At 35.5% G+C, this 72,089-nt stretch overlaps 1 protein-coding gene, 1 long non-coding RNA gene and 1 other non-coding gene across 3 annotated transcripts; 2 read left to right on the forward strand and 1 right to left on the reverse strand.

The window, feature by feature from the left end:
* Positions 1-6,417: 6,417 nt before the first annotated feature.
* On the forward strand, positions 6,418-48,202 carry LOC129237719 (homeobox protein unc-4). Its single transcript, XM_054872623.1, has 4 exons — positions 6,418-7,743; positions 42,290-42,468; positions 46,079-46,218; positions 47,065-48,202. Exons 1-4 carry the CDS (start codon positions 7,158-7,160, stop codon positions 47,636-47,638), a joined length of 1,479 nt encoding a protein of 492 aa, XP_054728598.1. The 5' UTR covers positions 6,418-7,157; the 3' UTR covers positions 47,639-48,202.
* Positions 48,203-62,616: 14,414 nt separating this feature from the next.
* LOC129239545 (uncharacterized) lies at positions 62,617-63,662 on the reverse strand. The gene is made up of 3 exons (XR_008581860.1): positions 63,334-63,662; positions 62,972-63,262; positions 62,617-62,875 (listed from the first exon to the last, which is right to left on the reverse strand). It is a non-coding gene; the product is annotated as an uncharacterized LOC129239545 (long non-coding RNA).
* A 1,194-nt stretch (positions 63,663-64,856) lies between these two features.
* Positions 64,857-65,057, forward strand: LOC129239864 (U2 spliceosomal RNA). The gene has a single exon (XR_008581968.1). It is a non-coding gene; the product is annotated as a U2 spliceosomal RNA (small nuclear RNA).
* Positions 65,058-72,089: the final 7,032 nt, after the last annotated feature.

Genomic DNA, 72,089 nt, shown 5'->3' on the forward strand with positions numbered 1-72,089 from the left:
CCTCACAGAACGACCTCCATGAAGATCTTTTTGCTTTCCTCAACTCTTTTTTATAGACTTTGAGTTGCTCATAATAGAAGTTCCAATCGTCTTCCGAATTAGAGTATTTCGCCTTATTAAATAGTGTTCTACATACACTCTTATGAAGGCTAAGTTCTGAGGACCACCATGGGGGTTTTGTCTTCCCCTTGTGCCTGACAAGAGGGCAAGACTTATTTAGCGCTTTGCAACATGTTCCGGTAAACAAATTGACTAGCTTATCTAATTCTTCCTCGTTTTCTGGATAGTAAGGGGGAATTTCGGGAAGATTTCTCTCCAACTCGTAATTATACATCTGCCAGTTGGTCTTCCTGTAGTTCCTAAAACTAGTAGGTTGAGGGATTTCTTTTTCTAATATTAATTCAATATAGCGATGGTCTGAGAAGGAGTGCTTCTCTAATACTCTCCATTGAACCACCTTATCTATTAAACAATCTGAGACTAGGGTGATGTCAAGAACTTCCTGACGATTCCTGATTATAAAAGTAGGATCGTTCCCACGATTACATAACAGCAATTTAGTACATAAAATGTAATTGAAAAGTAACTCACCACGTTCGTTGATATCCGAGCTTCCCCATACAGAGTGGTGTGCATTCACGTCACCACCCAGTATTAGTCTGCTTTTGGAGGTTTCGCTGAGTCTATTAAAATGCATTAATTTTAGAGTATTCTTTTTTTTTTTGTACGGCTAAAAAGATATACCAGGTTTTAGAATAAGTATTTTATTTCATTTTCATTCATTTTAAATATTTAAATTTGTTCCACTATGATTTGCATTTATTTTTTATTTTATTTTTTTAAATGTATTTTGTTTTTTTATTAATTGTGTTTTAGAACATTGATAGAATTTTATACAAATTTCCCCACGAACAAAAACCGGTACATAGTGTGTATGAATTCCTAACTAAATTACGTGTAAATTACTATTAATTTAAATGGTTGTAACGAAGCTTTAATGACCTTTCATTTTATTTATGGTTTATTCAAACTTTGTTCGTATTAAAGGAACTGCATATGTTCCAAAGCAAAACTCTAAAATTTTATTTAATAAAATAACAGCGCTCTTGGTATAAAGCTGAGTTACGCGGTTACAAAACCACTTACTAACAACAAGAACAAAGCTAAATGCTGACGCTGACAGTAGCTAGCAGCTTGTTCAGGAAAACTTTCATGTCATTAATAAAATTATCACTACGGCACACACCAATTAAGCAACCTGCCAACGTATCCAACATTTAACACCCTCTGCCAACGTCAGTCAAATCCCTTGCAAGCACCACAAACATCCCTCCCTCTCACACCCAGGGACGAAAGTAACATTAGCAAAATAAATAAATGGATATGAAGCTAGTATATAAATGTACTACATACATATGTATATGTCCGTAAATATGTATGTGTGTAAAGGTTTATATATATTCGAATATAAATACATATGTATAGGCCACTACTATGGCTACACCAATAAGTCTGCAACTGTGTACGTAATCGTAGGCTTGAAACTGGGTGGTAAAGGTTTTTTAGGGCCAGTCGAAATATTCGACTCCTAGTAGCAAAAGAGAATCAAGCAGTCCTTGGATAGTAAAGTATGAAACATCTACCGACTCGTACCTATGTTTATTTTTTATTCCTGTTTACATCGTTGACAAAATCATATGTATACGTGGATAGAATTCTCATGTACAAAAAGGAAAAGCCAAATACAATAAAAATATAGCAAATCAAGAACTTACGAGTACATAAATGGAAAACATACCGCAAAGGAGCATCTACCGCAAAAACGAAAAGGCACAAATGTTCACAGTGGACTTCCAACTGTCAGAAAAAAAAATACATAGGGAGCTTGACGAGTGGAGAAGTAGAGTAGGAAAGGAATAATCATAAAATGATTCATGTGCCTTTTCCTTAAGCGAGGCGTTTATGTTAACAAATTAAAAGCAAATTGGTCGCCACAAAGTCTCCCATGGCGCCCACTTGCCAATGCATATAATCTGGCACCAACACAGGCGTGCTTACACACGCACCCACGTTTACATTAGCACATAAAAGCATGTATAGATGTATGAACATTTGTGTATATGTGTATTATAGCTACCCACTAGGAAAAATAGTCAAAGTAAACGCATGTAAAGCAAGCTTATTACCAAATGGACGAATTACCAAAGAGAAATATACGATGACAGGCAATAATAGGAAAAAGAATAACTTTAAATATTTATACTCGTATACACTCAAACTTCTATAAATCGAATCATCATTATTGAATTGGAATTTTTGACTTATGGAAACTTCGAGTTATAAAATATGATTTTTTTTAAGAAACTATAGTTAAGTAATATACATTTTGAATAATGAGCACATTTATTAATTGTGTAAACTAAATTCATTCTACCTTCACTTGTAAAAGTTACAATGGATTAAAATAATCAGAAATTGGTGACTGAAAACCTACTTTCCTGTTGGAGTTTTCTGTGAAAAGAGATTCTAATTTGTTCAAGGTCTTATAGCGATCGTCAGTGGCACTGTCATTCGTTTGCAAATATAAACTTGGCTGGTGAATAATTTTCTGAAAATTGAAAACTGAACTGAAAACAGAAACTGAAACTTAATTGACACCAAACCCTCTTCATCCTCAAAATAAGAGTTTTACTAAAACAAAAAAAAAAAAAAAAAAAAAAAAAAAACATAGTTTGTAATCTGGCTACATAATTCAACTTAAGAAGAATGTGGCGAAATTCGTATTCAAACTATGGAGAAATTTGAGTAACGAGAGAAAGATTAATTGTATTTTGCTCTCTAAACGCTATTGTCACTCTATTTAGTTCGAGTTACACAATATTAGAGAAGAGAGAATATTATAGAAGTTTGACTGTACGAATATACCTGTAATAGACGCCTACCTCCTTTAGTGGGTGTTTGGTCGAGCTGCTCCTCCAATTTTGTGGTGAGTCTCTTGATTTTGTTCAACAAATGTTCCCACAGATGATTTTTTTGAGAAGTTTTTTCATGGCAGAAATACAATCGGAGATTTGTCATTGGCTAACGAGGAGTGACCGCTTTTAGAAAACACATTTCTATAATTTCGGTGTTTCGTGCTCATATGCTCATATAATTCAGTTTCATAATAAATTGTTACTTAATTCTATAGATTCAGCGCTGCTGGAGTGTTTATTTAGCTCAGACTACATGACTCCGCGCTTTAATTCGGAGAGGAAATTTCATACTACAATTGAAGAGGAGCGATGGCACAAAGGCATGAGGCCTGGCAGTAGGGCTTTTCATATTTACACAGAAGGCTCAAAGACTTTGGACGAAGTGGGAGCGGGTATTTACTGCTCAGAAGTACGAATTAGGCAGCGCAGTATTTTCCAAGCTGAAGTTTTTGCTGTTGGTAAAGCCGCGAAACTAGCCTACACAAAAACTGAAAATAATTAATACGAGTAAAAGTCAATAAAAGCAATAATCTCATATTATATTAAGTCCAAAAAGAAGGCTGCACATCTATTGGGTACCGGGTCACAAAGATCACATAGGATACGAAATAGTATTGTAGATGGGATATCTAAAAGTGCTGTTAACCTACTATTTGAACAAGAAAACGATACACAAAAGCCGTTAAATATAATATACAACGAAACTAATCTGACCACATGCAAAAGTCATGTAGGTAGAACTAATGACAAAGAACTGACTCAATTCGTACTTACGCTCTCGCGAAAAGGCTGCACAACTATTATAGGTGCAGAGAGGATATAGAGGAAACTTTGGAGCATATTCTGTGTATTTGCCCGGCATTCTCAAAAATTTTATTTTATTATACCTATACAACCAGCTGGATTGTTAAGAACCTTTTCCTACCGAGCAAGCAGATCGGCTGGTTCAAGTTCTGCGTCCTTCTACAAGTATGTGCGTACATACCTATACGCGCATACATAGATTACCACCAACAATAGTGTAAGCCTACATAAATATAAGAATATAAGTTTACAGTTATATATAGAGAAAAACCGAGCGAGTAGTAAGGTAAGCAATACAAAACAAGGAGCTTAGGTATTTACCAAAATGTATATAAATAATGAAAAATACTCGTGCATATTGCAACGTACATCGTAAAAATATTTAATATAGTACCGCGAGATGTAGTTGCGTTTCATTAGTATTCAAATAATATAAAAATATATATATTTAAAAAAATATAAACCTTCGGTTTGCAGGTAACATTTCTCTGATCTGGGTTCCACGACATAGGAGCATAGAGCGAAATGAAATTACTGATGTGCTTGCCAAGAAGGGAACTGAATTTGTCTCAGAGACCTCCCATCCGGTCATCGGCAACCTTCTGACTGTTCTTAAATTGGAATTGCACAAATTTTTTCTCAGGAAAGCGCAGAAAAGATGGAGCTCCGTTTCTTCATGTGCTATTTCGAAAACCCTTTGGCCGCAGTGAAATAGACCGAGGACTCAGAAAGTCCTGGGCACTCCATGGCGTTCAATTTCCAAACTCGTGGCTGTATTTACGGGTCATTGGATGATCGACACATACGCGGGAAGGTTAGGTTTACGATTTAACCCTCATTACAGAAGCTGTGTGGACCTTTCAGAGAAGGAGACTATTGGACACTTTCTCGGTTAATGTGCGCCAACCTAATTCGCATCAACTTTCACATGCGGACATTTTTTGGATATTTTTTCGATATATAAGCCCAAGTCTCCACTCTTTATTTAAAAAAAAATATCATTATTTTTAAATTAAACACTGTTCTCCAAAATTTTTAAGTAGACCAACCGTCTAGTGGGAAGCCTTGTGCCTCCTTAATTTTCGAAGAAAAGTTATAAATGTCATCCGTAGACGTGGAAATAGCAGAAGCAGTTGGAAAAGAAGTATACAAGAATGCTACTTCGGACAGAGCTTTTCGACAATTAAATCAATTGAATCGCTTTCTAAGGTAGGCATTGGATTTTGTAATTCGAATATATTATAATATATATAAATCGAATATATATAATTCGAAAATATGCTTAAATGATTTTTGCCCTGTTAAGCATTGGTATATATACATACATATGTATGCAAATTGAAAAGTCCGAAAAGTTAATCGTTCTAATTTAACATTTACATTTTAAGCAAAATTAAAATATTTGTTCCGACTTTTGAGCGAATATCCTTTCAGCTAATCAAACGATTCGTTATTTTTTCAATTGACTTAAATCAAATATATAGATATACTTATACAACAGATATACATACATAGAATCTAAGATGCGAATTGAAAAAAATTTCAGTAGACACTTCCGAAATGGTTGGTTTTATCTATGGTATAACCATCGTTTGAATTCATTTCAACGACAACACACATAATCACAAATTTATTCGATTGCACATATGTATGTATGTATGTACGTAAATAAGCGCAATAGCATAAACCACAGCAACAACTGTCGCCGAGAAACTCCGACGATAAGCGAGCAAACAATCATACCTCCTCTTCCAGTTGAACCACTTTAGCCTGGCTTCTATACCAATGCCGGAAAGCAACAGAGGCACTTACAGCAACAAATGCACAAATAATAATTTTATGAGCGCAAATTGAAAAATATCGAAAAACTCCGCCCTGCACAACCCCACACACATTCGCAAGCAACACTCACGCAAACATACTGGCACAAATGCTCACTCTCCTACGAGTTCATACGCTCAGTTATCGCTGCGCTAAATTGATAAAATCGAAAGAAAAGTGAAAAAGAATATGTCGAAAATTCCCACTATTTGACCAGTATTTACAAGTTACCATTATGTCATCTCTCTCTAACACGCTAGCAGCGAATATGTTTCTGCAAAGATTTGACTGGTGGTGTTAGTGCTCGGAAATGCGGCCATTGTCGTCCATATTGGAAACGACATGAATCATAAGCGCATACAAACAAATGTATGTATAACACGTATATACATACGTTTTGTTGGCTGCACAGCGAGTTGTTAATGGACAATTAAGGTTGGTTGGGGAGCAGTGAAGTTTTGGAAAGGGATTTTTTAAGGAAAACATTATTTGGCAAAGTTGCTTGCTGTATATAGTCTTGAAGTTGGTTGAACCGGCGACAGAGGTCGTAGTGGCAACTTTACCATTGGCATAGACAACAACATTGCCTAAGGAATAGAATTAAGCGGTTATTTGATGAATTTCCCACTCACTCGCACCAATAAAGAAACAGCTACGCGCCATAGTGCTACCGTTCTCGCATACACTACGCAACAACTAGGAAGCGTTCGTCGCACGTTAATCGACTGATGGCTTTTAGGTGTGGTGTGGTGTAGATAGTGGTTGTTGTGGTGGTGGTAGTTTGGTGGTAGTAATGGCAACAATCTCGTGCCCATTGTCTCATCGCCTGTTCGCTCATTGATTCGTTAACTTCTTGTTGCTCATTGCTAACGGCCGTTGCTACATCGTTAATCCGTCTGGTTTGGTTTGTTGGCGTCGAGGTTCGCTCGCTGCACTCAGTTCAAATTGAATTTTCATGGTGAGCGCTCGTTGGTTATTTCCTACGTTCGGTTTGTTGCACATTTCGGCCTGTGCTACCGTCGGTGGTTCACTTGTTTTAGTTCAGTTGATTTGAGATTTTCCAAAGCTGTGCCGAAAGAGAGGAGTAGGATGTGCGCGGTTCGGGCTCCATTGGCAAGCGGTGGTAATTGAGTTGGCCGAGGTCTAAACCGGAATTCACTTCATCGGTTGCGCTGTCTGCCGAACGCGTTGCGTGCGATTGCAATTATTTTTATTAACACCGCCACAAAATTGAATCTTAATTGATTGGCATAATAAGCTAACAATAACAAAAACACTAACAATATGAAATATTTATAATGAAATTGTCTACATATACGCAAGGAGCGGCAACGACAATACGACTGTGAATACACACATGCATACATATACATATAAATCGATGTTTGTGAGTTTTGTGCATTTAATGTTTAAATTGGAGTGGCTAAAAATAGTTTGTGAGAATTTTGTGCGAATTCTATGTGGACTTTTCCAACATATTTCGCGCCAGCAGCTGCAGCAATTTTTGTACCGTGCTGCAATATATACAAACGCTCATCATCAGTGCGCTAGTTCAGAATGGTTTTAGAGCAACAATTGCAGCAACAACACCAACAACAAAACTTGCAGGTACAGCGTTTATCAACGCAAGCACGTTTAAGTCCGACGGCTGATACCGTCAGCGGCTCCGATAGCGTTGGGGTCAGTAGTGGTATTGTTTCCTCGTGTCCCGGAACAATTGTCCGTTCGACAGGTGCCTCAGCTACAATGCCGCCGGAAGGTTTGCATCCAACAGCTGCATTGCAGTTGTACGCTGCTGCAGCCCAACTAGCACCGGGTGGAGTGCGCGTTCCGCCTTGGGGACCGTTTCTACAATTCGGTGTGCCGGGCGTTTTTGCCGGCGGTCCATTTTTGGGTCGTCCACGTTTCGAGGCTAATTCGCAAAATGCTGCTGCTGCCGCCGCAGCCTCGCAAATGGCAGTCAATGCAAGTAATGCCTTCGCTAATTTAACTGGCCTAAGTGTGGCGATGCGAAATGTGTCAGCCGTGCAAACGACTGCGGCCGCGGCTGTGGCTACAGTGGCCATTCAACATCGATTAATGATTGGAAATCGACAAAATTTAGCGGCGGGCCCACCAAGTGAAGGATCGAATGAGGATGGAGGTGAGTTAGACTCGGCCTTGAACATTTGTTTTGTTTATAGGCTTTTAATATATCGATTATGCACTACGTGTGAAAAGTATATCAGAGCCAGTTATTTAAACTGTGTTTCCCAGAAGCCATTTGTGTTGCCTCAACTATTGCTGCTTTTGAAAATTTTTTTCTGTTTCTAATTTTTCCACATTTACAACAGTTATCATTTCGTCGTCGTTCATATTATATTTTCGCACAAGTAAATAGCGAAAATAAGAGATATGAAAAAACCTGTAGTCGAAAAAATTCGGAAAATACTAGTTTCAGTACATAAAATAAAGATTTTTAATATAACATTTTTTATAAAGTGTTCTGAAAAAACAAAATGCAGATATTTTTAAAATAAGTTATGAATATGTTTCATCTAAAAATATTAAGAAAAATTATAGAAATATCTTTGTTTTGCTGCCAGCCATGCAACTTTTCCGAAAAACTATTCTTGGAGAGGATTTTTTAAAGGTTTTGGATTTTATATTAGAAAGCAAATATGCGCCTGCATATATTTTGCCTTTGTTTAAGGTTAACTTAAATGCTTCCTTATAAACATAAAAACACATAAAATTTGGAAAATACTATTTTTAGCACCTAAAATAAAAAATGTTTGCGTTTTAATATTTTTTATAAAGTGTTGTGAAAAACAAGATTTTTATACCTATTTGATGCAGGTTTTTTTTTTAACTTTTCCGAAAAACTATACTTGAAGAGGATTTTTTAAAGTGTTTTTAACTTTAAAAAGCAAATGTGCGTCTGCATATTTTTTGCCTTTGGTTCTTAGGTTAGCATAAAAACTTATATATCAAGAGCATCCATAAAACTTTTGCTAAGATAAGATTTATTGAAGAGCTCAAACAGCATTCAAGCGGACTGTTGTAAGTGTATTTTAAATACTATTCATATGAGACGAGAAACAAAACAAATATGTATATAAAAAAATATGAAAAGCAAATCAATACATTTTTTCTATAACAGAAAAATTAATAATATTTATAATTACATGTCAAGTAGGAAAAAATTACGTTCACCAACAAACAACTTCAAAAACTTATATGCAAAATCATGCTGCACATGGTCTACAATGGCAAAGTTTTGTGACCCACCGCAGGGCCATACGGCTGCGAATATGCTAAACATTTAAATACAGGATGTGTTATGTAAATAATAATGTTTATTTAAAACACAAAAACCTATTAATGTTTTAAGTGGTTGGCAGACCCGAGATTTCGAGGTACATTTTTAATCTTTTATCGAATAAATTTAGTAAAAAAATCATGAATTATTAAAATAGGTGTATGTATATGAGTTATGCTCGTTTTCGTTTCTATCCACACCTCAAAGAATCTTTTACTGTCGGTGCCATCTTTCATGTGAGGGATCAGATAATTGAAGGAGCACAAAACTAAGCTTTGGAAATTTGGGGAATTTTACAGCGGGACAATCAAATGGATCAGAATACACAGTGTTTACATAGTTTTCCAAAGTAATACTCCCAACTATTTTTTTACATGGTAGATAAGTTCCTTAGAAAAGTGAGCAAAAAAATCGCAAAAAAAAAACAAATTTTAAACAGTAAATTTGGGGATATGTTCCATAGTCTCAAAAATCGTATTAGATGAAAAAACTCTACATTTTTTTCAAAAAAAAGCTGTGCAAAAGAAGTATTGCATAAGTTTTTATAAAACAAAAACAATTCATTTTTTTATTTTATTAAAAAAAAAATGTAATCCATAAGTGCAAAACATACAAAAATTCAAATTGAATTAGGAAGAAAATTAACTGGAAACTATTCATCACTACTTGATAGCAAACGTGCACGTTTATTACGGACTAGACCAAAAATGCTATCATCAGTATATAACACATGGGCTGAAAAGTCCCGGGCCTAACACATAGATGGCACTACTTTCATTGCATTCACCTCTTTTTCAGTTAGTACTAACCATAAAAATACAGCTGCTGAAATTTCAAATTATTATAATATTCGCGAGTTATTGTGGTAAGAGTGACGCTATTTTTATTATTTTCAAAACAATGGATCAAAAAGAATTTTTCGTTTTAATTTTATACTGCTTCTTGATGGGGAAAAATACCGTTCAAGTGAAGCAATGGCTTCAAAAGTATTATGAGGACTCCGTTTCATCAGAAACAACAATACTACGATGGTTTGCTTACTTAAAATGTGGTCGTAGAGACACCTACGATGGACAACGCAGTCGACGTCCAAATGAGCCGTTGACGCCAGAAAACGTAAAAAAAAAAATCCACAAAATCGGTTTGAATGATCGAAAAGTGAAGTTGCATGAGTTAGCTGACATCGTAAAGATATCAAACGAACGTTTTCGCTTTATATTGCATGAGCATTTGACTATGAGAAAGCTCTATTCAAAGCGGAGCCCGCGTTTGTTCATCATTTTGTTTCATCAAGACGTACCGTGTCACAAGTCAATCAAAACAATGACAAAACTACATATATGAGTTGAACTTTGAATTGCTCCCACATCTACCGTATTTACCACATTTTGGCTCCCAGCGACTACTGGCTGTTCGCAGGCCCAAAAAAAGGTTGCCGTTAAGAATTTTGCTCGAAGGAAGAGGTTATCGCTGAAACTGAGGCCTATTTTGAGACAAAAGATAAAATTACGTTGATGAGAAAAGCAAATTATAAACAAAAAAACATGTTTTCTTTGTTCGGCCAGGGACTTTTCAGCCCAGGTGATGTATCAGATTATATCTATGTCAGATATGGCCAGCCCATCTGTCGGGCTTTATTCAAATTATTAACGGCTTCTGTTCGGTTTTTCGTTGTAACAAAGTCTGTTATTAGTAACTGTTTTTTTGCTTTCTCGATTTGTTTATATGATACAAGGTGGCACCAAATTAATCACCCTATCGGAAAACTTATAATTTTGTGTCGTACCTCAATCATTTGAAACTTGTGCACTAGACAGCTGCAGTATACAAAAAACAAGCAATGGAGCGCGTAAAGGTCAAATAAATGTTTCGATCACTCAAACTTATTTTTTTTATTCAGTAAAAAAATTATTCAAAAGCAAAATTGGATGATTGATTTTGCCCCACAGTTTAATGCGCAATCGGACTTGGTTAGTTCTAAAATAAATTTATTGCAACGTTTTTGAAGTATATATGCATGGATATATATTTACTTAATTTTAACTTAATCGAAAAATGTTTACTTATAAGCCTTTCTTTTAGAAATTTTGTTTTGTTTAAGGAAGCACTTTTTTGTTTTGAGATTCGTGCAAGAACGAAAATTTCATAAAAACAAATTTAATAGTGAATTGTTATGTTATTTCAAAATCGTGTAAAAAAGGCCGCGTAAAAAGGGAATTGGGTGTATAACACAAAATGCTGGCTGTAGGGGACAACTGCACCTAAAATGCTTAATTTATGGTGAAAACAAAATTTTGTTTTCGATTATACATTTAAATTTTTTAGGATTTCTCACATACATCGAATTTTGTAGAACAGCACGTTATTTTTTTTTAAGAAAAATCGAAATTTTCATCCGATAATTGTTTATAATTTAATTACAAATGCACAGTTAAAATTTCAAGTTAATCGATTAAGATTTATTCGAATTATAATTCCTGCCGACTTTAAAAATGTAGCATTGAAAAACGCGTTTTTATTATTAAATATATTTTTTCCTTACCTTTATTTTATTATTAGAATTATTATATTTTTATTATTTTTATTACTTTTTCGTTTTGGTTTATTATTATCAGTTGTTGTTTACACGTAAAATAGTTTTCGCTTTGGAACTAGGCCCTGAAACCAAAAAATTGTATTTATTTACGTCTTTTTAAAACCAAATACAGGACTTTGATCTGGTATCGCTATGGGCCAAAATGGTCTCTGCGTGGCTTCGGCCAGCCAGTATAATATATAACCTGACCTAATCTATGCCGTTTTAATAATCTACAGTATAAACTAGACACAATTGTAATTAGAAAAAGCCAATTTTGGCAACTAAAATGTTAGAAATCAATATAAATTCAATATTAACTAACTAAATTTAAATTTTTTACAAAATTAGATCCAGATAAAGCGAAATGAAGCAGGCTGGAATTGGATAATGAATTATAATATTCTTTTCGCCAAGCAACACTTGAATAGAGCTGCCTAAAATTACATTTGTTTGCAAAATAGTGAGTTATACCAGTTTTATGAGGTATAACCATACGCGTGAGCGGCGAATCTCTCAAATATTTCGTCAAGTGAGCCTAGCAGAGAAATGGCGAATAAAAGGTGCCTATAGTTTCTAAGTGCGCAAGCAATGGGTGCATTACTCGCAAATTTAGTCTTAAAGTTTACCCCATAAAAAGGGTAAAAATCGCGAGTACTTCTTTGTGAAACAAGACTGCTTTGTAAAGCTTATCTTCTTAAATATGTAGAACTGAAAAGTCGACGATGCCACTAACAACTCTGAAAATAAACGAAGTGAAAGAACTGCCCTTCTCTTTTCTAGAGATTCTAATTTAATTAGCTTCAGCCGCGAATTATAGGATGGAACATGAGCCTCAAATCGTAGGAAACGTAATGCCTACTTAAGAAAAATTTTATGAACTCAGTCTATTCTATTTATCGAATGTTGGTTGTAAAGGCTTCAAATTTACATATATTTTTACATTTTATAGTTTTTTATAGTGACCATGAAAAAATTCCTAAATTAAAACAAAATTTAAAAAATTAACAAAAAAAATTGATTTAAAAATGTAAAAATTAAAGATAAAAAATTTTAAATTAAAAAAAAAAAACATTTGAAAGTCAAAAAAAACATATTAATCTCGTGTTTTTTATTTTTGTTATCGGCTTCTGGACATTTGTAAAAAAATTTTAAAAGGAAATGAATTAGTATCAATCTGAACATCGATATATTTATTTTACTTTATAATTGGCGCGTACACTCTTTTTGGGTGTTTGGCGGAGGAGGAGGAGCCTTCTATTTGTGGTGTGCGTCTTGATATTGTTCCACAAATGGAGGGACCTACAGTTTCAAGCCGACTCCGAACGGCAGATATTTTTTACGAGGAGCTTTTTTATGACAGAAATACACTCGGAGGTTTGCCATTGCCTGCCGAGGGGCGACCGCTATTAGAAAACTGTTTTTCTTAATTTTGGTGTTTCATCGAGATTCGAACCCACGTTCTCTCTGTGAATTCCGAATGGTAGTCACGCACCAACCCATTCGGCTACATCGATATATATATAAATATATAATTGGCGCTTACATTCTTTTTGGGTGTTTGGCCGAGTTCCTCTTCCTATTTGTGATGTGCGTCTTGATGTTGTTCCACAAATGGAGGTACCTACAATTTTAAAACGACTCCGAGCGGCAGAAATTTGCTATGCCGACCTTTATCACGGAAGAAATACACTCCGCGGTTTTGTATTGCCTGCGGAAGGAGGACCGCATTTTAAAATACTTTTTCTATCATTTGATATTGAGATTTGGTTTAAATCAAATTTAAGGAAAAATGCATTTTTTCTATGGAAATTCAATGGTAATTTTCAAAGCGTTGCTGACTGGGTAAAAATTAAAAAAAGGAGACTAAGTTCTTTAACCATAGATCAAATTTAGAGCGTAGCAGCAAGAAAAAAATAATAAATAATAATACGTAATACGTATGTATGTGTGTATGTATGTATGTATGTTTGTATGTATGTAGGTATGTATGTATTTATTCCTTTAAAAACATCCAAACTCCAAATTGTATTGATGAAAACCCTGAACTTTTCAAGGCACAATCAAATGTATTAACAGTTAGAGCTGCAGATTTAGATTAGCTAAATAAGGAAAAGGCAGCGGGCCATCGTAGCATATTTATTATCCAGCCCAAGGCAGAGAGTGGCGCGTAGTGTTGTATGATTATAAAATATTCAATAACAATATGTTTTATTAAATTTATAATAAAATAACCCGTTGAATTCACAATTTTTAAATGAATTTTTTTATTTGGATCAACCAATGGCAACGCAAGCGAAAATTTAACAATTATACAACTGCTCCATATCTACGATAGTTGGCGAACGCGTTTTCCATGTAATCTGCTTCATATTTATTTAAAAATACATAAATACGTACATACATACCATATGTACATATGTATGTATTTACATTGCGTAGGTTGCTCTGTTTATTGTACAACACTTGTGAGTAAATTCTTTTTGTCAAGAAAACCATCTTTATGAATGAAAAAATTTAAATATTTACTTCTTACTTTATGAGGAATACAAAGGAAGATCTTAAATTATGCCTCCGAAAGGAAATAGTTTTTTGAATAATTTATTTAGTATTCCAAATATTTTTCTTTACAAATGCCTTTTTAGTGAATGCTTCATTTGTATCGACATATTTGTGCTATCGATTTATTTTTTATTATCGATATGCGCATGCGAAATATTCTCCTACAACAGCAGCCTCTTTAAATCCTCCAAAACAATTTTTTTATTTATTAAATATGTAGATAAATTTCTATATTTAGCAGTTCGAAATTTCCCTAAATATTTGTGAATGGGCGAGAAGTGGCAGGCAAAGATGCACATTTAATACATCCGCAGCGTTAAGTTATCGTTTTAAGAGCCATAGAAAGCGATATTTGCACAAACAATTCGAATTCAAGGCGCACAAATTGTATTTCTTTTTTTTCATTTCAAACATTTTATCAGTTTGGCTGAAATTCGGAATGATATTTAAATTGCCTCAAGACAGTCCTGGCTGTCTAGTAGTTGAGAAACCAAAAAAAAACTTCTTTTACTGTGGGAGATTTTTAGTACAATTAAGTTATTTTTATTCAATGGAATGCTTCTTATATACACACATAAATACATATTTCATTCTTAAACAAAAATGTGTGCATCTCTTCTTAAGCAATTGCAAGAGATTTTTCACCGATTTAACCTTTTTTAATCGCTTACTCATTATTTTGTGGTCAATATAGCATTTGGGTATCTTTGCTTAACATTTTTTGAAAGGTCACAAAGCACTAAGTTGATAGGATATAAGATTTCTCGATATTTTAGATGGAATATAGAAAATCCCCAATATGTAAATACTAATACAAAATTTGCTCACGTCTCCCAAAATGAGTTCGAAAACAATAAGTTGAAAATCTACTCGATAGTTGAATAAAATTCCTAAAATTTTTTCCAGTATTGAGGAAACATTTGTTTTATGATTTTCAAAAGATCTTTTTTTAAAGCAAATTTGAAACATTTGTTACCTAAACCAAAAGTATGGCGCCGATTTAATTGAAATCTCCTGAAGCTTTTTCTTCTAGTATTAGAAGCATTTCTCGATTTCTTTTATTATTGAAGTTTATTTTTATTGTACAAGACGGGGACACTGCCGGAAAATCTATAATTGTGCAATTGGCATCGTACGTCAGACATATTTGACACTTGTAAAACTGACAGCTGCAGTATACAAACAGACATGCAATGGGGCGCGAAAAAAATAATCGTCAAAATAAAGATCTCCATCACTCAAACTAATTCCTTTTGATTAGTAAACAAGTTATTCAAAAACAAATTTGAATGATTAATTTTGTGACACCTTGTAGATACCAATCATGCTTCATCAAGGCTTAAATAAAATTGCTTAAGATAAGCTAATTCTTACAACACCCATATATTTCATTGCTCCATGAATTTGCTTATTATTCCATTATTTCATTAAACATAGAAAAGGAAACATTAATTTTATTCCTTTCGATATTTTTGTGAGTATCACTGAGGTGATTGTGATTCCATTCACAAATTTACTACTGGGTCGGTTGCTATAGCCGAAAGAGGCTGTGTTTGACAAAAATTCGGTAAATCCGCGGCCCCAGAACCACTATGAACACGAAATAAAACATAAAACAAATGTTTTCAATTAGCGGTGGCGCCGTTCGGAATCAGGAACCACTCCGAATAGTTACTTTGAGGCCTTAGTAGGTCTGACTTGGTAGCAAAAGAAGGAGCTCTATAACATATCCCCCATTTTGCTAATAGCTGAGCAATTAGTGATACCGGAGATATATCTCATATACTAACGATTGTCAGAGTTTTAGCAGTTCAAACTGCTATAAAATCCCTTCACTGCAATAATACTTCCCACAAAGTAGGAACTGAATATAGAACTATTCTAAATGAGTTGGCTAGGTGGCACGATTATTGTCTGGTTCTCTGTACACAGACATATTCTTGCATATTGTATCACGGATGAGCTGACTAGGGTGGAACTGAATATAAATCGGTATACTTGGTGCAGGCCAACAGTAGATGCAACATAGGGTACATTTGTAAAGTAACTAGACAGGACTGGCCTAAATGGAATGTACACAGAAGTAGCTCCTTCCTTAATCTAGACCGAACTTCCATTAGTACGTTAGTTAGTACGATCACTGCCTTGAAGTTACACGTATGGCATTTCCCTTTAAAGATTTCAGTCGCAGCTGCAGGGACGAGGAGGAAGTAGAGAACGTTGAGCATAGAGAAAGAAGGAGTATGATTATATGTTAGTAAATAGATATATCGGGTGTTTTTTTAAGAGCTTAACAACTTGAAATTATAATAAAACACAGAAATATTGTTGGAGTGAATTTGTTTCTTTATAATCTCTCAATCAGTCCAATTTTTGACTACTTCACTCAATAAATCTGGCTGTATGGCGTCAATGGTAGCTTGAATATTACAATAAATCGATTGTTGAGCTCGCTGTATGACAAGTTGGAACCAGATGTTTAGCTGATTAATTTTAGGAAACAAAAATTCAGTCAGCATGGGTCTTTAGCGCTCGCTATTCTCCGTAATGGCAGCTCCCACTACATTTCGAAAAAAATAAGGATCAATATGCCGTCAGTGCTTTGTGAACTTCGCGAACAGACTTTTTTTTCAAAATGAATTTTCACAGTTGAAAAACTTTGTTCTGGCGTTAAACGATTCACAATGACTTGTCGAACCTTACTGAAGAGAAATGTCAGCACAGCTTGCCATTCTCAGCTGTCAAACCATAGTTATCCATATCGGTAGTTAAGAGCGATGCAACTAAAAAAACACCCCGCACAAAATGGCGCAAAATTAGTCATCAATTTAGTTTTTGAATCATTTTTTATTAAATAAAAAAACGATTTTGAGTGATGAAAATCTTTATTTTACTTTTACGCGTGCCTGGTTGCCACCTGTCCAGTTCACAAGTGCCAAATATGATTGACGTACGACGCAATTTATAAAAATTATTAATCTACCGATTGTGATTTAGTATAAAATAGTAAATACCTACAAATGGTAGGCTAACTTTGTTTGCACTTTTGCTTAACTCTGTTTATTCATTTATTATAAGTCAAAATTCGCCCTCAATTCTCCTTGGCTTGCTTCATCAAGATATTGTATTTTCATTTTGGCCCACAAAATAATAAATTAAGTTCACCATTTTCTAAGATTCGGCCATTTTTTTTTTGGATGTCCTAATGGTTTCTTAATTTAACAAAATCGAGCTTGAAATATTAGCAGACATTTTTATCTTTTTTTATTTATTTTCTTCAAGATATATGAAATTATTTAATCTGCTTAAGCGTCAGGTTTTTAATGTATCGACCGACAAAACTATATTCTTTATTGTATTATATTATGGAAATACCCATTCATTGACTTATGTCGCCCAGATAATCGATTTATGTGAAAAGTTTGCTTTGTGTAGAAATGAATTTGAAACAGCAACATTTCTATGGCTTTTTTTGCATTGTTAATTAGCATAAATAATGCAAATATAATGAGACTTTGGAATTGAAATCTCTTTTATAAACACTTAGAACTGAATAAATTATTTTATTATTTATCAATCAAACAATTCAATGTCTCAGAATTTATTCAAATTTCATATCAATGTAACGGAAATGATAGCAATTGTGATGGGTTGAAACTCATAATGTGTATATGCAAATGCATACATATATAGATGTACTTGTGTGTATGTATAAAATTTAAATATATACTAATAAAAGTAGATGTCTGCCTCTGTCGATCGGTGGTGATAGTAAAATTAATTGTTTGCTTTTTTGTTGGCTGTTTATAAACACATGACTCTTTGTTAGTCTCATTAATCAAATAATAATCAATTAATTGAATGCAAATAATACAGACATATGAACAACAACAAATATAAAAGCAAAACCATTATTTAAGGGTTACTGTAGTTACTCATTCTTACACAAGATACACAATGTGCGATTGTGTTTAGTTGTTATTGGATTCAATACGAACTAATTGAATGATGTGATTTGTTTTGGCAAAACACGAAATGACCTTATTCTTTGAAATTTGCCGACCTATCAAAACATTTACTAAACACAATTGCATCGTATTGATTAGAAATATTAACTAAAATTCTTGACAACTAAAATACTTTGACGCACGTCTCGATTTCGATTTATAAAATGCATGTGTGCAATCAGACAATGCATTCGCATATGTATTGTAAATATGTACATTTCTATGTACGTAGCATTGCGAGTGTGCCTATAAATAACATTTGCGTATGTTATTTCTCTCGGTTTTAAAAATGTTTAATTAAAGTAATGAACGATATTAGACTCAATATTGACCAAAACTTTGTGACTTTTAAAATTTTACTTGACCATTCCAAAGCGTTTAACTGCGTGGACCACAAACTTTTAATCTTAAAACTTAACAACTCGTTTAGATTCACTACGGCGGCATCAGCTCTTGTGCAATATGTTCGCAGTGGTCGTTTGCAAGCAGTATGGGTATATCCAAGTGCTTAACTCTAACTAGAAATTTTCCTCAAGACACTATTCTTCACTCTTTAGGTTAGGTTTGGTTTGACTTGCATATAGACCAGGAATAGATCCATAGTGATACCCAGTGTTGGTATGGAGAGCTTAAGATCTTTATATTTTGATAATTTAAGTAGGCTGCTAATTTTTTGATCTGCCACGCTTTCTGAGTTTGAAAATAATGCAGAGGTTCTGCAATTTATTTTTGTGTGGCTAAGTGCATGGCAGTGGCGAACACCTTCGTTACATTTTGCATTAGTTACAGTTTGGCAGCGTACGAAGGAGTGTCCCGTCACCTTCGACACCCAGATTTACACTGCTTATTGGGAAGAGATAAAATATAGTTCGAAGACCTGAAATTGTGCCTGCGTAGCATAATTTACGCGGTCCTGCATGGGCTGGTTCTTTCCCATCTTGAGTTCGCTTCTTGAATCACTGCTGCATCTATGTATATCCAGTCGTTATTTGCAGAGTGGGGGTTGTATACCGGCTGTGCTTGCTACAAGAAAATTTGCGCTTGCTTTGGATAGAATATCCACTTTCTCGTTTCCTTCGATTCACTTGTGTCCTGCACCCCAGTTGATGGTGGTTTGCTTCTTAGTTCCGTGTCTTAGTGTGAGTTTTTCAATTAGTCCTGCTTCTGCTTTGATGGCTGCTTGGCCGTCAATGTAAAAGTTTATTTGGGCTAAATTAAAAAATAATTACTAATCTCAAAAATGTATTTCAATAACTATTTCAAAGAAGATAAAGGCGCATTTTTTTCATATTACACCAGTTGACCCTTTTTGGGCCTTTCTTCTAAATGCCAAATTTTTGTTTCTTTTACTTTACTATATTAGTAGAAGGAAACATAGAAGAGAATTTTTATGAAAAACGATTAAGGGGTACCGGTGGTCTAGGCCTCACAAATTTAGGGTATTTTCAGATTTCATTTTAAATATAAAAAAAATGAAAAATGAAACGAACGAAGAACGCTTTTTATTTAACTTCTTTTATATACAAAAATGAAAAAAAAAATTAATTTTAATAATTTAAAAAATGGCTCTTAAGTTGACCCTCCCGAAAAACCGAAAAATTGGACCTAGACGGTGTTGTCCATTCTGGGTCTTTTATTTATCTGAAACACAAAAACTCAAAAAAGTTATTAATCAGTGTGCTATGTTCCACTACTACAATAAAAAAAAATTGACAAAATGGCGCGGGTTTGAATTTGACACTCTAAAAATTGTTGTTTTTTCAGTTTTTTACTCAAAAAAATACGAAACAATTGATATAATAGTGTGATTCGAATACGGGCGATAGCCATTGATATTGTGAGCAACATATTAAAATTTCAGACGATTCGATTGGGGTTTTTTTTTGACAACATCACCGCGCTTTACTGGGCTGTAATATTGAGAATTTCAGCATGAAAATGTCACAGTACGTTCTTAAGATACTTTACTTTCGAAATATCGAAAAAACAAAAAATCGATTTTCTGAAATTTCTAGACCACCAGAACCCCTTAAGTTTTTAATAATTTTATTGCAAATTGCAATTAGTGACTTTTTTGGTGAACATTTTTCATGCTGGTATAATGATTACTATTATTATTATTGTTGGGCCTAAAACTGGAGGGTTCTGATAAATTTGACTTTTTGATTCATGTCACTAAAGGGTTTAGAGCCGCATCACCTAGGAGTACGAGTCTTCATCTTGCGAGAGCTGCACATTTGTAGAAAATATACTTTTGAGTTTCAGCGTCAAGTTCCCAAAACGGGCAGTCGCATGTTTCCACTAATTCTAGTTTACTAAAATGATAACGATGTATCGTGTACGAGCCAGAGTAAGTTTCTATTCAGATATACGAGGAAGAACTTAACACTCTTCTGGAGTGCAAATAAACTGTTTAACCTGCCACTGTACTTTACTCTCCATCTAGTGTTGCGTGCATTCCCTGTCTCACCAGTTTTTGATAAACTCTTGATGTGGGTTTAGTTGTACCCAAAAAGAATTCTGCTTTCTGGAATTTCAAAATAGCGCCTGGTACTCAGTCCAACAAAATGGTGTTTTTGTTCCCAGAGTATTGAGAACAGTGAATCATTCCTCAACGATTTTGAATTTTATCTGGAAAATTTTTCTTATGCACTTGAAATGATGAATTTTACATAGTAATGCTGCATCCTAAATTTTTAATTTGCTAGTCAATTTACATTTTCTAAATTATCAATTAATCATTTTAACTATTTAATCAAATATATAATACTTTAAATATATATCCTGATTTTATTATATTAATATGAAATTATTAATTATGAAATGGATGGGGATATATCCAACTATTTAACTTCACTTTTCAACTTCGTTTTCCTAGCTATTGTAAAAATCGAAAAAAAGTTGTACTTTCCTCCCATGAAATAAAGTACAGCTAATGGATACTATAAAAAACATTTATATGTATTTGTTCTGGCGGACTTTTTTTGTTTTTTGTTTTTAAGCTGGGGGACTATAAGAACTTAAAGCTATTTATTGAATTTCTTTCCTTTGTAACTTTAAAGTAATTTAAAAATTAAAATTGATGCAAAAATGAGAAACTGAGTATGCAGTATTACTAAATAAAGTCTATAGTTCAACGTGCATTTCAAATGTTTTCTTCCTGGGCTTCAAATAATATTGTGAAATTGAAATTTGAAAAGGTTGAGCCAAGGAGCACCAGGAGATTTGGTAGCTCCTAAAACACTCAGGCTAAAAAGCCCATTGTATTTAAAGCTCTAGAAAAGGGGTAGATAGTCAAGGGAGAAAAGTATCAGAAAAGAGATAGGAAAGAATATAGACAGAGATAGAGGTAGTTAGTTCTGTGAGAATTTTCCAGATTCTTTGGCAAATCTGTAAATATCCTCCAGTTTTAGAGAACGAATATTACTCATTCTCATGACATCGGAACCCAAAACTCGTAGCCGTGCTCTAACAAAGGCAGGACACTCTCAGAGAAAGAGCTCAGTGCTATCCGCCTCCTCCAAGCAAGGCACTGGGTCCTCAATGATTCCAATGTTGGTCATACGCTGACCCCATGGGTTGTGTTCTGCAATGATACCGGCCATCCTGCAATGATACCGGCTTTCCTTATAGAGTAGAAAGTTTGACAGTTTTCTGTTCGGACTTGTCACAAAACACTTTGCAGTTCTGCAAATAATAGTGTACTTTCTAGTGCAATATAAACTTTGTCGTATAGTGTAATAGAAAAAATTTAAGATAAAACATAAAAAAGTAAGATAAGAACAAATAAAACTCAAAAGTGAATATTTTTAGTGATTTTCTTATATTTATATGAACTTTCGCGTATTAAATCTTTTATCGAATTAAAAAACACAAAATCAAACTTTAAAACCAAAGAATGATAATTTGGTGCTTTGCTCAAAATCTGGTGCTATATATTATATATTGAGCAGTAGAATAAAAAAACCAGAAAAACAACATTTTTCTGCCGACTTGTGTTGTTTCTTCTAAATGCTGACCATTACGTCGGATACACACTTGGAATCTGGCCTCCGTACTCCGTGTCACTTGCTGAAGAAGTGATGCCGAGACAGTCGCTGGGTTTGTTCCATAGACTTTACTTTTGAGGTACCACCACAGAAAAAAAGAACAAAGGGATAAGATCGGGCGACCTGGTGGCCAGAATATGTCACCGAAACGGCTTATCAGTTTGTTAGGGAAGAATCGTCGCAGTATTGTCATGGTCTCTCTGGCCGTGCGAAATATCTCTTTTTTTGTCAATTGTACCAAATACTTATTAATCAGATCAGGATGTCTAGCAATTAAGTTCTGGGACTTTGGTTATAACTCATCAACTGGCAAACTCAAATAAAAAAGATTAGAGATTTTGAAGTCGTACTGAAATGAAAGTTAGAAGCGATTATATGGAATTGCAAATAATAGAAGAAACGGGTTCGAAGCCCACTATGTACATGAAGCTTCAAAAAACCAAAATATTTCTAATAGCGGTTGTTCATGAGCAGGTAATGAAAAACCTCCGAATGCATTCATGCCATATAAAGGATCTCATTGATCTGGCGTTCTGAGGCGACATGAAACTCTAGATTCCTCCATTTGTGGGAGAATATCACCCAGTCGGGAAGTTGAAGTAGAATTTTGGTCAAGTGTATTTAAGGATATAAGTATACTAGATATATATACATACCTATGTATGCATTTATAAGTATATACATATATAGAAGAAATCGAGAGTTAAAAATTTGAACAGTTCAAATGGCATCTAGAAAGGGGAGACGCTGACTTAAACTAAACAGAGACTTTTGGGTGCTTGGAAAGGGTGCACCGCCGTCTTCCCTTACACGCCGATACGCCAATGTGGTAAACACCCCTCGCGAATAGTCCATCTTTCATTCGGACGCAATAAATTTGAGTGACCATACTTAGCACCCTATTTCTTCAAATTTAGGAATCATCAAGGCACAGAGTAAAGATTGGATGAGAAAATACGTGTGAAGAATTATAAAGCATGTACGCGCCACACTGATAAAATATGTACTATAGATAAAAAATATTTTGAGAATTTCTACAAAATTAAAAATAAAAAAAAACTGAAGACAGCGACGACGTTTTAAGGCACCGATATTCGATTTAATTGGTACAAAGATATTGCAACTCTAAGCACGAATACCTGATGTTATTCTGCCTAGCATTGCTGATATCATTTTAACCAGGGCATATACCTATTACATCCCCCAGCCAGTTTGAAGTGTAAACTATAAGAGTTAAAAAACAATCATCGGCTGTGAACGAAATATCAAACACATCTGATTATTAAATATACTTCAAGTGATTTATTTGCTTCTCTGTTTTTGCTATACATACACGCGAAAAGGTGAAAACTTATTCATGGACTGATATTTAGAATACGCACACTTACCTACATACAAACTCCGCAATAAACAAATCTACATACATATAAGTACTTCTCTTGCTGGTAGAGTTGCAGAGCGAGATGTTAAATATAATCAATTTCTAAATGTATTTACAATCTTTTATGCGTAGGTTTTTGTCAACGAATACATTGAGGATATTAATTTGATCAGACAGTGAGATAATGAATTTATAATTTGAAAATTAACAATATTCTGCCACAAGCCGCCCTAAAAGGGTGTCTATTATTACCAATTGTAAGACTTGTTTTTGCCTACAATTTTCTTCTTTGTAGCCTCATTGGAGCGAGTCATACGCAAAAATACTCCGAGTCACCACAAACTCATTAATCATTTTCGCGAAGAGGGAAACAAAAATGAAGAAAATTTTGTTTTTGCTTCACGTTGCGACATACGAGTACATACATATAATATTTGCTCATGCCTACGCACTGAAGCGTGTTGCCGGTAAGCAAACGCCACAGCCATGCCACCAACCATAATCCACAAACACACGGCCAATTCACATACCACTAAGAGTTGGTCATAGCTAATACTCGTACTGTAAACGTAAACTAGTTGTCACTCTTCTGTTGAGTAAAATGTCGTTCGAATGCGAAAGCCTTCGCGTATAATGTTTTGTATTGTCCACTTCGTATTCGGAATTTCATTGTCTTCGATTTCATTAACTTTTTTCATAACCCTACTGAAGGGCGGAGCTTCCATTGCATGTGTAGACCTAAACGTATGCATGTTTGTATGTTTCCCCAAGCTCAATTCATCATCATGTCGTTGGCCTACGCTGATATCGGATATACTTTAAAGGAAAATATTCTTGCAGGAAATGAAATGTGTCATAAGTTGATCGTTTTCATTCATCATTTTCTTTCGTGCAAGTTAAATTGCAAATGAATAAAATATTTAGAGATGTTGTTGTATTGCATTATATTTATACATACATTTGTATGTATGAAGTGAACGTGGTTTCGGATGTGTCCTTCGTTGTAAAAATTTCAAAATACATTTTTGCCAATCGTTTATGTAAGCATGACATTCACCTACATAAGTGAACAGTAAACTCTCAAAAACGTGAGCGTAAACTATCATGAAAACAGCTTTACTTCTTTTGACCATTCTAAAACGTGAAAAATAATTACAAGGCATAAAAAAAGGTGATTTAAAAAGTATATAGGTTTTATTTAGATTTTTGTTAGTGACAGCAACAGTTTTTGCTTTTTGTTTCGCGCAACGAAAACCTACAAATGAGTATGTCAGTTTTATGTGTAACAAATAGCAAATGGTTATTATTTTGCTAACAATGAGCCTATTGGGCATAAAACACCAAACCATAGAAAAGGTTTTCTCTAACAATGGTGACTCCTTTGAAGTCACAGGTAAACCTCGGAGTGTATTTCTGCCATAAAAAAACTTCCATAAAAAAACAAACAAAAAATCATCGGCCGTTCGGAGTCGACTTCAAGCTGTAGATCCTTCCATTTGAGGAACAACATCAATAGGAGGAGGAGCTCGTCCAATTCGGAGATTTTATCACCAATTTGCTATCACAAGAATATGGATCCAGAATATGTTTCTTAAATATGCCTTAAGATCTTTAAAAATTTTTGTCCCGGTTCTTAATTAGATTAACTATTTACTATATTACATGAATTAATGAAGTAGTTAAAAAAACATTTTCATGGTGGAAATAGCTTTATTTAATTATCAATACAATCAATTCATACAGGCCTATAAGTCTGCTCTCTCTTCAAACTATTTGGAAAGTTGCAAAGACGAAAACTGATGTCGCATCTGCAGCAAAACAATATTGCTTCAGCTCATCAGTTTGGTTTTCGTCAGAAACACGGCACAATTGAGCAAGTCAATCGTATCAGCTCCGAATAAGGAATGCTTTGGAACGACGGGAATATTGCTCAGTCATATTCCTTGATATAGGTCAAGCGTTCGACAGAGTATGGCACGAGTATGGCCACTGCCACAAATCTCACACAAAATATTAGAATCTTATCTTACAAATTGGGTGTTTATTGTGAGATATAAAAACTTCTACTACATCAGTTAGTCGATATTAAAGCTGGTGTACCACAAGGCAGTGTACTGGGCCCGCTTTTATATGTAATATAAACGGCTGACCTTCCAACAAACTCGCAAATATTTACATCCACGTTTCCTGCAATCTTTCGTCGCTCCGAGTGTCGCTCCGAGTGTCCAATAAGAGCGTCGGGTGAATTCAACAGTCATCTGAAACACATATTAAAGTGGTTGGCAGACTGGCGCATCAAAGTGAATGAGCAAAAGTGTAAGCATGTGACTTTCATGCTAAATAAAAGAGACAGTTCCAGTGTATATCTAAACTCCACACTCATACCTCATTCTAAAGAAGTTACATACCTTGGTGCTCGTATGGACAGGCACCTGACATGAAAAAGGCACATTGAGGCCAAAAGTGGACAGATGAAGCTAAAAACGAAAGATCTTCATTGGCTAATCAAATACCGTTCCGGGCTTTGCCTTGATCACAGAACCCTTCTCTACAATACAATAATCAAGCCAACCTGGACGTGTGCGTCACAACTGTGAGGTAATGCAAGTGCCAGCAATATTGCAATTATAGAACGAAGATAATCTAAAATATTATATTAAGAATGGTTACTGGAGCGCCGTGGTACATAACCAATGAAAATATCCATCGAGATCTAAATGTTCAATTAGTGGCAGCAGAAATAGCAGTAATCCAACAAAACTACTACTAAAGGCTGAGACACCACCCAAATCCATTGGCTAGGTCGCTGTTGCATACCGTCAATTCGTCACCTCTCAGAATAATTGACCTTCCAACCCTGTGACGCACATTTGAGGCCCCTATAACAACCTTAACCTTCTTCAAGAAGCTGTAGGTACTATAATTTAGGTTAAGAGTCGAAACCTTGTTAGTATTAAGATTAATTAAGAGATTCACTAAATAGTAATAACAGTATAATAAAAATCAATGAAACATATTAAAAGAAAAATAATGCAAAACTGTATAGAAAACAGTTGAAAAGCGCAACAAGTATTATCCGTCGAGGAAACTAAGTTATCAACTCCATGAAAATATTTTTTTTTTTTGTCAAAAAGTACTTACGTTTTACTCAATTATCGTTTCTTGAACAAAGGTGAGGTTATTTGGAAATACCATAAAATCATAGTCAATTGTTTTGCGTTTAATTGTTGCTAAATATAAGGTTGGCCAAAAAGTCTTGCGGTATTTCCGCTAGCTTGTCTTTGCAAGCGCGTAGTTCTAGTTGTATTCGTCGCATCGGTTCACGCTAGAGCTTTTTGGAAAGCTCTTTTCACGTGCTAACACGTGTTTGATTAATTGTTGTTTGCTTTTAGTCGCTCGTGAGTTATAGCGTCGCAAACATGGAGCAAAATAAAGAGAAAATACGGCATATTTTACAGTACTACTACGATAAAGGCAAAAATGCATCTCATGCTGCCAATAAAATTTGTGCAGTTTATGGACTCGATACAGTTTCCATTTCCACCGCACAACGATGGTTTCAACCTTTTCGTTCTGGTGCAGAGGTGATCGAAGATGCGCCACGGTCCGGAAGGCCTGTCGTCAAAAATTGCGATAAAATCGCTGAATTGATCGAAAGAGACCGGCATAGTAGCATCCGTAGCATCGGCCAAGAGCTGGGCATGAGTCATCAAACCGTTATAAACCATTTGAAGAAGCTTGGATTCAAAAAGAAGCTCGATGTATGGGTGCCACACGACTTGACGCAAAAAACATTTTTGCCCGTATGGATGCATGCGAGTCGCTTCCGAATCGCAACAAAATCGACCCGTTTTTGAAGCGGATGGTGACTGGCGATTAAAAGTGGGTCACTTACGACAACGTGAAGTGCAAACGGTCGTGGTCGAAAAGCGGTGAAGCTGCCCAGACGGTGGCCAAGCCTGGATTGACGGCCAGGAAGGTTCTTCTGTGTGTTTGGTGGGATTGGCAGGGAATCATCCACTATGAGCTACTCCCCTATGGCCAAACGTTCAATTCGGACCTGTACTGCCAACAACTGGACCGCTTGAATGCAGCACTCATGCAGAAGAGGCCATATTTGATCAACAAAGGCCGAATTGTCTTCCATCAGGACAACGCCAGGCCACACACATCTTTGGTGACGCGCCAGAAGCTCCGGGAGCTCGGATGAGAGGTTCTTTTGCATCCACCGTATAGTCCGTATCTCGCACCAAGTGATTACCACCAATTTCTGTCCATGGCGAACGAGCTTGGTAGTCGGAAGTTGTCCACAAGAGAGTCCTGTGAAAATTGGCTCTCCGAGTTTTTTGACGATAGGGAAGCGAGCTTCTATAAGAGGGGCATTATGAAGTTGGCATCTCGTTGGGAACTCGTCATCGAACAAAACGGCGCATATTTGACTTAAATCGCATTATTATAACCAATTTTATGAACAATTGAAAATTCAATAAAAATACCGCAAGACTTTTTTGACAACCTTATACATATATATTTGATGGATTAAAATGGTTTGAATTATTTTACAATACTTAATTGAAAAATAAAATGTGTAAGGGCTCATATGAGGTAAAAGGTTAAAGTCGATTGAGGTCGATTCTATCGCTTTCTTTTGTATTTAGTTTATTTCAAGATGACATTGATTGTGCGTTTCTTTTGCAACATATTAACTTTCTTATTCCGGCGAGAACTTGACGAACCTCTTACCCATTTTATCTTAAGATATTCAAAACTAATTTTGAGCCCAATACACCTATTGCTCGCACTCTTCGCGAATTAAATGAATCTCGATTTCCATATCGTTAGATTTTACAATAACTAAAAATCAATTCCCTTCTTTGTTGAATCATTTATTTCGCTAACATAATTAGAAAACTAATTGTTATTGTCTTGATCAAGTAGTATTCTAGTTTTAGCTCGATTTATTTGTTGTTTTATTAATATTTATATTTAGTCATATCAACACTAAGTCAGTAGTCATGAGGAACCTTGGTATTTTTTGACCAAAATTAAATTTAACAAATAAAATAAATAAATGAACACCCATTATATATTTGCGTACATATGTCTTTTAAAAGCGAAACTATCTGCAAGTTTACGTCCGCATGTAAAATCTATTAAAGATGCCAGAATATAAAAACTCTCCATTGTTATATTTTTTTTTTAATATTTTCCCAATATAAATTTGTTACTGCGAAATACTGCCCCACATACCTACATATATGCATATGCATACATCATTCGAACGGCCATTTCGAATGTACATACACAGATTACATAGTTGATATGTTAGCCGACTTTCCTCAATGATTTTGTTTTAAATCCATTTCTTCGGGTATTCAAATGTAAGACTGGTTGTTTTTAATACGACGATTTACCTTTTGTTTGAAATGTATTTGGTTAATATTCTCCTGGTTATTTCTTATGTTTGTATTGTACATAAAAGGTGTTTTTTTCAATTGGACGAGGAGAGTGGTTTAAATGAAGCGCAACCTCGAAGTAAAATTTCTATCACTTATATGAGTGGTATGTCGCCAAAAACCGTAGCGGATTTTTTTAAATATCCCCGCATAAAATAGTCCATACCAACCAAATATCGCATGGCCCTGTTACTTGAGAAAATAACCCATGGGTTTTATATCGCACGACCGTGGAGGCCAATTGAAAAGTGCCTGCCATAAATTGATTATCTGGCGCGCTTTAAGGGAACCAAGGCCCGTCCACATAAATTCCATGCAACTGTGGAATGAAAAAGTGAGTACTCATTTTGGAAAAATATGTGCCAATGATACCATCAGCTCATGAAATATACGAAACAGAATTTTTTGTTGATGTTATGACATCTCTAGAATTGTTTCTGGAATTTCTTGTGATGAAAATGACATTCGAAATTTTCCTGCCCCCGAATTCCGCTCTAGATCAAAGAGTTTACCGACAATAGCGTTAATATTATCACCGAATCTTTATATTTAGTTACACTCTTTTTTCGTGATTAGTGAATTTATTAAACAAATCGTTAAGCTCAATAATCTGATAAGAGTTGTTAGCCTAAGACATAAACTTGCGACCTTGCACATTATTCAGACTTTTTTGATGAACGGCGGCTTTATTTAACTGGAAATGAAAATACAATTATTGGTTGGTATGCGACGTTTTCAAGTGTTTTTGATTATTTTAAATTAAATTTATTATAATATAAGCTACATGTACTGAATGGGGAGAAGAGTGGTGACCTGATCATCAACTTCCATTGGACGTAATAATACAACGTAATAAGTTGAAAAATGAGCGACATGAATGTGGATGACGTATATAAGCTTATAAGAGCGAAAGTTAAAAACAAAATTGAGAAATGCTAACAAAAATTTAAAACAACAATTTAAGGTCTGTCACATATACCAAAAGCCGAGGCGAATCTATTCAAAAATGATATCAGTAGACCAGCTAATTTTTTCTGTTTTTCCTCTTGAACTTTAGGATAACAGCACAAAATTAAATGCCGAAAATTCGTTCTTTTTCACAACTACTCTACTTTGCTTTTTCGTGACCTACTAATATCTGAAACGTTTTTGGTCTAGTGTCCCCACCTTTAACGAATGCGCCCTGCTGAAAGCCTATCAGCGGGGAATTGCACTGTGGTAGCCCTCAACTGTGGTAGCTCTCACCTGGGGGCGCTCCAAAGTCCTCGATACTTACCTTGTGGGGTTTCAAATTCCTAAGCGATCGCCCTGGATTTTGTATATTCTTCGACATAAATTTTTAAAATTAAATGCGACGAAGAAACTTGGAATGAAAGAATTGTGTAATAGGTTTTATTAATAAAAGTCAGCAATAAGCTTCGAAAATGTCAAAGAACTTTTTTTGTTTACATAGATTAATGATTTTTTTCTTCTTAACATTTTCCATGGTAGATAATCGTTTTCTATTCCGGACCCATGTGGATTTCACTACTCGATTTTTGATGGACTTTCGGATTGTGTATCGACTACAGATCAGTTGAAAAAGTAGTTTGAAAGAGCAACATTTTTATGAGATAACTAAATCCCCTATCGGAGAATTTATAATTTTTGCAAATGCGTACGACGCCGTATCGTGGTAATCATATTTGACACTTGTGTACTGGACAGTTGCAGTACACAAACAGACAAACAATGGAGCGCGAAAAGGTCAAAATAAAGGTTTTCATCACTCAAAATATTTTTTTTTATTTAGTAAAAAGTGATTAAAAAATTAATGATTAATTTTGCGCCATCTTGTATTTGTGGTTGCCTATATTATAATAATATTAAGGATTAACAATTACTGTTAGCTTCTTGACTGTGTTACCGAAGTACTGGAGTTTTTTTCGCTCTTTGAAATTAAGGCGGATAGTTTTGCGCCACTTTCTAAATCTGAAGTTATAACAAAATATATGAAGAAAAAACACTGTTTTGTTACCAATTGCAGAGGCTTTAAGGTTACATTCTGTAGTTCGATTGATTGCAAAAGGGACCGAAAAGTTAGGGTTCAACTCGAACGCCCTTAGAATGGCAGCCATTTTTATTTTACCTTGATGTAGAAGTGGTATGCTTAAGAAAGAAGATTCGCTCTAGAACCAATAAAATTATCTAGTAAATAACGCAATAATAAAATGTCTTTCAAAAGTGTAGCCTATATATCAGTTGTGAATAATTCCTAGACTATACCTTTTTTATGTCATCTTTGGCATTTGTCAAGTAGATAGATTTATAATTTTACACGATAGAACAGCGCGTTAAGATTATTGAAACTTATTATAAAAATGGTCGATCATTAAGAACAAAATATCGCAAAACTCATGATTTTTTTTTATTTGGAAAGAATCGTTCAAATAAGTCGAGAGTTGAAAGGTTGATGAAAAAATTTCAAGAAACTGGTTCTGTCGAGTATAGAAAAAGCACTAGCAGGCCAAAAACTGAACATTCTATTGAGAACATAGCTACCGCAGCTCAAATTTTTGCTGAAAAACCTTCAACATTGCTATCTCGACGTGTTCATGGTGGACATTTAAATGATGTCATTTTTCGTATATAATTGTGAAGAACCGTATTTCGAAATACATACAATAGTGAAGCCTGAAAGAAACAAAATTTGTACATGTTTTATTTTAAAACAACATCTAGGCGCGTCTTTTTGGCTAAACATTTTCAGCAAGCTAAAATGCTAAATGGTAAAAAACCATAAACCCTAATGAGCTTTGCAAGCAAAATCAAGTCCAACAACAATAGCTTCTAAAATAAAACGAATTGGCGCGTACACCCTTTTTGGGTCTTTGGCCGAGCTCCTCTTCCTATTTGTGACGTTCGTCTTGATGTTGTTCCACAAATGGAGGGACCTATTATAATTTCAAGCCGACTCTGAACTGCAGATGTTTCTTATCAGGAGCTTTTTCATAGCAGAAAAACCCATGGAGGTTGGCCATTGCCTGCGCGGGGGGGCAACCGCTATTAGAAAAATATTTTTCTTCATTTGGGTCTTTCACCGAGATCCGAAACTACGTTTTCTTTGAATTCCGAATGTTGATAAACATAAGGTTTGAAATTTGAAGGTGCTTAAAGAGTTGATAGTTGATAAAAGTCAGTTGGAGATTAAATACATTTTTTTGCCATTTTTTACTATTTTCGCTGCTTTTAAGTGTCTGATACAAAACCAGAAACAATTTCAAAATTTTAACTCGTCCTCCTCTAATTTTTTCCTAATTTTCTCATTTGTGAGCGCCCATTAAGTGATCATAAAAGTAATTTGCCTTATCAAGACAGTTAATTGCATAATTTTTGCGGAATATTTGGTTAAAATTAAGATAATCAGAATCTTACCAGTGTCCAGATTTTGATTTTTTAACAAAAATGCTTTGCATTCGATCCTAATGCTCCATTTGTTCGAGCCTTAAATGAATTTATCTCGGGTTCTATCCAAGTAGATTTTTCATCCCCACAAAGGGTGTATGTTTAATTGCTTTATATTGAATCTTTTATATTAAATCTTGGCCGATAGTTATTCTACTTTTCGTCGAAAATAGTCTATGAGAAACCTGTGTTCATAGATTAAATAATAAATAAATAATAAGGTGCTGAAATATTCAATAGATGGCAATGGGTTAAACATTTTTGTATGCATGTCTGCAGCTCCCTGTTTCTTTTATCTCCTTCCGCTCTTTTTTGTTTCGTTTTTTTTTATTGAATCGCACCTTAGCACGAAAATATCGCATTCAAATATTGTTTTGTGGATTTGCCATCAAATCAAATCAAAAGCAAAGCCAAGGTGGAGTAGAATTTAATAACATACTTTGAGCAGGCGGAAGAACACAATAGCAGTGTGAACCAAAAGAGCCCAGCTACCGACATGAAACGAAGTCAACATCGCAACAATAATCGCAATAAATTTCAATTATCCTTTTATGTTTACGTTTCTGCCTAAAATTATGACTCGATGCTTGTATATAATGACACGTTTTACTTCGAACGCTTATATTTGGATATATACCATATAATCGTATGTATGTAGATATGCACATATGCGCACAATTTTTCTTGCAACCGCAAGCACAAAACGGCTGGCTGACTTTTCTGAAGAATATGGCTTTCAAACAGGAAACCTAAAAATTCGATGCATTTTACCAGTAGCTCCACACTTCATTTCAGGGTACTACCGAAATTGTGGCCAAGTTGATGAATGAGGTGGTTACGCGATGCGATTTATAGGTGCATATATTACATATATTTTTATTAGAATCAAGCACGTAGTACGAATACTAGTATGCTTATAAAATGATGTCTTAATTCGTATTATTAATAGATGGATTCATGACTTTATTAACAAACAATTCGATTCAATGACTTTACATGAATGCATTTACGAGTTGAAAGGAATGAACCATTTGAATGAACTTGCAGGAATTGATTTTAACCCTTTACCGCATATGAGTCCATGTATAGTATTGCAGTTTTGATTCAATTTTATTTGCAAATTAAGTATTATAAAATAATTCGATCTATTTTAACACAGCAAATATATATTTGGCTATCATTAAATGCTAAAAAATTAGGCCTCTTCTATTATTAATTAGACGAAGACGTGTGAAAGCAACAACACGGTTATCGAGTGAGATTCGCCGTAAACGAGTGTGGGTTTTCCTCATTAAACTGGTATAACTCACCATTTTACAAATACATGTAATTTAAAGCAGCTTTACACCTTTTCTGGGTGTTTGGCCGAGCTCCTCCTCCTATTTGTGGTGTGCATCTTGATGTTGTTTCAAGCCGACTCCGAACGGCAGATATTTTTTATGAGGAGCTTTTTCATGGTAGAAATACACTCGGGCGTTTGCCATTGCTTGCCGAGGGGCGACCGCTATTAGAAAAAAACATTTTTTCTTAATTTTGTTGTTTCACCGAGATATAAACCTACGTTCTCCCTGAACTCCGAATGGTAGTCACGCACCAACCCATTCTGCTACAGCGGCAGCTTTATTCCAGCATTGCCAATACATGTTCGTTCATGACGTTCAGAATTAACAATATGGGGACCTTAACAAATATGTTTCATATTTTTGAGAAAAAAACCGACAATTAATTTTTTTAGTTTATTAGTTTAAAGAAATCGAAATATTTGAAAAAAAAATCCTTCGATCAGGCACGATTTTTTTATATTTTTCAAAAGCAGTATAAATTTTATTGAAATCTACCAAACGGTTTTTAAGTTACAGTTTTGTTATCGATTTAAGTAGAGTTATACGAATTATTTAATTACTTACACTGTGTCATCTATTCCTGGGCCATATAATATAATATTTTTAAAGCTCCGAAGTTGTCATGAAACCGGTCTAGAATCACGTCCCATAGTAAATTACTTAAAAAATAATTTATTTTAACACTCAACTATCGACTGCTCAGTGCAATGACTACACGCATACTGGAGACAAAAAAATATTTTTCAGCATTTGTACTAACTAGAAATTGTAAATATATATAGTAGGGTATATATAGGGAATATATATAATTCGGTGTACATCAAAATGGACAGTCATAACAATAAAACCCGAGTTGCAGTTAACTACTTGTTCTCGAACGCTCCGAAGCGCCCTAGCGCCCTTTGTTAATTGTTGAATAACTCGAAAAGTATTTGTCGGGTTCACTTCAAATTTTCACACAATATTGCACTTTTGTGCAAGGTAGGTTATTTCGAAATGACATAAAATTATAGAGAATACGGGTCTTATTTTCGCCAAGCGTTAGTAGGTGGCGAATAGATGAAGCAACTGGTATAAGGGGTTAGGTGTAGTCAGAATTGTCACAAAATTATGTACTTATGGACTCAAAATTAGTTTTGAATATCTTAAGATAAAATGGGTAAGAGATTCGTAAATTTCTCGCCGGAATAAGAAAGTTAATATGTTGCGAAAGAAATGCACAATCAATGTAACCATGAAATAAACTAAACACAAAAGAAAGCGATAGAATCGACCTTCTGCACTCAAGCGACTTTAACCTTCTACCGCATATGAGCCCTTATCAATTTTATTTCCCAATTAAGTATTATAAAATAATTCAAACTATTGTAATCCATCAAATATATATTTAGCAATCATAAAACGCTATAAACAGTTTGTGATTTTATGACATTTCGAAATAACCTTAATTTTGTGCAAATGGGGGAAAAAGCAGAATTGAACAGAGTAAGTACTTTTTGAGAAAAAAAATATTTTCATGGAGTCAACGTACTAATTTTTGCCGTTGGATAATACTTTTTCCGCTTTTCAATTGCATTCTATACCTTGTAACTAGTTTCATAGATGGAACCAAAATATAAAACTTTTCATTTTTTTCTTTTATAGTAATTTGCCTTATGGATAATTAAATAAAGCTATTTCCGCCGTGAAACATTTTTTTCGACACTTTTATAATTCATGCAGTAAAGTGGTAATGCCCGTGCAGTCAAGCGCACAGAACTCAGACTAACAGAAGAGAAATATGTACATAAATAATAATATAATATATAGTACTTTATGAAATGTGGAGAATCACAAGAGAAATCGATTTAGCGATGCCTGACGTTCTGTTTGCCCGTCTGTAAATTTTCTAGGAATTTGTTCACCAACGCGCGTTTTAACGCGCTGTTCTATCGTTTAAGATTGTGCGTGCTGTCTACTTTACAAATGCCAAAGATGACATAAAAAAGGCACCCTCTAAGAATCATTCAGTACTGACATCTAGGCTTCACTTTTAAAAGACCCTTTACAATTCTTTCCTAAGTGAGAAAATCAGTTCAAAATTTACTTAACTTATATTCGTATGTCTTTTTAAATATAAGTATATACATCTTCACATTGCAAAGTAGACATTTATGCATGTTAATAGCTGTAAGTTAAGGTAAAATTAAATGATATGATTATAATTTGGTCTTTAAACTTAGCACACGCCACATCTCACTGAGTTCTCGACAATCCGCCTTACAACAACTCCACTCGTCCTGTAGCACTTGTCTTAATTTGAACGTTCGCGTGCATTATAATATTAATTTGTCGCAACACAGCGGGCGCAGTGCGATCTGCCACTGTATAAGGAACAAAGCGAACAACGGAATATGTAGCCCCAAGTTGTAATTGGCCGACCAACGCCAACGGAGTCGGCCGCGCACGGCCAAAGCAAAAGTGGTTGGCAGGCTGGTGGCAGCTACACGTACAGCGGAAAGGGCGCTACCTGTGACAGCATTTAATTTGAATTATTAGGGTCTGAATGTACATTTCGTTTTAACATAGAAAGTAATACGATTCACTTTACGCCCATAAGCTGCCGAGTCCTTTGGCTAATGTGTTTATTTCGCTCGCCTCCCATGAATTTTCCGTAACGAGCAGCAAGTAAGAATGCAGGCGTAGTGTATTAGCCATTTTGTGGATAAATTAAATTCAAACCAGTTCATACACATGAATATGTACATACATATATGTAAATATGTACGTAGTTATTTATGCCAGTGCGTGCTCATATTTATGTACATATGTTTTGCTAATATTTTTCGCCTTTCAATTGAATTGCCCGTTCGTTACTAGCCAGAGTGCCAAAGAATTTAAAAATACAGGCGAACATTTCTACTCGTATGTACTTATGTTTATATAGCTATACTCACTCCCTCAACCATGGCCAATAGGCACATATAAAATCCTTATTCCACCCATCCCATGGACATCCGTTGGGGAATATCCACTTGTTCATTAACATAGGTATATAAATATACGTGCATGTGCATATGTGTGGATGTAGATATTAGACCCTCATTTACATACAAATTAATTGTCCAGAGTAGTTTTAAATTTTCTGGGGCTGGTTGGTAATTGAAATATATGGGTATCATTATGATTCTGAATGAATATTTATGATATACCTATTCCCGTGCGTGCAGAAATCCATATTGGCCATGCTTATACTATACATATTTGTTTAAATTAATAAATACGTATGGTGTGTGAATGTAAAATAAATGCATGTGAGGCAAAAAATTGTGTGTTTGCTTTAAATGAATTTGATTTTATGGTTACAACTGAGGGTCTTTACCTCCTCCAAGGGGTTTCACTACTCCCAAATAGCCAAATTGGTGCTGAACAAACGTGTAATTAATCGAGAAGTAACTTAATTTACATAATACATCGAATGTCATTATTCATCTTGTCAAATTTATCTGCGCATACCATATACGAGGTGTATTTAAAAAGTAAGGTGACTTTTTATATTGTATTTTGGAAAAATATTTATTTATTCATATATGTTTATTTGGCAGAGAAGTTTTCCTCAGGTATTATATAAAACAATACTTATTACTTTTAGTTAACTGGGTGTAATAATATGAAATGTATTTGCTATTTAAAAAAAAAGATATAATGCACTTCAGTCATTGCAAATCTCAGACTTTTCAAAGCTCTTTCTGTTTTGTGAACAATAAAAAGTGACTAAGTCTGGTAAGCACAGTGTTTGAGACAAGATATCAGTGTTATTTTTGGCCAAAAAGTTCAGATTTTTTTATCCATTTTTTTTCGATAACAGAAAATCGTCGGGCTCACCAAAATGCGTTTAATCTTTGTATTTGTCAAAAACTCACTCAACTGTCAAGAGTTGAAACTGTAAACATGAGTATGTTCAGGACCAACAACCAATAAAACAAAAAAATTTAAAAGTGACTCTAGATTTTCTGCGTAATTTGAAAAGTCTCCTTACATTTTGAACACACCTCGTACAAATATATGGATGTAGTTATGATACAAAAAATAAAATAATTGCACTTATGCCGGTATTCAGCAAGCAGTCTCCAGTCACAAATAGAGGCTTTCAGCGGTGGAATCGCATTTTTAGACCAGCTGATATGCAGCAAGAATTTTCTATATTGTCAAACTCTTAGCAAGTCACAAAACGAAAACTATAAGGGAAGAGGTTGTTGGTTTTTACTTGATTTAAATAAAGTCAAAAGTTATATATATGGGGCATTCTTTCTGAACGTGAGACCCCCTGCCCCCAGAATAGATTTTGACGAAAAGAGGTCTATGAGGGCTTAAAATGTAGGTAATTATGTTTACTTTCGAAAGCAAAGTGGCACTTCTTGAAAATCAAAATGGCGGATCCAATATGGCGGATTCAATATGGCGCAATTTTGCAGTTCGTGCATCAGATTTATGCTATGAACTGATGATAAAAAATGTGATGAATAATCAGTGACCAATAAAAATAAATAATTAACTTGGAAATATGTAAAATTAAATCCAATGCAACAATTTTACTTAAAAATAAATAAAGAAAACACGAAATAGCATAAATCTGATGCACGAACTGCAAAATTGCGCCATATTGAATCCGCCATATTGGATCCGCCATTTTGAATTTCAAGAAGTGCCACTTTGCTTTCGAAAGTAAACATAAATACTTACATTTTAAGCCCTCATAGACCTCTTTTCGTCAAAATCTATTCTGGGGGCAGGGGGTCTCACGTTCAGAAAGAATGCCCCATATATACATATATATAACTGGCGCGTACATCCTTTTTGGGTGTTTGGCCGAGCTGCTCCCCCTATTTATGGTGTGCGTCTTGATGTTGTTCCACAAATGGAGGGACCTACAGTTTCAAACCGACTCCGAACGGCAGATATCTTTATGAGGAGCTTTTTCATGGCAGAAATACACTTGGAGGTTTGCCATTGCCTGCGGAGGGGCGACCGCTATTAGAAAAATGTTTTTCTTAATTTTGGTGTTTCATCGAGACTCGAAACCACGTTCTCTCTGTGAACTCCGAATGGTACTCACGCACCAACCCATTCGGCTACGGGGGCCGCAAAAGTTAGCGAAGTAATATTTTATTGAATGCACTGTTTTAGATAAGACGAATAAATTGTTTATCTTATAGAAATGCTCTTAGGCCACTTTATGAAGCATGAAAAACCCATTTTCTTCGGTCTCCAACAGGGCGCAAGTCAACTGCCTTTCGAGTTGTTCTCTCCTTGAGCATTCTAAACACGTGTCCAAAACCATCTTATGCCCTGATATTTTATAAATCTTATCACAGTTTCGTTTTTTGCTAAAGGTCCCAGCTCATGATTATATCTTATTCGATAAGTACCGTCCTGCAGTCTTATTGGTTCATAAATTTGCCGTCAAATTTTTCTTTCGAAGACCATTAGCTGATTAATGTCAGTAGTTTTTAGTGTCCATAGTTCGTAACTATAGGTAAGCACAGGGCTGATCAAGGTTTTGTATATCCAAAACTTTTGGTCGTGAGATAATAATTTTGACTTAAGCAGTTTCAAATTAGAGTCATAAGACTTATTTGCTGTTAAAACACTGTCACTAATTGTCAATGGCATATCCTTATTGGCTGATATTTTGATACCCAAATAGGTAAATTCTTGCACACTCTCGAATGCATAGTCTCCGATCAGCAGGTCATCATGCCTTAAAACAGGGCTGGACGGGACCATAAACTCCTTACCTGCAAGTCACATTCGGGCAGCTTGCGATTAGTTCCTGAGTCGTCTCAAAGCCATAGTCAAGGCAAAAGGTGTTCATATAGAGCAAAAGTAAATTGATTCTTAATTTTGTATTATTTTCACACATTTTTTACTTTGAATTGAATAAAAGTAATTTTCCAAATTAAATTTATTACCTTTTTGTAACCAATTAAACGAGTACCGGACCCTGTATACAACACCTGTTAGATCGAATATGCCTAATGATGAAATACTGCAGCAATCGATTCCTGACCTTTTCACGTTATAAAATAGCTTATAAAACAAAATTATCAAGTATTATTTTATACAAGAAATTATATAATTAACGAACAATTACGCCCTTACGAAATGTTCTTCCTCCTTACTTACTTCTATTATTCTTATATTTCATCTATTGGTTTTCAACACCAATTATGGGGAAATTTTTGTAATCGCAAGTTACGGAATATCCGGAATATTATTTTGACTTCTCGTTGGAAGTCAATACACTTCTGCGTTGGCTTGAACCAATTTTCAAAACACTTCTGCCATTCATTGAAAAACGTCAACTTCGCATTTCATTTTTGCTGTTCGGGAACAAAAGGAAACCATTGGGTGCCAAATCAGGACTGTAAGGCAGATGTTCCATTAGTACGATCTTTTGAGTGCTCAAAAGCTCTCATCTACATATTTATAAACCATCTGCCGCTCGGAGGCGGATACAAATATAGGTCGCTTCTTTGTAGGGCAACACGAATGCTCACACCACAAATTGGAGTAGCAGTTCTCTTTCATGTTTCAACAAAAAAATTAAGAAAAAAACTGTTTAAAATGGACAACTTCTTTGCATTTATATTTCGAACTCATTGAATTTTTCTTGTGCCTTTAATTTAGCACGTGTGGGCGTATGTATATTTGTAAATAACTGTATTTTTTTACGCGCAAATAAATGTGCGCTTAAATTGAAAAAACAAAAACGCTCATTGTCAAAAAAAAAAGTTGGCTTAAGCACATATAAAACTCTGCGGTTATTGCTTCATACATACTTTAAGTGCTGATAGTACATACGTACATTTGCGGGTAAAGAAAGCACAGCTAATATTACATTTAATAACAGCGCATACCTATCACGCGAGTATAAGGTGAAAGTTATATTGAAAATTTAAAATTGTATGCGCTATTTATTTGCAAAATATAAATAGACTACGAGTTGCCTTCAAAGATGTCACATACATAAATACAGACATATATTATTCCTATGAACAAAATTACGAAATGTAACGCAAGTAAAGAAATGTCTAAGTTCGGGCAGATGCTAGATTTATATACCTCTTATAAGCAGCGAAAAAATAATTTAACTTGCAATTCAAAATGGCAATATCAATCGAAATTCATTCCTTATAAAGGGTGGCAAACAAGCTTTAGCAGTTTTTCAATTGTCATGTTTCAGTAGCTGTCAAAGTTACTACTGCCAGCCAGCTGTCAAAATATTCAGCAAAAGTTTTGCCATTTTATCCTGCATCCTTTCACGACTGACGAACGTGTGGAAATTATTAAAAAAATTTTATGAAAATTCCAGCTCAGCTCTAAACCCGGACATCCGGATTCTGGTCAAAAAATCATCTTCACGGATGAGGTCCATTTTTGGCACAGTGGCTATGTGAACAAGCAAAATTACCGTTATTGGGGTTTGGCCAAGAATCAATGCATTCACAGAAATGGACTGTTTTGTGACTTAATGGTGGCATCAATGAAAATGAGGCAGGCGACACCGCAACCGTCACTGATCTTCAGTATAGAGCACTAACGACTCTCATTAGGATTATTTCGTCCGTTTTATTGGAATCAACATGTATCATTTTCCGTTAACTGTACTAAGAATGTAATCTACCGAAATCGTATGATTTCAACCTGCAAATAAAAATAGTTTTTATTTATTTATTTTTTTAATACTATGAAACTCTGCAATTTTGTCAAAATTTGGTTTAAATGACTTTTCCTTATAGGACTATTAGTTTTGACACAAAAATTCTTAAAAATGACATTTCTTTCAAATATTTTAATTTCGAATTGCGAATATCCTGCAAAATAAAAAACTCCAAAGTTGTTTAACAAAGTTATTAGAACCCCAAGCAGTCCAAAACTACAAAGTTTAAGATCAATTTTGGATCCGGCCTTTCCTATAAAACTCTCCAATATTTAGAATAAACAATTTTTTTTTTTGTTTCCATTGGCAATTGATCGGGACATCGGCACAAAATTAATCTTAATATCGGAATATTTATAAGTTTTTTAAAAACGTCGTACATCAATCATGTTTTACACTTTTGAACTAGACAGCTGCTGTATACAAACCAACGAGCAATGTAGCGCGTAAGGATCAAAATAAAGGTAAAAAAGTTATTCGAAAACGAAATTGGCTGATTAATCTTGTGTGACCAAGCATTTGTGACTGCTGGTATTAAAATGTCGTCCATTGACAGGTCTACAAGTGCAACTCTACCTTAAAAATGCTTTTTATAAAAACCGTATGCTACCAGTTAGTTATGTAATTTAAGTATTACTATTAGAAGAAGAAGAATTACTGCATGGAAGAAGCAGTACTTTCATAAGAAAATAATAAGCTTGGAATTTTTATTGCTCTATGAAATGAAACACTGAAACAATAACGCAAAAATAAGTTTTCGAATTTTAAAATTCTTACAGAATATTTATATATAAAATGTATGAAGTTAATATATATTATCCTCTATATATTAATTGTATACTATTTTAATAACCTTCTACATTTTATAGGTTTTCCAGGCGATGGCGATGAAGATAGTAACGCTGCAAAGCGTAGACGATCTCGCACTAACTTCAATTCCTGGCAACTGGAGGAGCTGGAACGAGCGTTTTCTGCAAGTCATTACCCCGATATATTCATGCGAGAAGCCCTTGCTATGAGACTAGACTTGAAGGAGAGTAGAGTTGCGGTGAGTTCTGTTTTAAATATATTTATTTACATGCACTTGTAGCTTCCTTATGTAGAATAATATAATATAATATAAGTAGACGTAAACGCCTGACGCGCTTTGTTAAGCTCGGACAAATCGCGTAAGCGGTTATCTCGATAATAAAGAAGAAGAAGAAGAAGAAGATGGAGAAGCAGTTCGCACTATAGCGCCACATATAGCATATAGAGATTGGCTCTTAACATAACTCTTGTGGAACACAGTGGGAAAGTTTCGGTACTTAACATAAAAGATCAAGAGCCTGCATGGCTTGAGTTAGTTTGATCCTGTTATAATGCAGATGATCCTGTTGCTCAAAATTCGCCACAATGTGAAGTGAAAGATTTCGAATTCCAATGAGTGCCAAATAATCATTATTCGATAATAAGAGGTTTGCTTAGTAAGCAAACTTTTTCTTGTTCCACCTTAACAAATCGGCTCCCTTAGCAAGGCACTGTGGTGCGAGCTCTAGAAATTTTAAGCAAAAGTGGAGGAAAAGTAAAATTTGTAGAAAAAAAATTTTGTTTTCGAAACGATGTGCTTCTGAGCAACTACTCGCTCAGGGGCTTGTATCGGTATTTATAGGAACAAAATGGCATGGAATGCACCCTAACTTCCCGCTTAAATCAGGACATCATAGAGCATTTTTTAGGGCAATGCGTGTAAAAGGTGGACTTTTTAACAGTCTCAACCCGATGTACTATATATCAAATATAGATTGCAGAAGTACTAGCAAGTACAGCACTCAGACAACATTAAGTCCATTGTACTGCACTCGGGTTCCCTCTTTAATTTTCTTTAAATCTACTCAATCTCCGAAGAAATCTGAGTAGATATTGTGGTGCTAAGGAGCTAAGGTAGTCGCTTCTTAACACATCAGTGTCAAAGACCTCAGGCCTGACTCGAGCGAAGGCCGGGCAGGCGCACAGGGAGTAGTCCGCCATCTCACCCTCTTCTCCACATGCTGGACAGAGTGCACTGTCTGAGATGCCTACCTTTTCCATGTGCTTCGTCCACAAAAAGTGGCCCATCATCAGACCAGCTGGCTCCAGTCCCTTCTGCTTAATGACAGAGGATCTACGACAGTCGGTCGGATATGGCAGGTGACATCAGTTTTGTCCATCTGCAGACTCTTTCAACCTGTCAGGCGCGCTTGTGGGATAAAATAACCCATTTGCTAACCATGGCTTTAATGGCTGCAGAAGGGAGTGGTAGAGCGGGCTCCGGGCCAACGAAGTTTGACACAGAACCCATCCTAGCTAAAGAGTCACAGATCTCGTTATCCGCGGTACACACGTGTCCCTGTACCCATGTTAGCATCAGGATATTATGTCTACCGACATAGTTCAATCTGGATTTACAGGACTCAACTACCCTTGAAGTGGTATGAGAGCTGCCTATGGCCATGTATCTGCCTCTCCATCTGTTTTCCACACAAAGTTCATCACTTCTTGAACAACATACACTCCGCTTTGAATACAGATGCGTGCTTTCCAAAGAGCAGAAAGCGGTTTTGTCCCGCTGGATTCTATGCCCGTCTATGCATGAAAATGCGAAAAAAGGGCTCATTTTCAGAGTTTGACCACAATGGCGCCTCTGGCAGCACCACACTGTATCTCTTTTCAAATGCGACTCTTGATGGCAGGAAGGAGATGACGGACGTACTTACCAGGTTGCTTTAAAAATACCTAGGTTACCAACAAGAGTTCAAGAGCCCGCACCACCGCAAGTTTTGCAGTTGGTGGTAACGTTAAACTGATGAAGCCGAGTGGCTTCGCCTAAGTTACGCATACTCATCAATAGAGAATTTAAAAAGCTATCTCTCTGATGGCGCAACTTTACTATCATTTAACAAACCTACATATAATATGTAGAATAGGGAAAATATGTGGATAGTATATTCAAAGTTTGTTTTAGTCAAGATTATGATGAATCCGCTTCTTCTATGAAAGGACTATTTTCTTTACTTAGATAATATAATAGCTTCATATTGGTGAAACCTCGTAACTTCGCAATCGGTTTTAAATTTAAAAATTAATTTACAAAATATAACTCTTGTATTGCATTAAGCCGTTTTTTGTTTTAATATCACAGTTGGGAATTTTCGCTAGCAATTTCTATTTGTATCTTATATTTATTTATACGCGTAAATATGTACATATCTCGTATGAGATATATTTGCATTGTCCACAAAATTAGTTATTTCCATTCAAATCTTAACTTTAATTAATTTCTAAGCCGTTCAGAGTTTGTTTCCATTGAAGTGAAAAGCAGTATTTTGCTACCAAAAGCAATATAATTTGTTCTACTTTTTTCACACTTCTTAAATGCAACCGTTTTTAATACCATAAGTGAGAAAACTTGCTGAGTTGCTTCATTTTTATCGATATTTTTGGTACTTTTAGCAAAGAGGCATTGAATGTTGGCTCGAATTCATGCACTGAAATGCGCCATACCCTGTTTGGATAGATGATATTTACGACCATAGTGAAGTAAGCGCACTTCAAAGTGCAGTCACAAACTGTGAATTTCGATAGTAACTTTTCTAAATGTTGTTTGTTTGCAAAATTCATTATGTTAAAAATATACACCTTGAGTGGTGTTTAGACTTTACCAGATAAATAAAATAAAATAATAAATAAAAAATTTTAAATTCAGTTGTAACATACCTCAATAAAAAGTTGTTGTGCTCTAAATTCCTGTAAATCTATGTTCGGAAAAAAATGGGGACTCAAGCCACAGGTCATTCTTTAGATGTACAACGCAGTGGTTCTGCCAATTTTAACGTATGGATGCCCGGTTTGGTGGGAATTTCTTCGGAAGGTCTATGATATCACTCAACTGAGGAGGGTGCAAAGGATTGCATGCATTGGCATCACCGAAGAATGTAAAACTTGCCCCAGTGCTGCTCTGAATGTCGTCTTGCACTTATTTCCCATCCCTGCTCGAAGTGTAATCAGGTTAAAGGAGGTTGGTCTCTGAAGGCAATCTCTTAAGGGACATCGGAGAATTATTAAGCAGTTAACACCGTACTTCTCTGAATTTCGGATAGATCTCTCTATCCACAAACGAGAGTTTAGTGATCTTGCCAGGGCAATCATTTTAAGTAGGCAAGATTGGAACGAGGGAAAAATCTGCACCGAAGCTGGTACTTCTGTTTTGGCTCCAAGATGCAATCGGGAGTCAAAGTAGCGGTTTCCTCTAAATCAGCCAATTTATGTATTTCCTTAAAATTGCCGCATACTGCCAGCGTTTGTTAGGCTCCAAAACGGCGCTTTAGTGTTACATGAGGTATGCCAGAGAGTGGTACTTCAACCATTTCACCTACCTTTATCGTATAAAATTGTGTATCTGTCTACCTGACAAATGTCAAAGATGACATAAAAAAGGTAGCGTCTAGGAATCATTCACTACTGACAACTAGGCGTCATTTTTGAACGACTAATATACATTCTTTTAGGCTAGAAATAACAAGCCATCTAATTTTTTATCATAATAATATTATTTAAGTTATTCCATGAAGCAATTTGCCTTCTTTTCGCAATGTATGCAAATTTGAAATTTCTGAAATGAAACGCTTTGTTCCAGATAGGTATGGTTCCAGAATCGAAGAGCAAAAGTGCGAAAACGAGAACACACTAAAAAAGGACCTGGACGACCTGCACATAATGCTCAACCTCAAACCTGCTCTGGGGAACCGATCCCGCCAAGTGAATTGAAAGCCAAAGAGAGGTAATTATTCACCAAAACCTTCACACAAACACTAATTTCTTTCATGAACTTAAAGGGTCTCGGTGGTCTAGAGCTCATATTTTCAGGAAGTTTTTTTACTAGAAAAAAAGGAAAAACGATATTTAAATTTGTTAGGCTTTTTATGTAATTTATTTTACATACATATGTACATACAAAAATGAAAAAAAAATTAATTTTAATAATTTAAGCAACGGCGCCTAAGTTGACCCTCCCGAAAAATTGGACCGTCCCCGTCCATTTTGGCTCTCATATTTATCTGAAACACAAAAACCAAGAAAATTATCAATCAGTGAGACTGTAGCTATGTCCCGCTACTAGAATAATAAAAAAAAAAATCTGAAAAGATGGCGCGGTTTTGAATTTGACACTCAACCAATCGGGGTTTTTCAGTTTTTTAATAAAAAAAAAAACAAAATAATTGAAGTAATAATGTGATTCTAGTACGGGTGATAGTCATTGATGTTGTGAACAACATATTAAAATTTCAGACGATTCGGTTGAATAGTTTTTTTTTTTGACAACACAAGGTCAAAAAAAGTCGTTTCGAGATAAATGAGTTTAAAGTTTGAGGTACAGGAGCGCGCGGACCGGTCTCTACCTAGTTAATGGACTATAGAAGCTATAATATTGGGAATTTTCGCACGAAAATTTCACAGTATATTCGTAAGATACTATACTTTCGAAATATCGAAAAATCAAAAAACATCGATTTTTTGAAATTTCTAGACCAGCGGGTTCCCTTATAATGCACATATATTTATATAAAAAACCCTAACAAATGTAAATATATTCATATAAAAAACGCATATTTCATTTTCTTATTAGGGCACGACGAAGAAAAAAATTAGCGAAAGCCATTGACCGTCAAGCGAGGAAGTTGCAGGCCAAAGGCATCACTGTCGACCTGGAGGCACTTAAGGCCGAATACATATCACAACACAAAGCCAACGGCACCTTTTCTGACTCAGATCTTGAGGATGATGGCATACAAATCGACGTAGTGGGGGGTACGGATAGTGACGATGATGCCGACGATTCGTCATTTCGCAGCCCTAGAGCGAGCAGCTTGGTCCCAGGCAGCTTTTCACCAACAAGTAGTCCCAATGGAATTGAAAGTCCAATATCCAATGGGGAACGCAACACTGAAGATGATAGTAATGCCACAGATAGCTGTGGAAAACCATACATTTTTCCAACAGCAAGTACCGCTATATCTAATCTGCGCTTAAATTTATCGAATTCCAATACACCCGCCCATGAATATCAATCCCAACACCAGCAAAATCAACATAATCAAATTCAACATAATCACAATAATCACCAACAACAAACATCACCGATTAGCATCCGAAGAAATAATCCATTTAGCATAGAGTCACTCCTGTTCAACAACACGTGAGATTTGTTGAGATGGTTAAATGGTTGAATGCAAAGGCAAACAAGTTATACGCTTTCCCGCAAGCCATTGCTTGTGCCCACTTTACCCATCAACAACAGTTACCCGCTAACACAAACACACGTTTTGGCTGCACATCAGCCAGACCACTGTACATAAACAATTAAATAAAAAAGTATTTAAACGCTAAGTATGTATGTATCATATTTAGTATAAAATGTAGCGAATAGACAAAAGAATGTACAATGAATGAACTAAGCTAACTATTAAAAGGAATTGTTTGGGAGTTACTATGTATGTACATCTGTATGTATGAAGCGACATGCATTGGGGCACTCACACATAAACATTAAACAATAAACAAATTACAAACATATGTAATAAATTTTATGAAAATGGATCCAGAACCAATTGCGCAATATTAGAATAATTGATGTACCATAATGAGTAGTAATTTATTTTTAAAAATTTATGCAGAATGCAGAATGCACAATTTTCAACTTTCGAACATTTTATGCTCTTTGAATTGTGTTTTCAATTCAGGCAATGCAGCGGTTCCAAATTTCAAAGAACTGTCCAAACATATTTCAAAACATATACTTATGTATGTATGTATGTATATACTAAATACATATATATGAGAGTAGGTACTAGGTTAATTATTATTCATCAATTTATAAGTACAATTTGCATACCTTAAAATACTGAAAGACCATTTCCATTGCTAGACTGAATACAAGCGCAGAAAGGTGGTAAAAAATACTATACTGGAGAAGCGTGGCAATATAAATGAATCACGCATTTAGTAGAAAAAAATGGGGATCAGTTCTTGTAAAATAATGGATAAGTTTCCAAAAACTTCGTTCCGAAAAAAAGGCTCGACCAGTGGTATATATCGAAATGAATCACTTTAAAATTCAACAAGCGATCGAAACTTAATAGAAAACTTAGTCTTAAAGTGAGGCTGTTGGACAATATCATATCAAAACTTTATTGAAAATTTATTTCCAATGTAAGGCTATTTGGCAAAAGTTTCGTGCCTGGCGCATTTTCCTCTTAGCGAAAGTAAATTGTTGCAATTGGTAATCGAAAGCGATGATCAAGAAGACATTGACATTCGATTCGTGAGTAGAAGCGTCATTGGCCTATTTCGAAAATGCTGCTGAAAGTCTACTACAGTTACGGAATCCTAGCTAGGATTGAGGCTCCAGCAAGAAGGCTCATCAAATGGGCACCAAGTTCGATAGTCGTATCGTCAGCCGCCGGAGGGATATCAATTGGCCACATCGGAATTGCGATTAAGTCTCGTTAGAATAGAGTTATGCATATTCTACAATTTATTTAAAAGACTTACTTATTCCATTGCTTTTGTAGCTGTTTTAAAAAGAAACAAAATTTTCAGACAAATGAGCCATTTCGATTTTTTTTTTCCTTGTTCACTCTTCTCGGGAGCATAGGGCCTCGACAAGACTTGTCTTGCGTTGGTTTCGTTAATCCACTTCGAAATTACGATTAGTTAAATGGAACCTTTTTTTTATGGATTATCGTTAAAGATAAAGTTTTTGATAATTCGAACGATTAAACAACCCGAGAGATAGAGCCAAAAATTGTGAAAAATGTGGAGTGCTATAGGGCAAATCGAGTAAGTCAATTGAATGAAGTTATATTCCGCACTTTATTCAAATTACTTACTAACGAAGTTAAAATAAAAAAAAATTGAGAAGTATTGAACTGCTTTTTATAGCGGTTTAAAATGACCCGATGTTCCACCTGATGGTCCACTTTGCATTTTACAAATTCGATTGTTTGCCCTTTTCTCTAACCAAAATCAATCACAAATTAGAGTCAATCTGAAGTAGTGCAGCAGAATAAGACAAAAACTTCTGGGAATTACTTCTAAAAAGTTTCAGCTAATTCGACTTATTTTCCAACAATTGTGTTCATATTTTATTTTTTGATACTATAAGGAGGCGCCAGATTAATCATCCTATACAAAGATTTGAAATTTTTGTAAATGGCTTCGTATATCAATCATATTAGATACTTTTTTTATCGAGATTATATTTGCTATTTGCGAACTAGACAACGCAGTATTCGAGCAGACAAGCAATGGAGCGCGTAAAGGTCAAAATAAAGATTAACATCACCCAAAATCTTTTTTTTGTTTTGATTTAGTGACAAAGTTATTCAAGAACGAAATCGGATAATTCATTTAGCGCCATCTTATATGATAATATATAAGTACCTTCGCCCTTAGCTGCGACATTTTAGCCAGTTTTTATATAATTTTTTATAATTTTTTTTTTTTATTTTAAGTTTCATCAAATTTTTATAATATAAAAAATACAATAAATATCATATAACATTTGTTTCAAACTTTATCCAAAATTTATAAAAATCCAAGAAACTTTCATCACAATTTCAAACATATTAACCAAAATTGAAGCAAACAAATTGGGTACGACATTAATTTTATATAGAGAAAATGTATGCCATCGTTAACGAAAATTATAAAGATTATCAAAAATCAACTAGAATTTTGAGCCACTTTATTGCACTAAAATTTAATGGACAATAAAACGGCGTACCGATCGCTGCTTGATTTTATAACCATACATACTGACTCCCTAATATTTAGAAAAAAGAGTTATGTTGCGACTGCTCCACGTGCACGGCACTCAGTACCAACTCGGTTATTAAGCATTATAACTAGACATCGGATTCTTATGCAAGTTCATAATTATTTTTGTTTAACATCACATGAAGTTCGCACCTAGGTAGAAACTCATCATAATAAAATATTCAATTTGCATAAAAATCCGATCTCTAATCATAACCGACGGAAAAAGTGAATTTTATTTTATTTTTTTTTTTTTTTCAATTTACAACAATTTACTACTTTTTTCATTACTCTGTGTTCAAAGGCTTCTAAAATTCTGATTAAAAAGTTATAAATTTTGATGAAAGTTTTTCGAATTTTCATAAATCCAATTCCCGTTGGAACAAATTTTTTTTTCAGTACTGACGCATCCTTTTAGTGTGAATTCGGACGTAATAGTCAATTGTTCAGACTAATTCATTTCGTATATTAAAATCGGTTAAGATTAAGAAAAGGTCGAAAAATTGTGTTTGAAATTGCAATTCTCTAATCGCAGTTTGTCATTCTTGTAAACTCATAAGTTCATAAATGGATTTGGACTTGGAACTGCTGCAAAAGGCTGCCGAAAACGCATTTGAAGGGTTTTTGAATAACGTCATTCAATTCGTTAGTTGCCAATAATATTGGTTACTTGCCTTCTTTTTAGCTAGTTGTGTATGTATTTAAATTTGTTTAATTTTTAGCAAAATAGACATGTAGTTTTGTGAGCAAACAGGGCTTTGAATATTATAGAGATTAGTGTTAAGTGCAATAACTTATTATTGCTTACAAATATGCATATTGTCATGTATGTATGTAATCGCATGCATGCACTTAGGAATGTACATATGTATTATGTATTATGTATTTAAGTATGTTTGAGTTAATGTCTGATGCTTTAATACCTCTGTAGCAATTTAAAATTTTATTCGCTACGATTCTTCTTTGTTTTTCTTTAAGACTTTACGAATTGTATATATTTGCATTTAAAGTTACTGTAAAATAGATGAAAAAGGATAAAGAAATAATATGTCCCATGGTATAAAAAATATCACATAACTATTTACACATAAAATTAAAGTGTTTTATTTTATGAAATGGTTAACTGAAAATCCCGAGATGAAGGTAAGCAGTTTGCTAAAATCCCTATAGCACGGATGCAGCTCAAACTAAATAAATACAGATTTATAATTAAAGGTAGTGAAACGCAAAATAAAAAACAAAAATTGATAATTTACAAAATATTTATTAAAACAAATCAGCGAATTCTCCTTAATAGCCTCTATCGATTCAAAGCGGCGTCCGCGGTGTGGCAATTTAAGTTACGGTGAATACGGTGGTTGTTCGATGATATTCGTCGAGTTTTTGGTCAAAAAAGTGTTCACAATTTAAGCCTTGTGAGAAGCTGCGTTATCATGGTGAAAGATCCATGAGTTTTCTTTCCACATTCTATGCACATTCTCTCTCAAACGTCGCATAATTTCCAAATGATATTCTTTATTCACCGTAGAACCATTGGGAACGAGCTCCGAGTGCACAACACCATGATAATCAAAGAAAACGAGTAGCATGACTTTCACTTTTGACCGACTTTGACGTGGCTTTTTGGGATTCGGATCATGTAGACAGCGCCATTCAGCCACATCAGCCACCTGTTATGATGCGCTGGAGAAACGTTGGTTCCGAATTCACTTGCTCAAGCACTTCCGATGAATTGGTTTGAAAGAATTAAACTTTCTTGAAACGAGTCGAGCGGCCAAGCGTCTCATGCCTAATTGATGGTGTAAAATTTGATTCGTGAGACACGCTAAGGTCACGAGCTACCTCCCTCAAATTTAAATGATGGTTCTCCAGCCCAATTTCCTTGACTTTGTCGACGTTTTCATCCATTGAAGTCGTTAATGGGCGACCAGATAGGGGCAAATCTTCCACGATAAATCGATTTTGATAAATCACACTCGCCATAGGCTTTTTGTAACATTTTCAACGATTCGGCACACGAAATTCCGCTCAAAACACAAAATTTAAGACAAATTCTTTTTTTGATATTTTTATCCATAGTGAAAATCGCAGAGCACACCTGTTGTTGACTGATATAATTAAATGCCAAAAACAAGATAATTGACGGACCACGCTCAAACTCTGCGACAATATAGAGGATAGTTGTACCAACAATCCAAAAAAAAAATTAGACATATGTATAACGCGTGCTTTTTAAATGCACAATTCTCCATATTTTTTGACAGAACGTAAATAGCTACAGTTTTATTTATTGCCGCTTAGGTAAGTCCTAACATCTTCGTAAAACGTTCGTTAGAAGAGGATATTGCACCTTATCGTTTTAACGCACAGAAATATACTATTGTATTTCGTTAGGATGTGTCAGCAAATGAAAAAAAAAATACTTTGGTGCTTCCAATTATGGCTAGTAGTCGCCCAGACAATTTATCACATTTTCACAGGGACCATCGATACTGTGACTGAAATGAATGAAGCTTTTAAGCAGTGTTTGGATTCAATGTCAGCGATAAGAAAATCGGCGGTTACAGTAGAAATTTTAGGAAAACTTTGTTAAGTCTGAAGACCGAAATGAACAGTTGGAAGTTTTTAAAAAATATATGAACTTTAGCAAATGACTGAAAGGATGTCACTTGATCAGCCGTAATTGAAACGGGCACCCGAAACGTTTTAAAGGGTTGGGTCACAGTACCGGCGGGAAAAAGATGCATATTTTAGAATTTTTAGCGGGATTACAAGGTAAAGGTTTGAAAAAGGTTCTTTATCGCACATGCGACAACGATTTCTGTTAAGTACTACATTGAGCGAAATGTGCTTAGCCGTACATGGTTTCCCATCATTTTGACAGAATATACATATTAGTATAATAATATACGAGTAAGTAACTGCGAAATAAATTTCTTCAATACATTTTTTTAGAACAGAAATAACTAAAATTATTAACATTTCAAATTCATTAAAGGGAGGGGATGCAACAATATTGCAAATATTTCATAATTTTGCACGAAATTTTCTTAGCCGCTTAGAGGCGGTTAGCCGGTTAAAGTTTTCCATTTTAATCATGCCGAGTTAACTCTATGCTGCACGTCTTCATTAACTTCTGCCGCATTATAACAAATAGCCGAGGTATTTAAATATGGGGAACTCATTTAGTGGGTTGTCGTCCAACAAAATTGGTGTTAAGCTGGTTGTGATTCAGTTGGTGGAAAACTCGCAGCTCCTCCTCGTATTTGTGGTGTGCGCCTTGATGTTGTTCCACAAATGGAGGGATCTACAGTTTCAAACCGACTCCGAACGGCAAATATTTTTTATGAGGAGCTTTTTCATGGCAGAAATACACTCGAAGTTTTGCCATTGCCTGCCGAGGGGCGACCGCTATTAGAAAAATGATTTTCTTAATTTTGGTGTTTCACCGAGATTCGAACCTACGTTCTCTCTGTGAATTCCGAATGGTAGTCACGCATCCACCCATTCGACTACGGCGGGTGCGTTTTTTTAGCCCATGCAATTTGAGATTGTTTTGCCACTGATTGTGTGTGGTAATCATTTGCATCTTCGCTCACTGGCTCATGGAGGGTATTAGAGTTTTAAGCCAGCTCCGAAAGGCAATTGTTTTTTTATGAGGAGCTTTTCCCTGGCCGCAATACACTCGAACGTTTGCCATTCCCTGCCGAGGGGCGACCGCTATTAGAAAAAATCTTTTTCTGTTATTTGATGTTTCGACGGTCAAATAGGTTTAGACTGATCCAAAAAGCATGTTCCGCAAAAAGCAAATGGGTGCCGAGGAATATGTTCAGGTACTAGCGTGCCCACCAAGCACTTCCCAGACTGCGTCACAAGTGCCTTGTGCTAAAAGTAAAAGTTAGCACACCGGTTTCAAAGAAAATGCCAATAAAAACTGCTTCAGATGATTTTGAAGCTTGCAAAGACTTAGACAACTCAAAAAGATCCATTTCGTCCCTTAGTTGCCTTCGTGCAACTCTTCCCGACATAGGTTCGTGCTCTACCTTCTCTGTTGCTAAGCGCAATGCAATGGAATGCACTAACCTAACATTATTTTTTATGGATAATTTGTTTACTTTTTTGTCCTTAAAATGTGCACGAAATAGCTGAAGCAAAGTTCGAAATTTCTCCTCCTAAATTTTTAGACAAACATCTTCTCCCGGGGAATTTATAATTCTGCTCCCCTCTCTGCGTGCATGCACATGGGGTGTTCTATAAGTTAAATCAGCTGCTACGCGATTTTCTTTAGAAGGCTCGAATAATTGAATGTTAAGAATTGTATTCAGACTTCATAGACAAATATGCCCCATTTCGAGAACGACTAATTGAAAGATATGGACACAGATATTAAACTGATTATTATTTTGTAGGCTTGTCATTTTGGCAGGTGTGACAATGGGAAATTTTTGTTTGAAAAATAACAAAATGGCGGACTTTTGACACATATCTTTTTTCAAAAATCCGCCATTTTCTCATTTTTCAAAAAAATTTGCCAATTGTAGCACCTGCCAAAATCCTGTTGACAAGCCACCTATCTTTTCTTAAAACGTTTACTTTGGTGCCACCCTACTACAAAAAATATGTAAAAAAAAAATTGTTTTTGTATATATTATGTATGTATTGTCAATAAAAACATATTATCAAATCAAAGCGATCGCATTTTATTTTCTTTAAAAAAAAATTCTTAAAAATATCTATAAAAAATGAGTATTTGACCAGACTACTTCCTCAAAATATATCATTATTTTTAAAACACGAAAAGCAAATTATTTAAAATACGAGGATACGAGGATGTGTTTACAGATGTATTCCGAAGTGACCCTGACTGAGAGGGGTTTGCGGGTAGCCACCTTTTGGTTGGTTGGCGCCTCTAGGTATTTATTGGGAATGGGAATAAGTGTACGTCCTTTCTTAGCCAAAGTAACGAATTATTTAAATAAGGAAGCTACAACTTTACTCCATCTTTCAGGCAGCAAAATTCGAGTTATTTTGACTTGATCCATTCATTAAGCCACTTTGCGATTCTCTCGTAAGAAGTGAACCGCTCTGCAATAAGGGCTGACTGCATTGATCGGAACAGATGGCAGTTCGAAGTTCAAAAAAGATGGCACCCTTCTGCTCCCACCAGATGCACAACATAACCTTTGAAGCATGAATATTTTTTTTTCGCTGTCGGTGGACCTGGTTCACCTGGTAGGCTGCAACATTTTCGACGCTTAGAGTTATCATAATGGATCCATTTTTCATCGCCAGTGACGATGCGATGCAGAAATCTTTTCTTTTATGACGTTCAAGAAGCATCTCACAAGTCACCAAACGTCTCTCGATATCCCTTTCTTTCAATAGATGTGGCACCCAGTTACCCAATTACCTGATTTCTGGACCATTCCCATCACGTGCAAACGTTTACCGACGTTTGATCTGTCTACATCCAACTCTTTAGACACATAATCAAGGGTTCGACATGAGTCTTTATCTAATAGCTGTACTAGTTCAGTATCTTCGAATTTTTCGGTGCCCCTTCACGATCTTTATCACTCGCGTCGAAAGTGCTTCCTTGGAAGCGTCGAAACCACTCTTTACAAGTTGTATTTGATGGAACGTGATTACCGTAAATATTTATGAATATAAGACACATTTCAGCTGCACTTTTCTTTAAAACGTAGTAATGAAGCATGGCTTCCCGTAAATGCTGTTTTTTCGGGACGAACGTAGACATTTTTGACGTCAGATAAAAAGAATCTTTACGCTTCAAACGAATGTCAACTACTGCGATCGAGACCTCACATATCCACCTTCAAATCACCGGTGTATTACTAGAGCGAACATAAAAATAGTATCAGCAGCAAAGATCCAGAAGGCGCATGATCTTCCACCAAAGCAACAACAAGTCAGACTTGAAAGAGTAAAGGAGTTGCTTCGCTTGCCATAAGGCGGTCAATTTCCGAACATTGTGTTTTCTGACGAGAAGATTTTTCAAATTGAGCAATTCGTAAACTCCCAGAATCATAGGGTTTATTTGAGCGACCGTTCATACGAGAATTTGAGTCATCGATTGTCCACCAGGAGGCAGCACCCGCCAAGGATAATGGTTTGAGCCGCTGTAACCGCAGATGAGCGGTCTCCAAAGGCGAAATATTATCCGAAAAGTATTCTGTAGGTTGCTTTGAAGTCGTGGGCAGCAAACCTTTTCTATGGCAGACCATGGACGTTTCAACAGGACTCGCCACCGTCTCACAAACCTTGAGTGAACCAAGAATGGCTAAAAAACAATGTTCCGAACTTCATAATGTCCACACAATGGCTCTCAAATTCACCAGACGCGCATCCGATGCATTATTTTGTTTGGGCCATTTTAAAGAGCAAGGTCCTTACTAAAAGATTCACTAGTCGCGAGGCACTGAAAAAAGCCATTGTCCGCGAGGGGACCAAAATACCTGCAAGTTACATTCGGACAGCTTGCGATTCGTTTCTGGACCGTCTCAAAGCCATAGTCAAGGCAAAAGGTGGTCATATCGAGCAAAAGTAAATTGATTTTTAATTTTGTATTATTTTCACTAATTTTTTACTTCGAATTGAATACAAGTAATTTTCCAAACTAAATGTTTGACCTTTTTAATTGGTTACACTTCGAGTGCCGGACCCTGTACATTCATCGTTTAGGCGAATGTGATGTTTTCGAAAATCATTTTCAATAGTCTTAAATTTCAAAGAAAACTCCCATTCCATTTTCAATTGCTTCTAATTTTTAATAACGTATTATTAACTAACTAATTTACTGATCATTAAAAAATCGGCTGCATCTAGTAATTCAATTTTAAGTGTCAGGTACTTGTGGGGATTATCAAAATTAAAAATATCAAACTGTCTGCGTTTAAAACGTGAATGCGTGATTTGTTATAGAATTAGATTTCGTTTTGAATAGAGAAAGAACTCTCCTTATTTTAACCACATTAAGCACTATTCCCATATATGTAAATATATGTACTACCTATAAGCTAAGGAATTTTATCTTTCAATATTTATTGAAGTTTTCTGTACTTTCGACAGATTATCCACTCAATAAGCTTAAAAATGCATTGTAATCGCAAGAAATATACGAAACGTGTTCTTCATTGTTGATCTTATTGAATAAAGAACTCAGTTTCCACACCGAAATTTCCCAATTTTCGGTGGGAAAATATTACTAATCACCATACAATACAATAAATTAAAAATATTGTAAAAAGTATCGACAACACTACCAATTTATACGCAACAACGATCCAACAATGCAAACAACAATATGAACAAAAGAGTGTGAATAAATTAAATATCACGATAAACACTTTGATTAACCCCTCCAACCGTACCAGCAACAGCAACAGCAGCATCATCATCATCCACGTCAAAACCATCATTACTAGCCGACAAAATCGACATAAACGGCATCAGTTCCACAATTGGCCAGGTTGATGTCTTTATTGAATTTGGGGATTGAGCAGAGCGCGTGGTGCTCACTTGGCAGCTAGCTTTACATTAGCCTTAACACATCACCAGCCAAAAGGGCAGCTGTATCGAATACGAGCATTGGGAAACAAAACAAAAAAAAAAAAAAACACAGAAAAGCTAAAGAAAATGAAAAATAAAAAGAAAAACGTGTGAAGCATAAATAAAAGCGTGAATTTCATTTGCATAGGAGAGTAATTGGGCAGAAAAGAGCACAATAGCAAAGAGCAAAGATAAGGCGACAAGAAATAAAGGCAACTAACTTACAAGTGTACATACGTATACAGATGTATACACATACGAACTCATGTAATCTCAAACGGTGGAAAGAAAAGTACAAATCATTCACAATTAAATATTAAGATGCATAATCATATCATATCACTATTGGTAATAATAGCAGATCAGATGATCATCACCAGCAGGCGAAAAGCACAAAACGTTCACAACTGGGAGTAATGAGCAATAATACCATAAAACTCTAATACCAATCAACGAAAATCGGAGATCTGAGATGCCTTTCAACTTTCAACAATACAACAGTAACACTAACACCAGCCAACACCCAACCACTGAGCGACGATCAACGAACGAATAAAGAAATCGGAGTACATACATACTTACACACACACACAAACACGTATAAATATGTATGTATATGCAAGGTGAAAGAAGAAAAAAATGTTGAAAAATTAATAAGCAATAAAATTGCCATGAAATTAATATTCCCATGAATCTCGTAAGTATCACGCTGTGCACATCAGCACAATATGCCGCAACCAACAACACTATCGCACAGTAAACGGGCAAAGAAGAACACCGAAAATCATACCGGCATACACACACACGCACACATCCTACGTACGCAGTACATCGTGCGGGCGAATGAGCTAGATGGAAGTGGAAAAACAAAAATTGAAGAGAAAAAACAAAAAAAAAAACAATGGATATGAGCCGACAAACCGACAGGAGAGGTACAATCACAGCTGGTAGGCAGGAGATGTTAACCATTGCCACTGCCACAATAAAAACTTTTGAACTACTTTATGACATTTTGAGCGAGGAGCTAACACATTCAGGACTGTCAAAAAAGAGGTAAGATATTTACGATCGGTTTAGTTTCAAGTGAATACACATCTTCAGCTGCAAGCTGTTAGGTGTCGGCAAACAAACCCAGAGTCAATGAACAGAATTCATAAATAAAAGGATTAAGGATCATGCCTACATGTTCTGTGGGTATTCACTGGCCTATGGTGGTGGATACCGTATAGCAGCGCGAAAGGTGTATTGGAAAGTGCTAATTGAATTCGTTAAAATTTCAATTTACTGTTACACCGCTAACATATCCAATATCACATGCAGTTGTTTTTCTTGATACCTTCTTTAAGAAAAGTATGGACCACATGGACCACATTTAATAAATGGTACTTCAAAAAAGGTCAAATGGTTCCAATCATTGCACCAAGTATTATAAGAGCGTTCAATGGAATGGAGTAAATTTTGTCAACACCCTTTAGGAAAATTAAATTTTTTGTTTTTAACTTAATTATTTTATGAAATTGTGTGGACATACATATACATATGTATATTGCATATTAGTGTGAGGAAAAAGACACCCATTATGTTTGCGTAAAATTTTTGCACAACTGGCTTAAAACTGCTTCATGTTTTTTAGCGCCTGTGCGATGGTATAACTAATAATATGCCGGACAACTTGGATTATTTCTGTAATTTTATCGACATTATCGACATTTTCTTTAACATCAAAAATGCCTGAACAGTATCGACACCATAAACACCATTCACACTTTCAAAGGCCTGGCTTGCATTTTCCCCTTCATCAAAGAAAAAATTTAAAATGTACCAACTGTACCAATGACTTCCGTTGTTAACACCCTGTAACTCACAACTGAATGGAACAAACAAAAAATAGCCAAATAATTTTCTTAGTCGAAAACGTCAGCTTGACAACGAGTATAAAATTTTTAAGTGTTGGATCGATTCATTACGAGACATCGATCACTACAACCATCTACCAAGAAAATAATGAATTTATTTTTTTGGGAATGCGTAGGTTCGAGTCTCCGTGCATGAAACACCAAAAGGATACAAACCATTTTTTTCTAATAGCAGTCACTCCTGGGCAGGTAATTCTACCTTCGAGTGTTATTCTTTCATGCAAAAAGCTCCTCATAAAAACCATCGGAGGAGGCATAAAACTCTAGGTCTCTCCATTTGAGCATAAACATCAAAAGGCACACAACAAATTGGGGAGGAGCTAGGTCAAACAACAAACAAACCGCCAATATACTGTTTGTATCCTGCAACTGTCTATTTCACAAGTGTCAAATATTATATATTTGACGTACAACACCATTTACAAAAACTATAAATCTTCCGATAGGGTTATTAAATTTTGCCACCTTATATAGAGGAGTGTACTCTCGTATACTTGCAGATAAATACATAATTGGCACCTACAGAAATCTTTTGATGGACAAGATTGTCCAAACTTTCCGTCCAGTTTTTAGTGCGCAACTTGATACTGGGCAGAGATACATACGGATTGCCCATATTCGACGGACCTATGTGGCAACCCTGTATCTTTTGACAGTGTTCTTAGAAGGCGCACTTTTCGCATTATTTAACGCACGTTGAGTTTTCACAATTGACTTCTTTTGTTGAATGTAAATTTCAAACATTTGGGAGCGCTCGCGTGGCGTGTACTGTTTCATGGTAAAAATCCGATGGACTGACGCTTCCAACGCGGTATGCCATTAAGCGGTCTGACGTCTCTGTCAAAAAATACAGGGCTGCCAGGGTCCGTCGAATATTAACAACTCTGTATGTATATAGTTTATGCCGCTATATCCACAGTGAGTTTCGAACCTCTAATTAATACTAATGTTTTGCCAGGGCCCTTAAAAGAACTACTTTCCGTTAGAGTATACTTACTTATTTTCCGTAGAGGTTTCATTTTGTCCTGAAAATATGTGTTTCATAAGGTAAAAGAAATAAGGTTAGTTAGTAACCTTAACTTCGGGAAATTGCGTTGGTACGTATAATAAACGCTTAGGAACTTATAGCTCAATATCAAATTCAATGAGAACTAGAGATATGAGCAACATCAAATATTTTTCCCGCCGTAGGGTATAGCCGTGTTATTGTTAAAAAACTTGTATCCAAATCTTCAACCCAGAGGGGTAGAATTCGCTCATACTATATATATTCCCAATCCCTTCACATCCTCTTATTATTTTTGGAAAAGGTTTCTGCATTTGACGACATTACACATGAAATGACATTACATTCCTACAGGTTTTGGTGTGATGGTGAGTTAAGAGTGACCCAAAATGTCATGGAAATAAACCAAAAAGTATGGTATTGTGGTGGCAATATCACAACTGTTTCAGATAGGAAAGACGACGATATTACACGTAAAAGCGAGGTGGAAGATCGGTGACAGTATAACACATGCTTATAATCCAAAGCGAAGACTCAAATATTTGTTGCTAAAACTTCGGTAATGAGCTGTTCAACGGCCTCTATCCAGCATAAAACATCAACGTAGAAGCTTGCGAGTTACCGACAACAATCTTTGGGCCATCGGTATAAATGATTTGCTGCACTACCATATGGAGTTGAGCAAGCATTCCCGACTGGAAATTAATACAGTGTAATCGAGGCAGCTTACAATAATATTAAAAAAAGGAAGGACATCAGGGGCTGGGTATCTCGTAAAATGTAAGGTCTAAGGCGGACTATTAGACTTAAATTTTAAGTTTTCGACTAAAAAAGTTAATCACATTAATTTTAAGTGTTTGTAGTGTTTTTTGAGAGCTACAATGATAGTACCAAATAAAAATATTTTTTTTTAATTTTTTTCCATTTCATACTTTTTTTATACTTTTTCCAATAAATGTGAATAATAAATCTAAATGAGCCCAATCAGCAAAAATGCGACCCAAGTGAAGGCCATTTGGCCAAGATCCTTACGTAAAATATTCAACGTAGTCGAAGGACAAAGGTCAACAAGGTGAGAATGACATTTCGGCGCCTTCTTCAACACTTCGCTCATCTTCGACTTCGCGAACAGATTTTTTTTTTTTTTTCAAAATGCCAAAACCTTACTGAACAGAAATTCGAAAACAGTTTGCCTTTCTCATATATTAAACCAGCTAAAAAAACGCACTATTCTTGGAAAATTGCTGAGTGTTCAAGTAATTAGTTCTTTCACTTTGAAAAAGGTGTTTTCGAGAAAAATGCGATTAAAGTAGTCAAGTAGCTTTGTGGCAAAATCGAGTTTTGAACTTGTAAAAACGATTTTGCACTACATGCCTAACTTTATATTTCCCTTAAGGTTCTAAATTTTTATTCAACCGAAAAACACGATATTTGCAAAATCTCATAGTGATGCTGCCCCATAACACTCACTTAGCACTGAATTGTGCCTAGAAAATGTAAAGAAAGGAAGTCAAAGCGCATTAATTTTTTAAATTCATTCAAGCCTTTTATTATTCTTAAGTATTTTGTCTGAAATACTAAATGCAGCCTCTTTAATTCAGTTATTTGTCTTCAAATTGGTCGGTAATTAAAAACCAAAACAAGTATTTTGCGGTTCAACTTTTTTGCCGTTACAGATTTGATCTGGCATCATAAGTGGCGTGCACATGGAGTTGGTTTACGGCGTTCGTCGGCATTATTGCTGCCGAAAGGTAAGCCAAAGCTCCTAACCGAAAATAATTAACAAGAATAGAATGAAGATATTTTTAAATTTTATTACGATAACAACCGCTGCCAGTTCATAAATCATATCGCTGTTGCTGTTCACGCGCATACTACCAAAGCAACACGGACTTGTTTCAGCCGAAATCACCGACATACTATAGCTGCCACTGCCACTGCCACTGCCGCTTCTGTCGTCGGCTGAGTCGCTACCACTGCACCAAGTTGTGGTCAAAACATAACATTGCCTTCATGCGCGACTTCGACTATGAGTGAATACGTTCGTTTTTGGCCGCTCAGCGGAAGGCATCCTATATCAACACATACACATGTATGGATACATTTGTATTGATCGCTTTATGCTGCCACTGCACAGATTCAATATTATAGGATTTTTATTATTATTATCATTATTATTAATAATTCGATTAAGCCATATGGTCATTTTTAGTCATACCCCTTACCTGCTGCTTTATCGCTGGACGTCTTATTTGTAACGCGTTTTCTTCATACTCGCCTCTGCTCTAACCCTTGTTGCTTTTGTTAATTTAATATTGATTTTAAAGTGTTGTTCAATTTAGAGCGGATTAAAAACGCTGTGCGGCTCCGAGAGATGTAGGACGTACGTAGCAGCGATTCGATTTGGTTATTCATGTTCGCGCTTTATTATGTTTTTGTTGTTTCATTTGTTTTTCTGTTCGTTTTCGTGTTAATGCACACCAGAACAATTTAATTATCATCATAAAATGAACTTCCTATACAGAAATTGATTTATTTTAATTTTGTGTATATTCAAACGTTTACGAATATCTCAGTTTGTACGTACCTTTGTATGTTTGTACGCCTTTGTGCATACCTAACTATAATTCGTGGTATCTGTTCTGATATGTGGAATTGAAATTGAAATGTTTATGCAGAATTTTTAAAATGGCCAAGTGATTTTTGGTCCAGTGGCATTCTCGTGATGCTACCTTGCGGTTTTCTGAGCGTGTGATCTATCCATCACCATTTTCTGCATTTGATTTGCCATAGGATGGGTTCCTCATTCGTTGATCTGCGCGTCGTTGCTGATGGTGTTTGGGCAGAATAATCTACAGATGATTTGGGGGCATTTGTTGTTGAAGAATTATAGCATCTGTGTGATGATGTCACAGACCAGCCATGTTTTGCTTCCGTACAACAATACGGACTTCACGCATGAGCCGAATATTCGCAGTTAAGTGCGCCTGGAGATTTGCGCACCCCCCATACTCTATGTATTCGCCCGAATGCGGTCCTTTCTTTGTTTAGCCAGCAGTTAACATGTTCATCTGCTCCACCATCTGCCGTGATGATGCAACCGAAGTAGCACAAGCTTTCGACAAATTACATCGGGCATCCATCAATCAATATGTGCCATGCGTTATTGTGGTTAACTCTCATAGCCTTGGTCTTGGTGATGTTGACCTCCAGTCCGACAGTGCGTGCCAGCGCAACTAGTCTATTCGCCTTCGCTTGCATGACAGAGAGTTTGTAAGAAAGGAGACAGATGTTATCGGCGAAGTCCAGATCCCCAAGATGTCTGGGGAAACTCCACACGATGCCTTTTTTGTACAGGGTCAGTTGGCTCATGACGTCATCAAGGACGATGGCGAAGAGAAGGGGTGACAGCGGACAACCTTGCCGTACGCCTGCGTTGGTAGTAAACAGATCGCTGATATCGCCTTTGTGAAGCTCTACCAGTTCAGAGTTCTCGTAGAGGGCTTTGATGAGGCAGATCATCTGGACGGCAAGTCACTTTCTACTCAGTGCCAGCCATATTGCGTATCGTTTAAAAGCGTCAAATGCTTTTTTTGATCGCGGCTACAATTTGTAGATGGTGTAAAGTAGGGGTATTCCTCGCCAGTTGCCACAGTCACGCAGGTCGCCTCCCTCGGGCAGCTTCACGATGATGCCTTTTGTCCAGGACGGAAACAGCTTTTCATTGCTCCAGGCTGCGGTGATGTGGGAATGACGAATTTCTGCTGATATTTGTGGGTCGGCAATCATTAGTTCAGGCTGTATGCCATCCTCGCCCGCAGCTTTGTTGAGCTTCAGTTTCTTAATTGCATCCTTAATCTTCGCTAGGCTGGTGCAGGATGTTGTTATTTTATTGCTGGTTGTTGTGCTACCCACTTCAAAGCTAGGTGTACCTCTAAAAACAATGTTGCTAGTTGTTTCAAAGTGATATTTCCATCTTGGATCGGAAGCTCACATTGCTAGTCGCTCGGCTACCGCGCCATGCTGTCGTCGCTGGCCTAAAAGTTATTTAGTTACGAAGCGTTATATTATATGTTGATATAAATAATTTTTGTGAGCGTGTAATTCTCAAAAGTTTTATTAGGTTTATTATTTAAAATGTATTGACTAGGTATTGTGGTTATCAGCTTAACATCTGATAGGTCCTCCATCGGAGGACAACAAATGTTAAACTGATTTTTGGAAATGGGCGGAGTGTTTTAGGGGCTTGCTCCTTCTCTGCCACGGGTTGACCCGGTATTGCAGTACCGCCGGGATTTCGGCTTTGAATAAATACAAGAAAAAATATACTAATACATTTAGCTTTGGTGGGAAGAGCCATAAATTTTTATATGAATACATGTAGACGAAAATGGAATTTTTTTTTTTGAAATTTGCATTGTAGGACATTTCTGATTATTTATTGAACAGTTTTTTGGTTTAGATACTGAAAGTCAGTTTAAGTGAATCGGTATAAATATTTCGTACATTAATTTTTGAAGTGAAAACTTCTTTAGAATCGTTGGGAGTGATTTGGGAAAAAGTGAAACGAATTACATATAAACGTAGCGACGAACTAAATAACTTTTAGGCCAACACCGACAGTATGGCGCGATTGCCGAGCGGCTAGCAATGTGAGCTTCCGATCCAAAATTCTTGGTTCGAATCACAAGAAATAAAATTTTTTTTTTTTTTGAAATTTGCATTGTAGGACATTTCTGATTATTTATTGAAAACAGTTTTTTGGATTTCAGCCTTGAATAAATACAAGAAAAAATATACTAATACATTTAGCTTTGGTGGGAAGAGACATAAATTTTTATATGAATACAAGTAGACGAAAATGGAAGAAATTTGTAAGTCTGTTTCTTCGGTCCGTTTGAGTATTTTTTTTGACAACATCGAAACCAAAGCATTTGTATCATATTTTATCTATCATAAGCCACTCGTATCATTTGTTGAAATTGAAAACATTGAGGATGAATAATGATAAAATGAAGAAAATAAAATATGAACTTTATAGCAATATTATAATGAACCTATAATTATCCCGCTCCTAATGCTGCTTTCGTCTTATTCTCTCTCAGTTTGTTTTACGGAAGGTTTCACTTCTATCAAGTCTAACCGTTAGACTGGTATTTTTTATTAGTCGAACCATCTTGATTTGACTGTAAATCTGCCTATGTCGTAAATTTTCTTTTCTGCAATTTCTTTCAAATAGGCCATCGACAATGAGAAATTATTTCTACGAGAATGCATTTAATTATTTATTCAATGAACAATTGAAAATTTTGTCAATATTTAGGAATTTATAAATTTAATTGAACCAAGATATATTATATTTTAAACAAAATATATAACAAAATATACATAAATACCCAAACTAAATATTACATTTGGAGGCCAATAAAATAATTGAAATCAAGTTTAAAATTTCTTTTGATATGATTTGTGACTGAAATGGAAATGTCAGCATTTTATTTGGATTTCCTGATTTAAATTCTACAAAGTTCATAGAAACTTAAAAACTGTTATTTGACGAATACGTCAACCGTATAAATTAGATTAGGTTAATGCTGGGCTGTTCCAGAAGCCCAGGGTGGAAATTAATAGCGTAGACAGACATGCCAATGTATTTGCAGCAAAATATTTTGAAAATATCGAAGACGTTCATTAATAAATGGGTGCAACGGTATACCGAATTTAAAAACGTTGACGAGTTCCCTGGACGAAGCCGGAAAAAAAATAATAATAAGATCACTGATTTATTTGTGATAAAGCCGAACTTATGATTGCGTGAAGCATACGTACTTTTCAAGAGTAGTCGTGTTAATGTTTTCAAAGACACGGTTCAAGTACGTTTACGTGCAGAAGACCTCAAATTCTGGAGCACGTTGAAAAACCGCAGCTCTCATTATTACGCATTGAAAAAATACTTGGATGAGCTAATGCAAATTCAGAACGGAGTTGGATGAACCACGAATGTATCACCTTTTTGCGCGAATAGCTGCACATGTCAGTCCTGGTATACTACTGGCAACTTATACGCACTGTTAAGCATCCAGTTAAGGTTGATGTTTGGGGCTGCTTCTCCGAAAAAGGATTTGGCCGTTTATTCGTGTTTATTGCCAATTTGAATGCAGTTTTGATAAATAAAATTTACGGAAAAGCATTATTACCGACAGTGGGCAGCTGCAAAGATGTTCGAAAGAATTAGCCAACTTGGATTTTACAAGAAGACTACGATCCCAAGCATCGAGGCCGAAGTTGTGTAGAGTGGAAACAGCAAAATCGAATTGAAATGTTGAATTGGCCTTCACAGTCGCCTGATGTGAGCCCTATTGAAAATGTTTCGGCTGGTTGGTGTCGATTACCTCAACAACTGACGTAGAAATTAACACCAAGATGCCTCGAAGATGTGAAGGCATTATAACTAATGGTGGTGACTATAGATTTTTTGAATATATTGGGTATAATAAAGCCAATATAAGCCCATACAATTCAGTCTGTTAGAATTGAATTGGTCAAATAATTTCTACATTGTGGCGGTCACGCTTCTATTAGACAGACTGTATTTAATTGGCGCTTACACCCTCTATTGGCGATTGGCCGAGCTCCTCCTCTTATTTGTGGTGTGTGTTTTTATATTTTTCCAGCCACGTGCAACCAGAAAACTAAGAAGGCGAAGCAAAAGCGTTGAGGTATCATCGCCCTCCAAGCAGCTGACTTAGCAAGTAATTAAAATTATATTGGGTATTGATTACAATCAGGCACTAATCAATGTAGAGGATTGCGACTTGATTAACCGGAGAAGCTTCTTTAGCCCTTTAGCGCATATGTGCCCAGTTTTGAAGTTTTGATTAAATTTTATTTCGAAATTAAGTATTATAAAATATTTTAAACTATTTTAATCCATCAAATATAAAAAAATGTCTATGATTTTGACATTTCTTATGACATTTCGAAATAACCTCACTTTTGTGCAAGTGGGTGAAAAATCAGAGTTGAAGTGCAAGTGATTCATTTTCAAAACACGATAACGGAGTAAAGCGTAAGCACTTTTTGACAAAAACAAAAAAAAATATTTTTGTGGAACCGATATACTAGTTTTTCTCGCCGGATATAATGTGTCCGCTTTTTAACTGTTTAAACTATTTAACCGTAAAAAAACGGACCAAAATATAAATTTTTTCATAATTTTATTATTTAATATTATTAATTACTAATTAGCTTTAACCCGCGGCACCGCTCGCGTAGGAGTAGTTTTGAGGGATTTAGGATATGTATATAAAAGAATTACAAACAATAATTTCATAGAAAATAATTTTTATTAATAACCATAATATTACAATACCCGAAATCCGTTGCTATGCCTCGTTGAATAAAATAAAAACAAACAATCAGAAACATTTCAAGCAAAATTATTTTTATTAATTTTCTATCTCAAACCGTTTTTGAACTTTGCATTTGGGTCATAGTTGAACAGCTTATACGGATTATGAAGTCGATAGTGTGCTATAAATAGTGGGAAATAGGAAAAACTAAGATTTTTTAGATTAAATTTAAGCAAATATTCGATTATTAGTGACGAATGAGAGTGGTGGCGGGGCCTGGGGGCTGTGAGAAAGGAGTTCCATCATAAAAACATGCCTATAACCTTCATTGGGTGAAAATATGAATGTATAAAAATTTTTACGTCATTTGGTGTTGTCGTTTCGTAGTGATGCGCGGACGACATACAGACATTCACCTTTATAGTATAGATTCAATAAAGCTATTTCTACCGTGAAACAATTTTTTTTCGACGTTGGTTTAATTCATGCAGTAAAGGGTTAACTGCCCATAGCAACATTGCATATCAAAGTTTCAGCTCTGAGTTTGCTGAGCAGACTTAGAATGTCTGTCTGTCCAAGACCAGACCACAGGTAAGTTAATAAGCCTCAAGGCCTCTACAAGAAGCCGTCTCGACATTTTCCTGCCTAACCTGTTCATCCCCTCAAAAGTTTCCTGCAATGCCTCAGTGTCCTGGTATGCATATTGGCTTACATAATAAAGACGTATTCATATGCGACTGAAAGGGCCAAACGATTGCTTATTGGACAGAAGATGAAAATTATCATATGTGATGTTGCTATAGTCCAAGCTTCTGTGCCATACAATCGGAAGCGCATAAAGGTAGACTTATAGACTGTAGGCTTTATGCGTCGAGGAGGAATTTAACTTCGCAGTTGCCTGAGCAAAATTAGTTCTTAGAAACTTTTTCCATTTTTAATATATATAACCCCTTCTTTTTATTATATAAAATCCACGCTTCACTTCAAATTGGATTGGCTGCTTGTGAGTTTCTTGAAGCAGCTGTTGATTCTTGGATTATAAAATCAAAATTTTTAGGGTCTTCAAAGGTTTGTAATGAGAACGAATTAGAATATATGGATATCGCTAACACTAATACCAAATGTGGGCACACGCGGTTAAATTTTGAACTTTTTCCATAAGGCAACAGATCAACACTTAATATTTGTTACTGTAATCCCTTAACCATATGTACGTTAACGAATCAGAGACGCACAGTAAACGCACTGATGTGTACAGAAATCTGAACAGATTGCTATAATTGAGTTTTCCCTGACCGCCTCGTTGCGGAATTCTCCTCCAGAGATCGCTGACACCAAATATCATAATAATGAAGTGTTTGGGGTGAGTGACTTTTAATTTACTTCAATCCTCACCGCAACTCAACTCCCCTGAGGGACATGCATACACCGACACCGTCGACTACACCGCAACAACTACAGATAATGCCAATAACAACAATGAAAATATTACAAACACGTTCATATGTATGTGTATATATGCATATATGTATGCATGTATGTGTGTGTACAAGAAATCATATTCGAGAACATACATAACTACATACATACATACCCTTATTGTTCATAGACATTTGTATGCATGTAAGCTGAAGGATGTTACACTTAAAATATTCCCCTCCTACAGCATCGCGCAAATCCGAAGGACGAGCTCAACCACCGTGAGCGCCTGCCGCGAAATGTCATTGTAAGCATTGAATAGCGGCTTGCACCATGTCCTACCAGTTTCAACCTATAAATGACAAGTGTTACGTCTGAATGGTTTCGTCTACGAAACCTAGCGAGAATGTACATGAGTATAGTAGGGTGATCGAGTTGATTTTTCAAAATCGGTTTTTACGGGGCATTCTAAGTTTTCTAAATTTGAGTGCATTTTATTTTTATTCAATTAGCAACAGTTATTCTTTGGAGCTTTATATTGAAACTAAAATGAGACACTTTGTTTAAGAATTTAAAAATAAGAACACTAATCATGAAAGAACTAAACTGCAAGTATGCGCAAGCTTTCTGTTTTGATTAGCTTAAAATTTGACAAGTAAAACAAAGTGGCGCAAAATTAATCATCCAATTTTGTTTCTCAATAACTTTTTCATGAAATAAAAAAAATTATTTTTATTGATGGAAATCTTAACTTCGACTTTTATGCGCTCCATTGTCTGTCTGTTTGTCTACTGCAGTTGTCTAGTTCTTAAGTGTCAAATATGATTGACATAGGACGCTATTTGCAACAATTTTAAAATTTTCGATAGTATGATTAATTTGCATTGTATCGGGTGTTTTTTTAGGTGCATGAGAACTATCGATACCGATAACTATAGTTTGTCAGCTGAGAATAGCAAACTGTGTTGATATTTCTGTTCACTAAGTTTTGGCAAGTCATCAGAAATCGCTTAACGCCAGAACAATGTTTCCGAATTGTGGAAATTTACATTGAAAAAAATAAATCTATTCCCAAAGCTCACAGAGCGATGTATCGAAGAACATGCCGAAATGTCGATTCGTCGTCGTTCTCAACCTGTTAGCCTTTGTCCTTCGACTGCATGGAAAATTGTACTGAAGGATCTTGGCTTATGTGTCAACAATTAAATACAGCTCGTGCAAGAATTGAAGCCAAATTACCATCGTTTTGCTAATTTCGATTTTTATTCAGATTTATAGGAAAAAGTAGTCAAAAATTGAAGTGCATCCCGACATATGCCGGATATTATTATACTATATATTCAAAAAATAAAGGGCATAAATTATCTACGACATTATAAGAACCCAAAAATTCATTCCAGCAATATTTCTATTTTGTATTATCATTTTAAGCTCTTAAGCTTTAAAAATAATAAAATACACCCGATATATTATTGAAAACAACAAAATATTATAAATCGCTATTTTGTAACTCATTCACATCCACTCATAGTAAAAATGTCATTCAATCACAACTGAAGCTAAGACAACCGGCATCGACTAACCCAATATGTAAAATTCCCAAAATGTCATTTAGTCGATCACCCTAGGATGTGTATGCGTATGTGTTATACGAGTACTGGTATGATTGTTTGACTGATGCAGCTTGTATATCATTAATTTGTTATACGCAGATTATCTATTTTTATTGTTATTAATAGACGACAATTTATTAACACAATAATAGTGAATTCGCGGCACAAAGAGCAAACAAATAAAGTGAAGATTTTCGGGAGAGCGGAGATTAGAAACAGGTTATAAAAACTTTCAGTTATGAATGATAAACTTAAAACAATTTAATAAGGCTATATTGTGCCTATGCAAATGCTTGTTTTAAATATGTATGCATACTTGTATAATTTTCATTAATTCTTGATTCCTTGTACGGTGTTATTAGCCATAATTATAATAAAAAACTTACGATATTGAGCTTGTATGGAAAGTGGTTCCTATGATCCAGATACATAGAAATTGGTTTTTAAAAAATTATTGATGATTAGTGATGAAAGCCTTTACTTGAACCTGTAAAATTATTTCTGTTAAGTGATAAAGATGAATTCGTCAAGTGGCTGCCGCCAATGTGGATACACATTCGCATTTTCCACGACTTTCCGCAAAATTTCCGGCGATAACTGCTCGCATTCCTGTCTAACTTTCTCCTTAAGGGCTGCGATTTTCTGAGGCTTGTTGGCATAAACCCACGACTTCAAGGAGGTATGAAGAAAGAAATCTGAGGAGCTTGCTGTCAAATCGCCAAAACGAGAGATTACGCGACCAGAACACGCTTCCTCACGCATACTCACCAAGCCAACCCCATCCAATTTCAGCAGTAGTAAGTCGTTTATCATGGCCCTGTAGCGTTCGCCAGTAACAGTGACCCTATTGCCGATGACATCTTCAAAAAAATACGACCCAATCATTTCTCCCGCGTGAACGCCACATCACAAGCGGAGTTTCAATGCCCTCAAAATGAAAATTTCGCGTATTGACGTAA

This window comes from Anastrepha obliqua, chromosome 2 (genome assembly GCF_027943255.1).
Source record: "Anastrepha obliqua isolate idAnaObli1 chromosome 2, idAnaObli1_1.0, whole genome shotgun sequence".
NCBI classification, from domain to species: domain Eukaryota; kingdom Metazoa; phylum Arthropoda; class Insecta; order Diptera; family Tephritidae; genus Anastrepha; species Anastrepha obliqua.

Bases quoted from the DNA above. Each gene is read 5' to 3' on its own strand.
- LOC129237719 (XM_054872623.1), top strand. From the start codon at position 7,158: ATGGTTTTAGAGCAACAATTGCAGCAACAACACCAACAACAAAACTTG. The intron at 7,744-42,289 runs GTGAGTTAGACT...TACATTTTATAG, and splicing joins AGGATCGAATGAGGATGGAG to GTTTTCCAGGCGATGGCGAT. The intron at 42,469-46,078 runs GTGAGTTCTGTT...TGTTCCAGATAG, and splicing joins TGAAGGAGAGTAGAGTTGCG to GTATGGTTCCAGAATCGAAG.